Source organism: Dromaius novaehollandiae, chromosome 1 (assembly GCF_036370855.1).
Source record: "Dromaius novaehollandiae isolate bDroNov1 chromosome 1, bDroNov1.hap1, whole genome shotgun sequence".
Lineage (NCBI taxonomy): Eukaryota > Metazoa > Chordata > Aves > Casuariiformes > Dromaiidae > Dromaius > Dromaius novaehollandiae.
The window spans coordinates 149,895,953-149,968,041 of record NC_088098.1 but is presented as its reverse complement, the minus strand read 5'-3'; the positions used below and the strand labels follow the sequence as shown (position 1 = coordinate 149,968,041).

General features: G+C 39.3%; 2 protein-coding genes across 8 annotated transcripts; both read right to left on the bottom strand.

The window, feature by feature from the left end:
• Positions 1–1,183: 1,183 nt before the first annotated feature.
• Positions 1,184–23,467, bottom strand: IL18R1 (interleukin 18 receptor 1). 5 transcript variants are annotated; one of them, XM_026103289.2, is made up of 13 exons: positions 23,001–23,467; positions 22,033–22,154; positions 21,819–21,876; positions 19,239–19,357; positions 17,901–18,141; positions 11,739–11,916; positions 9,896–10,049; positions 9,271–9,333; positions 6,851–7,007; positions 6,543–6,676; positions 4,986–5,147; positions 3,604–3,762; positions 1,184–1,943 (listed from the first exon to the last, which is right to left on the bottom strand). In XM_026103289.2, the coding sequence occupies exons 4-13, from the start codon at positions 19,285–19,287 to the stop codon at positions 1,543–1,545; spliced, it is 1,698 nt and encodes a 565-aa protein (XP_025959074.1). In that variant the 5' UTR covers positions 19,288–19,357; positions 21,819–21,876; positions 22,033–22,154; positions 23,001–23,467; the 3' UTR covers positions 1,184–1,542. The 5 variants fall into 5 exon arrangements, with proteins under 5 accessions (XP_025959074.1, XP_064358918.1, XP_025959076.1 ...); XM_064502848.1 differs by lacking the exon at positions 23,001–23,467 and having other exon boundaries at positions 22,033–22,680; XM_026103291.2 differs by lacking the exons at positions 21,819–21,876; positions 22,033–22,154; positions 23,001–23,467 and adding an exon at positions 18,518–19,044.
• Positions 23,468–30,126: 6,659 nt separating this feature from the next.
• IL1RL1 (interleukin 1 receptor like 1) lies at positions 30,127–55,743 on the bottom strand. Of its 3 annotated transcripts, XM_026103156.2 has the most exons (13): positions 55,630–55,743; positions 50,994–51,095; positions 50,569–50,696; positions 50,018–50,088; positions 46,964–47,165; positions 46,497–46,665; positions 46,248–46,410; positions 43,596–43,664; positions 42,678–42,810; positions 42,436–42,587; positions 35,708–35,851; positions 34,786–34,944; positions 30,127–30,884 (listed from the first exon to the last, which is right to left on the bottom strand). In XM_026103156.2, exons 4-13 carry the CDS (start codon positions 50,079–50,081, stop codon positions 30,538–30,540), a joined length of 1,602 nt encoding a protein of 533 aa, XP_025958941.1. In that variant the 5' UTR covers positions 50,082–50,088; positions 50,569–50,696; positions 50,994–51,095; positions 55,630–55,743; the 3' UTR covers positions 30,127–30,537. The 3 variants fall into 3 exon arrangements, with proteins under 3 accessions (XP_025958941.1, XP_025958939.1, XP_025958943.1); XM_026103154.2 differs by lacking the exon at positions 55,630–55,743 and having other exon boundaries at positions 50,506–50,696; positions 50,994–51,624; XM_026103158.2 differs by lacking the exons at positions 50,569–50,696; positions 55,630–55,743 and having other exon boundaries at positions 50,994–51,624.
• Between the last annotated feature and the right edge of the window lie 16,346 nt (positions 55,744–72,089).

The window sequence follows — 72,089 nt, the reverse complement described above, 5'->3', positions numbered from 1 at the left end:
GTTGTCAAGAATGCACTCCAGAAACCTCCTGGATTGCTTGTGCCCTGCTGTGTTGTCCCTCCAACAGATGTCAGGGGGGTTGAAGTCCCCCATGAGGGACAGGGTCTGCAACCATGAAGCTTCTTCCAGTTGTCTGAAGGAGACCTCATCTAATTCTTCCTGATCACGTAGTCTATAGCAGACACCCACTACAATGTCACTATCCTGGTCTGCCTGCTAGTTGTGACCCTTTTGTTTTGTATATCTACATTTTGCCTTACTTTTACCCAAGTATTTGTCAGGAATTAAGGGGGATTATGGAGTATTTGCCAAACAAGGTATTTCACTCTTGTGAATCCTGAGACACTGTCACGACACCCAGCACTCCAACCTTACTCTCAAGAACACTGAAGAGGTAATGGCACTTCTCCACTAGAGCTGCATGAATTAAATGTTGGTGTCGAAAGGATGTCTTTTCAGAACTAGCATTAGCTGAATGCAAGACAATGATGAGAGTGGACTGAACCTTGATGACCTCCTAGTAAACTAACATTTCTTCCAAAGTAATTTCCCATTGATTGCTCCCCACTTATATTAGAAGGAAATAAAGTCCCATTGTATCTAAGAATCTATATGCTAGATGGGTATCTTCTGCCAGGTCAGTAATAATAAGGGAAGATGACCATGATTTTGAATGGTATCATTAAGTTCATTTTTAAAACTAATGCTAAATACCAGTGTCCCAAGGGGTTACAGTAAGCTTAATTTGGAGTAGACATACATACTGAAGATCTCATATTCAGATAGTCATCCTGCATCCCTCAGCTGAAGGCAGCTCAGGAGATGATGTAGATATTGGTGTCCCTGAACAAAATGCTATTAGCACTATCCTATTCCTCTCTTCTCCCTGCCAAAATGGGCATTTTCAGATAAACAAGAGGACAAAAGCAGTCTTCACCATACCTCCAAATTAGTCTCACTTGGCTTGTCTAGACCACAATTCAGTAGTGAATACTGTTAGCCTGACCAAATCTGTCCTACTCTTTCTATCCTCCACTCTCTCCTTGTTCACTTGATTTTTCTGTTTCACATCACCCAAAGCCTAGATGCAAAGCTCTCTAGGACAGGAGCTGTTTGTGTCTGACTACTGAGCAGGATCTTTAGGAAATATCAGAACACAAAACCAAGAGCACCTAAATCATGATACTTTGTAAATACTGACATATTTATTCAGTGGCCTCACAAAGTATGCAAGTGTAAGTGATGTCATTTTACAAGAAACAAAATGTGGAACGAAAAGGTTATGCACTGTGTTCAGCATCACGTCCTAAGCAGAATCAGAGTTCTGTTCCTTGCACAAACTGCTGAAGGATCTGTCTCTGGGAGGGCAGTTAGCATTGGGGTTAACATCATCCTAGTCACTGTGACAATTTTCATGCTTTTCTCAAATCTCAGGGTTGGCATCTATCAACATTAGCTTCCCAAAGTAAGTGCAGCTTGTGTTTTCTATTTAAATGCAGTAAAATGGGCAGTTTTCTGCGGCACCTTCCTTTTCCATAATTGTTATAAGACTGAATTAAAGTCACAGCCCCCAGTCCATGGTTGAACACCTTCTGAGCCCAGATCAAGATTATTATATTGCCCTTTGGTGTTTGACTTGGTAGGTTTTGCTGGCATCAGGTATCGAAGGTTCTTCCAAAATCTGGAATTCACAGGAAGAGATTTATCCTTTTTCCACTTCACAACCCTTTGTGATGGTAAAAGAGATAGTGATTCTGGCAAGAAATTATAGTCACTTATAGGCATATATTCAATTAATATGATCTTAGTTTTCCTTTCAACTAGGGCTTTATGAAGTCCGCTCTCAAGTTCATATATGGCTCTGTCAGAAATGTAGTTCTGGCTCAGTATAATGATTAATCTTCGGCTTTTGTCAATAAATGAATGGATATCATCAACAACAGCTGCAAATTAAACATACATGTGTTATTAAACTAAATTGAAAGGGCAGGCGCTGAATCGACATATCTTTTAACAATCACACGTCTACCAAAAACGTTTCCTTATAAAGTGACAGCATGTAAATATCCTGACTTTAGGAAGAGAGTAATATGCTTTACTGATTACACGTCTGAAAGAATGAATTCGGGTATCACCAGAGCTTCTCTGAAGCAGACAAGAGCTCATGCACAATCCCAGGCTATCCCAGACAACTGTCTGTCAGTAGTCACATGGACAGAATGGTGACAGAGTTCATTGTGCCTCCAGCCAGCTGTCTCTTTGACAGCTCTTTTATAATAAATATCATTAGAATGATTCTGCACAAAGTCACCAACAGCTAACTCTCTCCAAATATCCAGCAAACCTCAGTTTACTCCTTCCTTTATATCACCGATACCCCACTTTATCACCAGTAATCGAAGGCTGAGAATACTAGCGTTCCCTGCTAATTACAACAGGATATGTTATGACAAAATGAGTTTCAACTGAATTTTAGATCTAAGACTTTTGTCAGGACAATCTGTGAATGAAATCAAATGGTGATATCCTTCAAACACGCGTGCATGTAATGGAATTCTCATGCACAACTTCCTGAACGCTCTTCAGTTTCACAGGATAACAACGTCTTCAGAGACCAGAGATCTATGAAAGGTACCTTGTAAGGAAAGATAAAGCAAACTGCTGATGTAACATAAAAAAGAGAAAACTGAGAGGAGAAGAAAGTTGACAAGGATATTTCTGTAAAGAGGAAGGAAATACTCTACTTTCCATGTCCACAGTAGACCACAAGAAATAAGGGGAATAAGGGAAATAAGGAATAAGAACAAGGGAAACTGCTGCAAGGAAGAATTAGACTGGACACTTGGGAAATTTTTTTTTAATACTTAAGGATAGGTAAGAACTGGAACAAATGGCTCAAAAAAGTTGTGCATCTTCCTCTGGTTGGAAAAATGTCGGTCAGAAATGGATAAAGTCAGAGAAGATCATGCTTTGCAAAGGAGGGTGACGGACCTTATTGTTCTGTATTTTTAAAAATGAAACTCTATCCCCCAACTAGATCTTTAGACTGAACTGAATCCCCCAGTATATTTTTTTGATGCACCTATAAAAGGCCATCATTAGAGAATCTAATTTCCACATTCTCATTTCTATCTTCTTGTCCCTGTGGCACCCATTACAGTCACAAAGGAGTGTCAACTGCCACACTGAAGATAAAGACAAACATGAAAGTAACACTAGGGTAACTAGTACCAGAACCATCAGCTGCTTTGCGTGGTAAATGCAAGTTCATTCACAGAAGCCTGCCCTCAGTGAACACAGAGAAACTGCACTACTGCTACGAAACATCTGGCATTCTCCATGGTAGCATTTTCATCTATTCATCTCGATTCTTTGCAATTAAAGATATGTATGTATGTATGTTCATATGTATTCATAAAAATATATATATAATATACAAAATGTGCACATGCTGTCTTTGTGTGAAAACATAGTCTAGATTAATTGAAAACTGCGGCATTTCAAAACATGACACATTTGATAGAACTCCTCCTAATTGCAGACCTTCACATTTGTGTGAAAATGCTGTGCCAATCTAATGACAAGAATACTCATTATACTTACCTCCTCCAGGAGATACATCCCTCTCAAATATACACAACTTGTAACCAAAATTTTCTTCTAATATCATGGGTAATATATTCAGAGCAAATTCTCTCTCTTCTTCACTTGGAGACAGACAGTCTTTCAGGTAAGACACAAAAGCATCATATTCTTTTCCATCTGGAAAGAAATCACCAATTTTTGTCTTGTTGGCAACCACTAGAAATACAGTATCTGACCCACCATTCCAATATTCAAAATTAGTGTCTCAGCAGCAGAGCATCTAGAAATAGATGTTTTTTTCCTCTGATTCCCCAAACAGCCCTCAAACAAAAAAATTTCTGGACCAATTTGAATCTGGCACAAATGATTCTGATTGTATTTGGAAAATATTTGAAAATAATCCTTCCTTTATCCATGGAGTTTTTTAAAAATCAGATTAATTTAACACATTAATTTCATATCTGGTGACCATGAAAATGAAGGGATGAAGGGACTAGCATGCAAAAAGTGTGACTGCAACCTGATATGAATGTCATAAAAATAATATTGCAGATTTTCACATTTACTTTACTGTTTATCTAATACTATCACACAGTGCTACAGAGTGGGCACTTGCAAAAGAGAATAAACCAATTTATTATTTTAATGGCTTAGAGTTATAAATCTATACCATGTTTCATCATGCTTTTGGCAGTTCTTTACAAACATAAAGTCTGAATAAAACCAATTCAGAAGCCAGGTCTGCCACATATGGCAATATCTAATTGAACCTTACTGCAGGATAACTATCTGAATTGATACAACAGGATGCATAGCTTTACATACCTTCCCACATATATTTGATAAGAGAGAGCACAAACTAAAGATGGTGAAACCCTCCACATTCAAGAGCTCTAGGAGTAGAGAATCTATTGCCTAGCATCAGACAATCAATTCCTCCAGGGTGGCCTAGTCCAGGCTGTCTGATGTTCCCCAGTGAGTCGATATGCAGGGAGAGCTAACATCAGTGGATAGATAAATAACACTGGCAAGCACAGATGACATTCATCCATTATTAAGAGATCTCCAGCCACTGCAGTTTATCCAAGATATATCCACGCTGATTTAGAGCTTCTGGTGGGATGTATAAACAAGAACATTTGAGGAAAAGACAAAAAAAATCCATGAGTTTAGTGAGTAGCTTCTTTACTAAATGTATCTGCTTTACTGCCTCAAGTGTATAACAACTTACTTTAGCACCTCTCAGTCAAGTTCTTTTATACATACTCCTTGCTGTTTCTACTCACTAAATTCACGGATTTTTTTTGTCTTTTCCTCAAATGTTCTTGTTTTATACATCCTATCAGAAGCTATTTTTAATCAATACACTTATTTCACTGTCAGCATCAGACAAGTCATACCTCCAGCAGTGTCATCTCTTCTATATATGTTCCTGTAAAATAGAACTAAGTCAACTCTGAATGTCACACAGACAACCACCATGACTACAGCAACGCATAGAAATATTACAGCAAGGACCATCCCAGTTGTAAATATATGCACAGGCAGATCTTGGATGTTCCCTGTAAAACAGAAACCCAGAAAGTTATAGCCTTAACAAAATACTGTATGACAAGATTACATCAGTAAATGCTCACAACATCTTAAAACAACCCAAACAAATCATACTGTTGATGCAGATTCTTTCCTCTTAACACTTTGGACATGCTTGCATGCCATTCACCCTGAGATGGACAAGAATTACAGAATGAGGATTACTTTAGAAACTGGAGAAATAATCTTGCATGCATATACCCCCCCCCACACACACACACACACACATAAATGAGCTGTATGTGTGATCAAGAATGAGACTCCAGATCCTCAAATATGTACAGCATTCCAGACTGCTGGGCTATATTGGCTCACCCACCTTATGATCATTTTCTTTTGGATCTTTATTACTTCCTGTTATTCTCTAACTTTCATCCCTATCTCAGCTCATCCATAACAGCCACTGATGCTCCCTTTAATCTCTTTGGTCACGATCTTTTCTTCTTCTTCTGTCACTATTGTCTTTTGAGCTTTTTTGTTTGTTTATTCAGTTATCTTCCTCCTTTTGATTCCAAATACAAATTTTTAACTATTAAATCTCTGAGAAGTCCTTTGTGAAGGCACTATCATGCCATGCTTCCACCAGTCTGTATTTCACTTTCTTTAATATACTGCATCTGTTAAGATTGTCAAGTTCTACTTTTGTACTTGTGCAGTTAAATATTCCTCCCAGTAAAACTGAGAAAGGTCTGAGAGCGATAGAAAAACAGAAGTGAATGCCCACTTGCCATGAATCTACAGACTGTCTGGATTATAAATGAGAAGTTTTACTGTATGGTAGAGGTCAGCACTCCACAGCTAGAAGGACAGAGTACTGGACAAGAGAGGAATCGTCAATCAGAATGTTTGAGGCATTAGCAGGAATATAAAAATTGCCCTTCCCAGGAAAAAAAAAAAAAAAGTTGTATTTTAATTTTAGAAACAACTGCTTTTAGAAACAGTGGGGTCCAAATAGAAGACTCTGGGCTGCACCAAGCTTTTGGTAGTTACCACCTGATCCCACCAATCCGATGGGTAGAGAGCACAGGGGAGCTCTATCATAGGAGCTACCAAACATGCTGCAAAGGGATGTTAGCCAAGCAGGAGCATACCTCAGCCTCCCCCAGCTGTGTCCACAGCAGCAGAGGTTTAACCACAGAGCCCTCAAACACACACTCTAGCAGAAGTAGCAGCAGAACAGAAAGAATCAGCCAGGAAATTTGTTAAGTCCTGCACTAAGAGGGACCAGGGCCATCATAAGCATACATGTCTGCACAGATGTTCTGAATCAGTATCCATCCAGTCATCCACACTGAGAAGGCAGGCATGATCTCCATTAATGATTACATATGAGAAGTATAAATCATAGATTATACTGACTGTACCTTTCTTCAGTTTCACTATTTTTACTCGCATTCCTTCATCAGCTTGCAACATGCAGGTGAAATTAAGATGCATGTCCTCATCTGTTACTTTTTTAATCCGTAATAGCCTTGTGACATAAAACTTGTTTCCAATACTGCAACAAGAAAGGATGTTAGCAACACTATCTCTGTAGAAATCTACAAGCAGTTGAGACACAGATTTTGAGAAAAAAGATTCTAGAAGAGCCTCATTTTATTGAATCTGCAGTCCAAAAATGCAGAATACAAAACACATACAAACAAAAGTACAGTATTTTCTGGAAACCTACCGTGATTTTTTGAACTCTTCTTCACATATTGAAGGCTCATTCTCAGGGATACCTGAACATTTTTCTGGAAATGTCTGGTTAATTGACCAGTAAAGACTGGCATCTTCTGGCATATAATAACCCAAGAAACCTGTGCAATTGAGTATCTCTTCTTTACCTAAACAAAGCATAACCTAAGAATTAAGACCTACTCAGACGTAGCATTCATGTTCACAGTGCAATAGTCTTTCAGACTTCCAGGCAACATATCCAAGGAGCTGGTCTCCTTTCTGGATTTAGTAGCCCCTACACAATGTTTCATACGTGCTCCAGCTACACTGGTGGCAGCTTTGGCATCTGCGCACAGGGTTCTATTGCACTCTATTACACAGTGTGTAGTCATCCCCTGTCTTCCTTCAGATTAACCCTGTAGCAGCCAGAAGAATTTAAACAGGCCAAAGCATTTCAAACTTTAGAGAACTAAACCATGTGTTGCAGGCAGAGAACAGGGTAGGACAACCTATCACCAGTGCTGAAGTAGTAGTTTTGCAAAAGTAGGTAACTGGTGAAGGAAATTATAACCAAGGGATTATAGTAGCCAAACTACACATCAGGATGCAAACAAAAGCCAAAACTTTGGTCCTTCCTGAACTCTCATGGAGGAAATTCCCATCCCAGCTCCACACCTGGCAATCAGCATAATCCTGAATGTGTGAATAAGCCAGTCATCTACTTTGTACCACTTCAAAACACTAATTGGAAGTGAAGGGAACCACTCCTTCCAGTCTGGTTAATTATAAGAAAAAAAGTAAGACAACTGTAGACACAGGCAAGCAGGGGCAGCAGACTGCAGCTCTGGGGTATGAAATAAAATGCCTTTCAAGTCTCAAAGATTGACCTGAGAAGCTTCACCTGAGATTATTTACAACTTTAAAACATCATTTCTAGGCTACGCCCACATCAGTTCCAGGAAATGCATCCAGAATATTCTTTATTGAGCCGCAAAACCACATGCTAGTTTTTGTTCAGACAGCTATGCACAAATGTTTTCTAGTATGTCAGGTCTACCCAGGAATTTTCTAAGGAAACACATCATAAGCTGAGGGATCAAAATTTATCAGAGTACGTGCTTCCAGTGGAACTGTTTAAGAGACTTCACAATATGATTCAGGTAAAAATCTGCCCACCTTAAAAAACCAAATCATAGTTGCACAGGTTGAAAAGCAGACCTAAAGTTATAGTGAAATCTATCTTGCAACTCTAACTCTAACCTTTTCACCTTACATAACAGCTATTTCCAGGGCAACATGACAGAACACCATTTAAAGGTATGGAAGGCCATGGACTTTGCACATCAAAACTTCCCTTCACTCTCCATCATGTCATCTGTCTGATCACTCACCAGGTAGCTTACTGTTCCTCTGAGGAAAAAACAAAACGGAACCTCTAACAACCTTTATCAATGCTATCTGCCTTTATCAAAGCACACAATAATATTTTTGGCAGATAACTGGTTCATAATCATTTTTTTGATGCTGAACCATGCTGCCTTCTAAGGGTGTGGGTCAGGCACAGTAAGCAGAACTGGGCAGGAAGTGGGGACAGAGATGAGTGGTTACTGGGAGGTTAGGAGACATGGGGCAGTATAGGATTGGGGTACTGGCTCTGGAAGAAAGCACTGGTAGGAAGGAAAGAGAATTAGCACCTGAGGTCCTGGCTGACAAAATGAGATATGCATATGAGTGACAGAGGAGGTACCATACATGATTTTGGAGACTGAGAAACGAAGGACTGAATAACCACACAGGAAAAGCCCTAAGGCACATGGCAGGAAAAAGACAGGTAAATTTATGTTTTTAAGAATTATGTAGAGTCTCAATCTCAAAAACCCTGGATGGTGTCCAGTACTGTTGGGAGCCTGCAGGCCCTGTTATCTAACCTGTTCCCATCTAGATGCATAGTCAAGGTTTTGACTTTTGACATGTAATAAATTCTTTCCAGTGACAGATCTGCGTAGTTGTATTGCCAGGACTGTCGGCCCTCATACTTCTCATTTCTCTGCAGAATACCATCCTACGCTGCATCAGGTATTAAGGGGATTACTCATTATTACTGTTCACTAAACAAACTGGCCTTCTTTCACACATCATTCCATGGAGTTTACCATCTATGAAAGGAAGCCATGGAAAGCTGGTTTATTGTAACCACCATTTTCTCTTGCTGATCATAGCAACAACCTCAACTTCTGCCTCTGTATGAGGGTGAATTTAGTGTACTTTTATACCAGTCATGAAATCCACCAGGAAAATATAATCAGATGTGAAGATGGATCAGATTCATGAGGGCACACAGACAATTCTTAGTTTGATTAAACTTAACCAGACTATCAACAATAAAGAGATCAGAACAAAATCACAAAGATTCTTGTACTAATTTGATACCTATTTGTGTTTCAACTTCTTCATCAAGTCCAACTATCTCCAAAGTTACAGCCTCTGGTGCATCTAAGATAAAAAGAAAAATTGCTATTGGAATAACAGTTTTCTTATATTCTAACACAGTAAAAATGATACATTTGCTTTATTTCTAAAACTAATCATATAGATTCCACCTAATTAAAAAATAAATATCTGGACCAAAACAGTATGACCAACACTTTGGCATTATTGAGTAGTTTAAAACACAGTATGTTCTGTTGATTTTTTTTTCAAGTGCATACATATACAGTGTACAATTTACAATGGCTGGAAACAGTCTCACCCAAAACTCTTGATAAATTTATTCGACTTGCAGTGGCTAATTTTGATAAAACTAAAATTACAGGAAAAACATACTAAATAAATTTTCCAAAATTGATAGCAGGTAGTATAAACTTCTGCTCCTGCTTTTTTATGTTTGAAATTACTGCAAAATACATCACTATTATATATTTATCTAATAAGAACTGGAATTAAGAAATGATAAACCAGACCCATAACTCCTAGGCAAAAAAATTTACTATGGAAGAGGCTTCCTCCTAAGGAGAACTTGTAAGTATGGTTCAAAAATTTCAGAAAGCTTTCTTACCTTCTTCTACTACCAGATGAATTGTGCTCGTGCTGTGGAATATCCTTCCTTCATGAGTGATCAAAATTTTACAGGTGTATATGCCAGAGTGCTGAATTGTTAAAGTTTTAAAATCCAGTTCCCGCTCTGTTTTATTTTGATAGTTCTTACAGTCCTATATCAATAAAGGCAAAAAATACTATTTTGTAGCAAACATACATTCAAAACCTGAAGGAAGATAAAATGAATTTCAAAACAAAATTTCAATGAGATAGTAAAAAAGTAATGGTGACACTTTTGTGACCTACAAGAGGTGGGGGCTCAATTTTCAGACATGGTCACCCAAATGCAACATGTGAACATTCAACTCAGTAAAAGTTGAGAGCACTGACATCCCAAGTAAGTATCCAGGTATAAAAATATTGTATCAGGACTTTAAACGTACTCATCTATTTCTTCAAAACCATGGCTCGGGTCTGGAGGTGTTGCCCGTCTATTACCAAAAGTGCTTTCCTAAAGTGTCTAGACTGCTGAGAAGGTTTCATTTTAAAACAAAATGTCTAAGAAAGTGACCCTCTCAGGGGGTGACAAGAATTGGACTCACTTCTGTTTGCCCTCCCCACACTCCCAACAACCTCTGAGTTTTTTTCCTGCAAAGGAAGAAAATCTTAGTGGAGAACATGGAAAGCACCTGCTAAGTGAAATGTCCCATGAAAACTCAGCAATATGTGGGTCTAAGTCACTTTAGACTAAGAAGGGAAATGGAGACTTATGCCACATTTCCTGAATGCACATTTACCACTGGGCTCTTACACAAAACCTTGTGTCATCATCCCCGTTTTATCTCCACTCAGAGCGTCACGAAGGCTTTGAATATGTTCACTAGATCAAGCCCCTAAGGATATTTGAGCATAGACATGCCTGTTTCCTGTATCTCAAACAGGATTAGCCATGAGAATGGCATCAGTTCATTCAGTTTAGCCAAGAGATAGGTCAGTCTGGGGTATGCCCCTTTACTGGGGAAAACATATCTATCTATGGTCTCTGAGGCCCCTAAGGACAAGGAAGCAGGGCCGGGGTTCACTCTATTGGGAGAATTCAGTGCTAGTACTTAAGCCACCGAAGCCCTTTTCTGGAACTGAATCAATGCCTACATGAGTGAACAGTGTCTGCAACTCCAACTGATCAAGCATGCCAACCAGTACATCTGCAAACTCCTGAGAGTAATAAGGAGTGCTAGTTAAGATGCTGAATAGGAACAGCCTGGAAGAAAGCTATTCAGGGTGCTTAATCCAATGGTTGAGCACAACAGTCAACAGTTACAAGTACTTGCACAACTATATCCCATGCTCTGATGAAAACTGTAGTACAGAGAAGACCAATGATTTGTCCAAATTGAACAGAACTAGATCTGTTATACATTTTGCAAAAAATGTTCATTAACAGCAAAATTTACAAATTTCCAATTACTTTACAAGCACATGCCAAATGTAAAATATCTTGGCACCTCATTTAGTGTCAGACTAATATATGTATTAGCAAAGTAGCAGCTGGCTACTTTGGCTGGCTGCTGGCTAAATGAACAGAGGCATGCATGTCAGATCTTTTATCACTTCCAAACTACCAGGATATTAATAATTTCTGATTACAGGTACATTTTTCAAACAAATCTGAGATACAGAGAAACCTTCTGTTGTTTGTCTGCGTCTACAGACTTTTTTCCCCAATTACCAGAGAAATTAAATCTTTGCAAAGTTTACAAGGTTTGTAGATGTTTCTGGAAATGTTTTGTAAATTCTTTTTCCTGCATCAGATGTTTTGTTTCTATAGCCAATGATTTGAGTGACACTGTTTCAATAAGTACCTTGTACCACGTTATACTGTCATTTTCATTGACAGAGAGATCACTGCATTTCAGTGAATGACCACTTCCAGCATTTTTAATTTCTGTAGTTAAGTGATTTTCGTTGAAACAGCTACTTTTATTTCTTTCAAGTACATTCAAGGTCCACTTCTGAATTGTGAAATTTTGTTTTCCATCACTATGAAAAAAAATGCAAAATCAGTTTAAGAGATTTTTAAGGAATGCAGCTTAGTGAGTTACACAACAAAATAAAAATAAATGCTCTAATACATTTGTTAGGTTAAAAGTATGTCAATACTGAACTGATTGTTTACATTCCCCTTCATTACTTTTCCATCCCCAAATGTTTCCCAAAACAGAAGAGGATCTAAACTAAGTCATCTATCACAAAACCTTTGATAATGCAATTTTATCTATGAAATATAGCAACATCTATTATATTCACTAGAACAAAAACGCAAGCATCTGTGGTGTTACGTAAAGTTACAAGTGAGCATAAAAGAGTTTTAGGAGCTTGAATCAGCCAGCAATCTTACAGGTATAATTCCTACACTTTGCTAAGGTTTAAAGACGTAACTGAAAAATATTATTTGCAAAAAATGTCAAAAATGAGATGAGAAACTCTGCTGTTGTTCACGAAGTTACATTACTCATTGTTTGATACTGTGCAGAGAATCAATTTATCTGTGGAAATAATTTCTAAACCATGCAAGTCTCGTGAATTACAAAATCAATTATTATGAACTCAAGCATGTCTGCAAAAGAAGGCATTTTGGAAAGGATACCTCTCTTTGTCTTTCAGTGTCTGCAAATCAGAGCTCTACAGCCAGCTGGTCACCCCAAATTGACTGGAAGTGTCAGAAACTAGCCCTTCTACAGCATGTTTCATCACATCCTAATGTAATATGTATAAAAGGTCAGACAAATATACTCTAATCATGCTTCTTTTAAGAGCTGACTGTGATCATCCAGACATCTACTAGGTGCTATCCACATATTTCTCTAAATACTAAGATTATAGCCTGGAGCTGTCTCATTGTTGGATATGCCCAAATACATGACCACCAGGAGAAAAGAAGCTGGAGGAGTTTTGGTGAAGTTAGGGCTTAAGGGAAAGTTGTATGTTACTGTAACTTAATGTATGAGACTTCCAAAATAACGTCAAAACCACAGCTTTCAGTTTTTTTTCCTAAACAAGTAGGATCTGACAAAACAACAGCATTAAGCACAGAGCACTTCCCTCTGGCTTCAGACATATCTTTATAAATAGGTTTGAATCTGTCTCCAACAAAAGAAAAAGGAATTGTTCTCAGGGGAAATGAAACTAAACAACAGCAAAGAGTCATTTCACTGAAACGGACCAAGGGGGCAAAGCGGCTGAATTGGAGAAACAAGCCTGATGAGTGTATCGACTTTCAACACCATTCTTGTGTGATACACCTTTCACTGTTGCAAAAGTCAGAAGAACAACTAGACCATCATTTATATGATGAATTTAGCTCTTTTTTTTTTGCTATAAGCTCCCCAACAGATTTACTTTGCTCATCCTTTTCAGATTGTAACTTTGTTTTAGTCTACAGATTCTCCTTGGTCTGCTCCCTCATTTGAGGTACTCACTATTCATAGCTGCATTGACTAGCTAAGCCAAAACACAGTGGTTTGGCTTCTCAATCAGTTAACTATGGTGTTATAAACAGGAAAAGCCTTATCTAAACATTTTCATCAGAGATATATTTGCATGGGTATTCACAGAGGGTGGAGTCTATCCCACCTATTCTTCAACACCACAGTTACACATTTAAATCAGAGCTACTGATCATAGTCAGCAGTGGGATCCCAGGCCACAGTCATCCTTTCAGAATGCGGTTTACGTGACCTGTTTTATGTGTCTGTTTTAGGACGAGATAATCCGCCCCAGAAATGCCACTGTCTCTCCCTGACAATAAAGGTACCTCAGATACTTAGCTTGGATGTAGACATCTGCATTTGTTCAGATAAATTCCACCAAATATATGTTCTTACTTAGGTGTCACACACACATCTGAATATTGCCAGAGAAGTAACAATGGATCTAGCCATAAAATATATGGAATTTTATTATCTAGATTCAGCAAATGGAATAAAGTCATCAGCAAGGCTGCGTGTTCCCCTCGGCACTATCACTGCACAAGGGCTTTCTTCTGTAATGGTATTTAGTGAAATGACTTCAACAAATACAAGGACTTCACCTTAAGTGTAACAAGGTATTTCAGCTGTTGAGCCAAATTCTGGCCTAACAAGAAAGGTGAAACTTCCTAGAAAGTGACAAAACCATACTTATGAAAATTAAGTTGAATTTGGCTTGCATCTTTAGCATTTCTCTGCCATACATGTGATTTTCAACAAAAATGTGCTGATACATTGTTTACACTGCTAATGTCTGAGTTATATTTCTACCCCCATTTTCACTTACCGGTATTCTCTGGTCATACCATGTGGAGAACAAAACCATTTCTGGCTTAACAGCCTTTCAACACCCCTCCCAAACTCACCAAAGAGCAACAACAAAAGCTAGCTTGACTCAGCAGAGGTTACAGGGATGTGAAAGCCCTTAGAGCAGATAATTCGAGCTCACCATAAAGACTGGATACATATCCAATTCTAAGTCATCCCTTAGCTATTTCACTGCAACAATCTAGTGTTATCTCAATATTTCTAGCTATTACAAGAAAATGACACTCTGTCTTACAAAGTACAAGCCTAAATCTAAAACAGTGTATTCCCATTGCTTTCAACTTTTCAAGTTCTAGTCACATTACAAGAGTAAGCAGTATTAGGTCCTCAATACGTACTGCATATTTCCATACTTTCACTATTTCAGGAACCTGTAAGTTCCCTCAGTTTCAAGGTCCCTAATACAGAGCAGTAAGATGACCTGTTTTCTTCATTTTCTGTTTTTTTTTCTGACAATCACAGGATATGGGTCATGAAAAACTAAACAAGTAACAAACCCTGTCAAAGGTGTATGACATGGATTTTCTGCTTACCACTACCACACCAAATACACACGAAATCTTTTATTTTCAAGAAATGTTGCTGAAGACGTACAAACTTATGCTTACTGATGAAGTCTATTAATACCTGAATTTATGTCCTACACCTACTATACCAACACACATGCGCAAACACACAAACCTGCACACACATACACATATGCTTTAGCTATTTATGCTATGTGTCAGCAGGACACTTCTGCTTTAACTAGAAAACTTCCGATTCTTCTTTATATCAAAAATAGGTGGATAATGTACCACAAATTCATCATTAAACCATTTTCACTTCTGTCTTCTTTCACATTGTCAATTGTAAAAAAATCAGAAAAAAATCACTTAAATTTTTGCAAAAACTGTCCACATTGTGTTGTCTTATCTTTCTTGAAACTTCACAGTATGTTTAATTAACATTTTGCTCACTAAAACTGCTGAAACAGTTATCAGCCTTCTAATAAATTTACCCTATAGCTTATACTCAGATTTAAATGAAATCTGTGAAAAGAAACAAAAAGATAAATGAAGATATACTTAGAATATGTACTTTTCAGAAGAAAAAAAAATCTATTATAAATGCTCTGAAACAAAACAAAGTTCAATTCTAATTATCATTCTTATTAAAACTGAAAATAATTCTGTAGTCCACAATTTTTCCCTTCAATAGAGACCACTAACAGTCTTCCTTCACTGCAAAAAAATATTTCTGCAAATAATCTTCCATATTCACTGAAAGGTAATTACTTGAAAATGTTTGCCAGACAAACTACTCCCAAGATCACATGTAAATCTCATGCAAAATTTCCCCTTATGCCTATTGTTCCATTGATTAGAGCTGTGGAAAGTTACCATGAGGATTTCAAGATGATGGTATGTGCCTTCATTCTGATTTCTAACAAAAACCTGAATATCTATATGGGCCTAACAGAAGGACATTCTAAGAAAAAAACAGTTGTTTCAAATTGGTGAGAAGACAGACCTTTAATTCAGAAATCCTTTTTCAGAAGTGCTTTCTTCCAAAACTGATTTTTAAAATGTAGTATCATAATATAGTGTGATAGAAAATGAAACAGAAATGGGCTTCATAACAGAAAATCAAAACTCTTAATTCCAAATGAATACTTTCATATAATCAAAACCTTTTTTCATAATTTTTGGCTTAAATGAATCAGTAAAATCCAGATACTTTGCAAAGGATTCAGACATTTTTGTATTTTCCAACAGATAATCATCTTACCAACTTTGTCCTAATAATTTTACTTAAGATCTTTTCCATCACTTCCTTCTATATGTAAGGCTGTATCTCTCAACTTTGAAGTTTATATTTTTATCATATTCATTTTACATAGTTCCTGTAATTTACTGTGGATTTACTGTTGTTACTCCAAACCCTTTAAATGATCACAAACCACAGGGACTGGGAATTAAAGTTGGGGTTGTCAAAACTTCCCTCTCACATGTCCTTTATTTTAGATTTACTATGAAAACCTCCTTTGGTAGTCTGGTGATTCATGTATGCTCCTCACTTATCCCTCCACTTGCCACAATAAGTCTGAGAATGCTTTTTATCACATTGACGAGATGCTGGCAGTAAAGTTGTTAGATTAAATAGCTTTTTAGCCCCATATTTAGTGAAGTGACTATATAGGTGACTGACCAAAACCGTCAATAATATAATAAAACTATAAAGCCAAATTCAGATTTGTTTTGAAAAGTAGGGGTCCATAACAATGGACAAACTTGTGTTACGTATTATCTTATGTCAACCCTTAAGTGTTAAATTGAGCTTCACCTCTGCTACTTCAGACAGATGTCTGACTCAGTAACCTACTGCCACTGGCATTATCGTTGGCAACACTGGAGAACAAAGTAGCCAAACTACCATATTCATCATCCTTAAAGACAATCCCCTTAAGATCAGGTTTGAGATTAGGAGCAAAATTTTGCTCATACTTTACCTACTACTTGATGAAAGTGGCCTAACACTGAAAAGAAATCACTTAAAACAGAAAGTAATGCATAAACAGTGATGAATATTTAGTAATGAGTAATACTAATGAGTATTTTTGCTCTACCTGGAGAATTTCTCCTTTTTATATTTAGCATTTCAGATGGCATGACTCAGAACTTTTCAAAATATGAACAAAACAATCATAATAATGATACATGGAAAAATATACACTATATTTTCAGCTTCCAAATTAGGTTTAACTTAAAACTGTAAAATATCAAACTGTTGTCTGCTGTGTTATTAGAGAAATGTGGATAGCTTTTTTCAATATCTCAGTCACATAACTAAGCTGTAACCTTTAAGAAGCAGGCAAGAATCTTAAGAATGTTCCCTGAGAAACAGCACAAAGCATTAAGCATGGCACACAAAATAATTTATTTAAAATGAATGGTTACTTCAGTTGTAAATGGCAAACTACAGGTTTGGTACAAGGGTTTGGTATAAGTTAGTCATAAGAACTCCATGTGAAAAAAATCTTGGTTTAGTCCTTAGTCTGCCAGTCTTTCTTCATGATCTAATAAAAAATACCACAAAAAAGTGAGCCCTAGCCTTATTTTTCCTTGTGACTCACAGTGTTCTACAGAAGTAAGAAATCAAATCCAATTATTTCATTTGTTCTTTGCGTAGCTCCAAGTTATGAAAAGTTTTGCACAGAAGCCAGAGCTCAGTTATGCCACTCTTCTTTTATTACCTTACTATACAGTTAGTCCCATTAATTTACTAGGTAGGCCTCATTGATTGCATTCCACCTGTTAAGAGTAAGGACAAATGGGTCTGGTGCAGACGACAGGAAAATGTTTCCTTTTACTTGGCAGTAAGATTAACAGAAGGGTTGCCTATCACTCATTGTAATTAGGTAGTTAATCATAAAACAGCAGAACTGCTAATTTTTCTATCAAAAATTCACAGAAGCTTTGAAAAGCTACATCTGCCTACAGCTATTTGTAAACACTATGAGTCTACCCGAGCAGTCATTGTGAAATGTGGAAAATGACACCATAATCCATGTAGCTCCCTGCACTTGCTTTGTACAGATGCCACCAACAATATGAAGCAGAACACAGAAACTGTCTTCTTTGTAAACAACTGCAAAGGCAGGATGTTCATCCACGTTTGTTTACCCACCTGCGAGTGACAGAGTAATTCCCAGAGTCACTGAGTTCTACTGGCCAAAACTCCAGAAAATTCATTTGTGAAACAATTCTGTGTGTTTCTTTTATCAACTTCTGCTTTCCAGCATCTTCTTTGTTCCAGTTTACTGTGTATTCTGCTTTCTGAAAATGTTCTTGCATTGACTCAGGAAAGCAAAGGAAAAAGTATTCCCCTTCTAGTATATCAATGGAGGCACGAAGGGGACACAGTTTCTCTTCACAGAAAGAGGAAAAAAGAGACATTAGGAAGGCATATACTTATTTCAGATAATGAGGCTAGCCTGACTTTAATGTGCTTTCCTATGCAGCTGGTCTTTCTTAAAGAGATTTTCTTTCACCAGAGCAGTTTGGCAGTATTAATTTATTTCAGTAATATTTATTTCAACCTGAGAACTCAGTTTTCCAAGTCTGTATTCTACCTTACTCAAGCAAAACTAGAAGGAAAAGGAGGATAAGAAATGGAAATTTCCTTATGATTCTTTCAGTCCAAAAGTGTCAGAATCAAATGAGCACAGATGGCAGAATCTGGCCTCATTCTATAATAAAGCAGCTGCCACAAATGGAAGGACAAAGGAAAAATTCTTCACTTACGATTTGTCTTGACAAATATGGCTAATCCTCAGAACTGATCAACTGCCATAAAAAGAGATGCTATAAATTAACAATTGCATTTTCTCGTCTTCTTAATTAAAACTAAATTATTAAGTGGCTGTATTTCTTAAAAACTTTAGATAGCTTCAGAAAACCCCTCTTGTACTGAGATTGTATGGGTAAAATTTAGTCTCAAAGTCTACTTTTCCAAATAAATTTCCAAAATGTACCTTTGCATGCAGGAAGTCATACAAAATACAGAAAATGGACCAGCGTCTACCATAAAGAATCATGAATAAAATAAGCTTTCAGTCTCTATTTCTTCTGAGATCTCCAGAGATTATCATAGTTTAACAAGTACTTCCGAAAGGCACAAAAAGAAGCAGATTCATTCTCTTCCTCATTCCTTCTCCATATAGCTATGCTCCTGTACATCATCAGCTTGTCTCCAGGCAGCATCTTGGTTCTTTTTCTTTCATAATTTTGTTATTTATGAAGAGAACAAATGTCCAAAGTTCAGAATGATGCTGAAATTAACAAAACCATTAAGATTTTGTTCTTAGAATTGCCTTAATACTTCCAGTAATAAAACTCAGAAAATCCAGCCATTTGCCTGATTGTCTCCCAGTATGCAAAATTCTCAGAAACTCTCAAGAAGATGCCATTTATTCAGCAAATATTTAAGGTTTTACTGTTGAAGTGAGGACTTACGCTTACTTACCAGTGGCAGATCCAATGATAAACATTAATAAAAAAATCACAAGAGGCATTTTCTTGAGTTACTTATCACTTCTCCTCCAGAAAGATGAAAAGTGTATTGTTCTTGGTTGTACTGCAAACCTAAGAAAAAGATTCATAATTCATCACAAGTACAATGCAATGGACCACTTCAAAGCTTGTGATTAGTGTAACTAATGGCTGTCATTGAATAGGGATTTCCAGATGGAAAGTTACTCAATTTTATCATAACAGGTATTTTCATGTATTAGGTCACAGAGTTTTCTTAGCGAGATTTATTTTAAATTCAGAAAGCAACGCAGGGTTTCCTTCCACCATTTTCTCATTCATTAGATATATTGTGTACTCCCAATTAAAATTACAACCTTAATTACAGAAGTACCCAAACTTAGATTCCAAGTCAGTAAACAGCTACCATTGTTGTTAGACTGGACACCTTGCTGTTTTCCAACAAGCTCAAACAATTGAACAATGAGATCTATAAATTTGTCTTATATCTTCATCTACAGAACAGACAGGTACCAGCACTGAGAGGTTCTAATGTTTCCGTTCAGGGGGGAGGATGAAGAAGTTCCTGTTCAGTTGCTTTATATGTAGTCAATTGAGTTTCCAAAGACAAATACAAAACATTACTAAATAAGACCAAGGTGGAATATCTTCTAAGAGATTCCTCAGAAAAGTAGGTTCCCACAACCAACAGCACAGCCAGTGCTAACTGTGCCTCAGTTTTCCTTACAAGACAGACAAATTAGGTGCGTAAGAAACTCAGTTCAACCTCCACAACCAAGAAAGACCACCCTCCTCACTTCCTGAGAAGAACATGCACATACAACAAATGTGACAGACACAAAAGTAACGTTTCATAGACAGCTGACAGAAGAAATCTCTTTTAGGATTCCATTTCTTCCATTTTATTACCTAACTTACTATCTTACTTTATTACTTCTTGCAGTTTGAGAACATACTGACTGACTGTTACAAGACACCATCTTCTGATTGTATTTACAGTCAGAAACTTCTCTTGATATAAAGCAGTTGGATGTTGTTGCTATTGCATTTAAAGCAATATTACAGAATGACATCAAGATGTGTAGCTGCTCTCCCTCTTTTATTGTTCTGCCCAATTCATTACAAGGATGCCCTTATCCCATAAATCACCAAAGGAAGATGAAAGAACTGTATCGCATCCCCTTTTTCAAACTGAGTGATGGATGGACCCAGATTTAGACAGCATCTAAAAGAAACTGAATGCTGCAACATGTAACTTTCAAGCGGCCATTCAGTAAACTCCCCAGATCTGGTTTCAATTCCCTTCTACACATGGAGATTCAGTCTTATATTTTAAAAGGAAAGCAGGGCCTCTTTCTTTATTTTCATTTCTTGAATTTACTCTTGTTTTGTTAATTTTTTCCCCTTGTAAGACTAACTTATCCAAAAGAACTACAGCTGTTATAGACTATTACAGTAAGACTCACTACATATAGATAAAATCATAAATAATCAGATTTTAATTCTAAATCCCATTCTTTGTTGGCACATCATGTCAGCACAGCAAGGGAAGTTGTGGCGAACACAGAGCAGAGCCCTTCATTCCTTTAACAGGAATTAAAGAACACAGTATTAAATGAATATTAAGTATTAAAGAACACAATATAAAATACTTAGTAATAATCAGATTTGGAACTCATGGTTGCCATTAACAGGCAAAACACACATCCTTCATTGTACTCTCACATTGCTGCTGAACCTGATCAGTTTGTCTGAAATTGCTCTGCTTCAGGCTAACAGTATTTACATTTGAACCAAATGGTTTGCAGTACTCCACCATGAAGTACCAGAAAAGGAAAAAAATAAAAAGAGAATTGCTCTTGACAAAACTCGACTAATATAAAAAGATTTTTTAAGGAACAAAATAAGGTTTCTAATTTTCAGAAAGAAGTGGGGAGATATTTTAGAATAAAGACAAAGATTCTCTGCCCAATAAAGGGGGGATTACAGCAGAACAGAGACATACAACAGGCAAAATGCCATGGCAATAGCAAGGAATGACAGTTTCAAAGATGAAAGCAGAGGAAAACAGTTGTCTGTGAAGCCCAAAGCAACAGGGGCTTTAAGTATGTTTTTCAAATTTCACACATGCTCAAAGCCATTGTTGGACTTTTAATACAAAAAAAGACGGTACTAAAAAATCATAGTGCCATTGTGAAACCAACAAAATTTTAATCATACTGAAGGCTGTAAATTCTGTAAAGTACAATAACGGTATCTCATGAAATAGATAAATTGTATGTATTTAAGCATCATTACAATAATTCTTCAATTTCCTGGAATCACGAAAAGATTCTGGAGTGAAAGGGAGCTGATACACCAGAGCGATCCTTACTGTTGGTCAAGTAAATCATTTTGGTCAACGCTTTGGGAAACCTGAATTTGGTCCCAAAGGGTTGTGACTTCCTTCTTTTTTTTTTTTTTTTTTTTTTTTTAATAAATCAACAGATTCTTCTCAATCTCAGACAGTTTGAGCAAACATTTTGGTGTCAAGAGAGCAAACCACTAATCTTACCTCTTTAAGGATGGCTTCTTGTGGAATTGAAGGTTTTTTCAAACAGGACTATACAGTGCTGCAACTCATTCAAGACCCATGAAGAAAAGAAAAAAAGATCAGCAAAATTACCTTAACTTTACTAGGACTAAGCAACTTTCTGCAAGGATTACTAGTTATCAGTTAAAATGAAAATCCACCTTCATTTCAAACATTAATGAAGCTGTTTACTCACTATGCAGATCTTGCCAGGATGACAGCCGAGGCAGAGGCAATCCTCCCAACTCCAGGCAGGTACAGCTTGTACTAACCAACCTTCTGGGCCTCAGTTTATCACTGCACCAGAGAGTAACCTCGCTAAGAAAGTGAGACAACACAAAGACAGCTCAGTTTGAAAAAAAATCCCCAAACAGGAAGAGTGGAATCTGTCATTTTGTGAACTGATGACTTCAGGGAGGAAACCAGAAAAGGCTGATACGGGAAATTCCTTTTTAGTGGCACTGATTGGAAAGGTAGTAGTAAATTATGCTAAATTTTTAAATGAGGCACTTGGGGGCCGTGATGAATGTTTTAGGAATCGTCTATTCCTGCTGCCATCTACAGCGGTATTTAAAGAGTCTGTCCCGCTCCAAAGCCAGCCAGACGCGAGGGAAAGGGCCAGGGCCGTGTCAGCAAGGCGGCACGTGCTGAAATAAGCCCTTTCCAGAGCTAAACTATTTACGACATTTCTGCGATTTTGAGGGGGGAAAAAAGAGTATGTGCTTTTTGTATGCAGGGCCCGAAAGAGAGTGGGCTAGTGGTATGCGAGCTAGGCGGCGGGGAGGAGCTGCCAGGGGAAGCCCCAGGTAAGACTCCCCACTGAGGGAGGGGGGCAGATTTGGGGGCCGGGCGGGCCCCGCGGCCGGGCCCCGCCGCCCCCTCAGCGCTTGCCCGGCGCCGCCGGGGGCTTCCCGCCCGCAGCCGCCGCCACTTGCAAATGGCGCCCCCCAACGCGGAGCCGCGCGAGGGGCGCCAACGGCCGCCGCCCTCCCCCGCCCCGCGGCAGCTCCCGCGGCCAGCGGGACGGGGCACAGCCGGGGAGGCGGCTCCCGGACGCGGAGAGGCCGTGCGGGGCGCTTCCCCGAGGGCGGGGAGAAGGCGCTGCTGCGACGCGGAGCGGCGGCCTTTGCCCTCCCTCCCGGCCGTGGCCGCCCCGCGCCCTACCTGGCGCCGCGTGGAGCTGCGGAGCCCTGGACCGGCGGCGCGGCTGCCGCTTCGCGTTTGCGGCCCGAAACAGCCCCGACACTTCCCCCTCGCCGCCCGCCGAGAGCGGGGGAGGAAGGGGTGGCCGGGCCGGCAGCCCGCGCCATCCCGAGCGCCGGGCGGCTGCGCAGAGGGAAACGATGCGGCCAGAGGTGGGTGAAACCCTGCCGGGTTTGCCCGGAGGAGGTAAAACCCAGCCGGGGCAACGGTGATGGGCCTGCGAGCAGCAGGAAGGACGATCAGCTTCAGGAGTCTTCCCTCTCACGGCTGTCAGGAAGAAGGGCGTGAGGACATGAGGTCTTCAGTTATCTTTAGACAAGACACCACTTCCTCCACTTTTCTGCTGAAAAGCTCTCTGCAGGGCTCCTTTCCCAGAAGTATGATGCTTTAGGAGCATGTGTGTTAGGCTAAATCCAGCAGCCTTCCTCTCTGCTGTAGCTAACGTCCTCCAAAAGGGGCTAGGCTTTTTTGAGGCTATGCGAAGAGACAAGGGGTGTTCTGAGAAGGTGATGCTCTGCAAAGATATCAAAAGAAAAAAAGAAATACCAGACCCTCAAACCCTCACAAATTATGGTCTTTGGGAAAAGAGAAAAGGCAAAATATGTTGATCCTACAGAAAGATCTACTGGTGCCTTCTGATTTCATTGCTCTTTTACGTTGCTAGCATCCCCTTTGAGGGGAGAGTAGTGCAAGCCTCCAAGGTGCAAAACATGCTATAATTCCTTTACTGTAAAGTAGCTCGTGAATTTACCTCTGAACAAGCCCTCATGCCACCAGCCGAATATGCCTTTTCAGCCAAATGTTAGTATATTGGAGCCATAGTTCCGCCGAGGATTTCTGACAGCCATGTTTCCTGTTGAAGTACTGTTCTTGAGTAAATAAACGCTTGCCACTGTTTAGTTCACATGAGTAGTTTATTCCATATGTACTGTATAATGATTTCACTATACTTCTAAAGGAAGTTACTTTGATCACAGCACAAAGATTTTCATTCCTTCAGAATTTCTTTTATTTTCATATTACCCTTTTTAGCTTCAGAAATCTGTCTGGTGACAGCTAGCCTTTTTTTTTTTTTTTTTTTTTTTTTTTTTTTTTTTAATCCAGAACACCTGGGTACACAGAAGTTCCCTATAGCAGCAGGTCATTCAGAGATAAGACATGCACATTACACTAAAAAAGGAGGCATCCCGTAGACCTGGGTTTTTTGCATGTTTTACTGCTGAGATCAAGCAAAGAATCCCTGGATATTTTTACAGTCTCACCACATTTGGCTTCCTCATCACAGATTGAAATAATATGTATATAAAGGCAATCAGATTCCTTACCTAATGTAAATCAGCACAACTTTAGGAAGATGCGAATCCAGCCCGCTCTAGCTACTTTAAAAGTATGTGCACCTTGCAGCGCTACCTTGCAGTGTTTATTATTTTTATGATTCTGTGCATGATTTTAAAACTTAAAGGAAAGCCTTTATATCATGAAGTTGATAATGATTTTACAGAAAAGTCCAAAAATAATTTACAGCCAAGAAATAAACTGGTAAAGCAAAATGTTACCAGCTTTTTACTTTGACAGGCTAAGTCTCAATAGTAATGGTTTGGAAATATCCATTTTGTTTTATTCACTCTTTTACAACAGTATTTTCCATGAGTCGTTCTCACATTCATTTGCTTTCATATCCTTTTGAAATACTCTCAAGTTTGTGAACTTTCAAGTTTGTGTTATAGAAAGTACCATATTCAATTAGTACTTTCAACTAATGTCATAGCTGTCTCTGAGATACATGAATGTATGTGAAAGGAGAATAATGTTCACAGTTTTAAGTCCTTAGATGAACCTAATTTTTAACTGCAAAGTAATAGTTGTATAATAAAGAAGTAACTGGACCATGAAAATAACTGACAGCAGGGTAGCAGCCTGGTCTGATCGTGATGAAAATGGAAGCTCACAGCAGTACTGGAAAACAGATTTTTCTGTGAAGCTATGACCACCTGCCCAGTCAGCTAGTGAAAAACAGCTACTTCTCACAGTCTTCCCTTTCCATCCAAAATGCTCTACACTGAGGTGCTAACTGAAAATCTAAGCTGTGAAACTACTTCCATCATAAATAGCAACACATCCAGATCTTATAACCACAGACTAAGACTGTTCTTCACTTCTAACTGGTAACATTCTTCGTTAATCTGCTTTTGCCATCTCTGCGTACCCGTCACATTAATTCTTAGTAGGCATTAAGTTGCATTCCGTAGTTTTTCAACATTATTTGTGCCTGATATCAAAAAGCAAGTTCCAGACTCATGACATGTCTCTAAGAGCCTCATATGATCTTCAAAGGTTTTAGAATCTGCAACTTACACTTTTGCAAACTTTCCTCTACATTGTAGAATCACAGAATAATTTAGGCTTGGAAGGGAGCTCTGGAGGTCATCAAGTCCAACCTCCTGCTCAGAGCCAGTCTTGAACAGCCGAGTCTTGGACAGCTCCAAGGATGAAGATTCCACTCTCTGTAGACCAGTTCCAATATACGCTTATGGTGAGAGAAATTCTAACATCCAATTGGAATTTCTCATGTTCCATGTTGTGCCTGTTGCTTGTTTTGTCTTTTCACTGTGCTCCAATGAGAAGAGGCTGGGTCCATCTTCTCTATAACTTCCCATTAGATTCTTGTAGAGAGATGCAAGGTCTGCCATCCCCTCCCTGTATGTCCTATGCTCCAGCCCATCCAGACAATCTTGGTGGCCCTCTGCTAGACTCACTCCAGTGAGTCAATGTCTTGCTTGTATCACAGAGTCCAAAACTTGACATAGTACTCCAGATCTCACAAATGCTGAATATAGGCAAGTAATTAGTCTCCTCAACTTGCAGGCTACACTCTTGCCAATAAGGCCCAGGATGTGGTTGGCCTTATGTGTCACAAGGCGAACTGCTAGCTCAGGTGCAGCTTGTTGTCCACCAGGACTCCCAGTCTTTTTCTGCAAAGCTACTCTCTGCTGAGCTGGCCTCCAGCCTATTTTGTTGAATGGGGTTATTACATCCCAGATTCAGGACTTTGCAATGTGCCTTGGTGGAACCTCGTGAGTCTTCTGTCAGCCTTTTCTCCAGGCTGTTGCAGTCCTAAAGAGCAGCCCTGCCCTCCAACACGTCAACCATCCTTCCCAGTTCGGTATTGTCTGCAAATCTGCTGGGTGCTCTTCATCCCATTACCAAGATCATTAATAAGGACATTAAGCAATATTGGTACTAGTATCAGTCCTTGAGGGACACTATTAATAACTGACCGTTAGCTGGGCTTTGTATGCTGATCATGACCCATTGATTCAATATGGATGTTTGGTCCAGCCAATTTTCCACTTACCTCTATCTACTTATCCTGCCCATATCTCACCAGTTTGGATATACAGATGTTGTGGGAGATGTGGGAGACTGTGTCAAAGGCTGTGCTAAATTCAAGGTATACCCATTGTCCCATTGTCCACAGCACAGTTGGTCACACATGATTTGTTCCTTGAAAATCCATGCTGACTGTTCCCAGTCACCTTCTTGTGATTCATATATTTGGAAATGGCTTCCAAGAGGATTTGCTTCATAACCTTCAAGGGACTGAGATCCATAAAGAGTAGAAACAATTTTAAAGAATAAATTAGAAGGAAACATTATAACTTTCATAAAAAGTTTGGCATGTAGTTCAAGCTTTAAAGCGGGAAAAATCATAAACTGCAAAAACATAGACCAGTTATTATATGCTCAAATGCCTATCACAGCAGCTGTAATTTTTCAACCTCTGAAAGAGTCAGGAACATACAGTTGTACATGTATAACTTTTCTATAATATATGTTATCAATTTTGTGCATTATCTTCCAAACAAAACTTGGCCAAGGCTGTAAGAGGTTGATGTTACATGCACTATAAATAATAGCTTTCCTCAGAAAGAGTCCTTCTACTGGTCAATCTCTTGGTGTTCACAAACGTGAATAAAAGGAGATGGTTCTGTGGTAGCAAACAGAATTGGTGCAGTGTAGGCAAAGTCTCGTCTGAGGAGGAGAGGCTGGCCTGTTCTTGTAATGGCAAGGGAAAGTGAGGAGCCAAGATGGAAGGATTTAGAGCCTTGAAGGGTTAGATTGCTAGTACTTCAGCTGAGATACAGGAGGAAGAGGGCTGCTCCTGCACCTTGTGTGTGTGGCAGGAGCAACAGCCAGGCTGACTTTTCAGGGCTGTGGTTTAGGCGAAGAAGCCAGCAGGGAACATGGCTTGTTACAGCAACCTCAAATCTGAGCAACATACCTTATGGCCAAACCATTCAACATATTTGCATGAAGGGCTGGTTTGTATTAAGTGCGTATGCAAGCAGGGAAGTACATCCTAATTGTCGTGTGCAATTATCATACTTCATATTACCAGGAGCTAATTTTGGTTCCACTGAAAGCACCAGTAGTTTCACCACTGACGTCCACAAGCCAGGAAAGTCAGTGCTCATACATTTTCTCTGTATTGCCATCAATGTAGCATATACTTGTCAGATATGTAGTATCCAGAGATTAAGAATATATAACTATAGATGTATGAATGCAGTTATATGGCAGAGAGGCACTTCTGTTCCTTCAAAAAATGTTTTTATTAAGGCAGTGAACCTTCAAAGCCTTGTCACAAGGTATCAGTGCCATAGTCTGAGCTGCTGTTAACAGGCGATGTTGTATTGGTATCAGATTACAGCAGTACGTACATGCTGAGAATTTCACTATGTTTATTTCTAATGCTATTAAAATTATTTTAGTTGGCCACAATCTCTTGATACCTTGTCATCCACTAGATGGCACACTGACTCTTTATTAAAAAACTCTTTATTAAAAATTGAAAGCAAATCAGCTCTTGGGACTGCTTATTAGGGAGGTATCGAAATAACAGGGATGGTACAAAGCAGAAATTAAAGGGCATTAAATCTGTAAGTGGACAGTCTAAGTCTGCAACCGAATGACCCTTGTTCCATGTAGTTTAAGCCTTAAACATTCAAAGTGAGTCTTTTGTCAGTGTTTTAAGGTGAAAAAAGGGATATTTTGCAAAGGGCAGTCTCTCCTTTTTTGCTGTTTCTATTCCACTAAGGCAGATTCTCTGGTATACTTTATATGTATCCAAGGCAATATGAAAGAAAAATTAGAAATTTTCATTAAAAACTTGTCTGTATATTCAGATTCTTCTTAATTTGGATACAATGTTATAAAAGTATACCAGACTGCTTTTTGTGCTTTCTCTTTAACACTGCGGCTGTAATATCTTAAGAAAGGTATTAATTTTAACGCATATCTTGGATTTCCATACTAAGCACTAAGGAATATAAAAAGAAGTGGCATCTGCAGCATTTCTTTATCATTATTATAATTGCATGCTTACTCTTTTGCTCTGTAGAAGTTCTTTGCCACTCTCAGAATTTAGTCCCTTTTCTTTTTGTCCAGGCTATACTGTTTACTGCTGGTAAATCACATTAAGAGTTCTTAGATTTTACTTGGTATTGTCTTCATCTCTTTTTCTTGATTGGCCAGGAGGCTTAACATGAAAGCAGTGTCATCACAAGAGACATTTAATGGATTTGTTTTTCACCATCCTAACTACATACCTGCCTCACAAAAGTCAATGAAATACCAGTGTGTTTTAGAACAACTTGGTTCTTTGTTGACCCCCTGCACTTCTGTGTTGTATTTTCTCCTCCACATAGTTTTATCTTCTTCCGGCCTCAAAATTCATCTCAAACCTTTTGTTTCCAAAGTATTCCATTATGATCCTTTCTTCATTGTAGGTGCTCAGGTCTCAAACTGTCTTAAAAATTGATCTTGTAATGGTCTTGGAAGCGAATGTTTTGTCTTTCTCAAAAGTTGCTGTGAAAAATCTTTGTAGTGAAAAGCAACTACTTTTACACATATCCTAGTATTAGTATTCTTTCTCAGAGAAGTAATGGTACTCTAGGAGCCATCAAAACACAGTCCCTGATTAAGCCTGTAATAAACTAAATCTCTTACACTATCACAAATTCATTTCATGGAGCTCCCAAATAGACAGTGAGGTTCACCTAGATGGATCTTCAGGGACAGAACCTAATACTGGGCATGATCTAATAAGGCAAAAATAATAATGCAAAAATAAAATGGCTTTGGTGAAGTGAGTAAGAGTCCATGAATACTTGACAATGTAATGAATCAATGAAAAGCTGTTTAGTTTGCCATTGATCTTTTAATTTCATATTTTAAAAAAAGCATCTATACATATATTGCATGTATTTTCTTCCTACTCCGAACAGCAGTCCGTAAGTTTGAAGATCCAGACTTAGTAAAAACCTACAATGTATAAAAAAGGAATGGTCTTGCCTGTTTTGTAAGCCTGGACTTGGTAACATCAGATGTTCTGCATCTAATTTTCACTTTAGCAAGCTTGAAGCTCAAAATGAAGCCTTCTTAGACTTTAAGAAAATACCTGCTTTTAAGAAGCTAAAATCATTAATACCCCTGAGGATCTATACTAGAACTGGCTTTGTTCATATACCCCTGAACTGGGAGTAGATCTGGATTTGGCCTTTGCAACTGAGCGTATTCCCCAATGGAAGAAATTGTAACCACACATAAGGTCAAAGCGGAAGACAAAATGTTATTACTGGTTGCTGGGAAAATGCATTCAGTCTCTTCTTCAGGTGGCTTAAAGGAATGTTAGCAGTGTACAAAATTATATATGAAATTTTGAAAATTATATTCTATCTGCAGATATAATAGTAGTAAAGATTAAAATACTATTTTTCTCTATTTGTTCTAATCATATAATATATTTAGCAGTTCTAAATGTAGAATCACTTTGTAATAGTGCTATAAAGTCAAATAAACTTCACTTTGTGTGAGATTCCATTATATATATATATATGGCAATACATATGTATTCCTTTCCCGTAACACTGCATTTTAAAAAGAATGCTGTACTCACATCAGTCTCTGATAGCCCTTTACTAAGCCATCTCTACTCAAGAAGAATCAGGTTTCATAATATGACTATTATTACTGAATCAATAAGGAATAAGTGGTGGTAGAAATGAACAAAAGCAAAACACTATAATTTCTAGTAGAATAATATAGAAGACATTTATTGAATCAAATGCATTTGAAACATAATGCAAATCTGCAGAATGTTCAGCTATTCAGAATCAAAACTTTCAGTTGTATGTGTATGTATGTATAGAAAGAATATGTGTACATTGTGTTTCCCATGTCAATTCAGGACATAAATGCTGCACTCAGTCTAAATGAGCTATTTACAGAATTCTGATACCTCTACAAACTCTGTTCAGTTCCCCAGACCTGCTTTTTCAGTTTGCCTTATCTTTACTCAATTGAAGGATTGAAAAAAAAAGTGAAAAAACACAACCAAATTTCCATACTGCAAAATCCTGTGCCTACTAGAAGGAAAAGGAAATACAGGTGCATGGTTCAGGCTGCTAATATATCAGTATTTTCTTAGACTCACTGTTCACCCAGCATTAGCTGAGTATGAAGTCTTGTGTGTCAGTGGCATGTGGTACCTCACATGTTTCCAGAACTTAGAATTGGATGACTGTTGGTGTCCTGTGGGTGGCTCTTTCCATTTGATGGTACCTTGCTGCTTGATAATATACCTAAGAGATTCTTGAAGCTTCTCATAAGTCCCAATTATCTCCATTTCCAGAAGGATCACCTTCGTATCATTTTGAATGAGGGCATTGTATAAAGCAATATGCTGATCATAAGCAAGATCTTCACAATTAATCGACTGGTGTGTTAGAATGATGATCAGCCGTCTGCTCTTCTGTATCCTCTTCTCGATTGCACTGGCTGTATCTAAAAATGTACAAGAATATGAAGAGACCGTGAAATCTCTTTTTTAAACTATTTTGTGTTTAGGCATTTCATTTCCATTGCTTTCTAACCAGAAATAACCTGTCTCTTTTCAATCTGATACATTTTTTTCATTAGGAAAAAAGCTGAAGAGCTCACAGTAATCGTAGTTTCCTTTCAGATGTTCTCGCTAACTGAAACCTTAATATTTTAATTATACTTAGGAATTGTTAGGAATTTCCAGATTATACCAATTTTGTTCTTGATCCATCTGTTTCCATATAAGGAATTTTATACCATTGAGGTTAGTGATTTACAGACAGATCCTGCAATACTTACTAATGAAAATTAACCATTTGGGGACATTTTGGTGACTATTACTTCTAAAAGCCTTATTTACTTCTAGAGGGTGCATTAAGTCTGCTGAGCTATTTTATGCTAATTGATATGCTAACCTGTGTATTGTGTTGGCATCCACCCTGCTGCCTCACCTGGAGCACCAAGCAGTGCGCAAAGAGGACTTATGAAACAAGTATCAAGTGCTGAAGTGTCATAAGTGTCAATTGACTGTGCTGCAAGTCTGGACAGGGCAGATGTAGCATTTGTATTTCAGCATGATAAAGGGTGATTTTCTGCTTGCCCACTGCCAGGTTAGGAAGGGCTGATCAACCACAATTAGGGCAGTGATGATGGAGGGTTGTGCCTAGGGAACTCAAGAACTGGCATGCCATGGAAGAAACATCTGGGATAGTTTGGAAAGCTCCAAGTCAAGCTTCCAGGAGCTGCTGTTCTCAACAACCTGCCATGATGACTGTGTGAGGAGCACTGTAGATGAGAGCCTTTCTATTGAAATGCTGGTCCGAGCTAGCCAGAAGAGTTTCCTGTAGAATATAAGCTGGAGTTGTTTGGATGGGAGCATGTGATGCTGGGCCAAAGGAAGGAGGTGGGAGCTAAGGAAAGGTGATGCAGCATGTTTTTGACAAAGCCACTGGTACTGATATCATCAGTAAATCACTTGCATCTTCTTTTGCTTTGCCAGGGGCTGCCAAGCCGTTGCAAGGGTCTTCTCAATCTCAGAGAGATCCAGCTTTTTTAGTCCCTAGATCAGGAAGAGGATCCCTTGAATGACTTCTCTGCCCTGTTTCTCAACCCTGAGAGCATTATTCACATAGAATTTGCCTTTCTGTGATGTGCACCAGTTCTAACTGCTTTCATTTTCTTCTTTTTCATTAGATTAGCCAGATGTTAGGAAATCCTGTGGAAGATGAGAAAAATAAGGTAAGCAGCAACTGCTGTATGTTTGGTTCCCATAATAACAGTTTTTAAATTTTCTCTTGAAGTTTTGAAGTGCAGCTCACTGTGCCCAGGACGGAGAGACCATGGAACTGAGATGGTATATTCCTTTCCATTTGGATTTGTGATGCCATACTTGTGACAGGTGGAAGGATGGGCTACATGCTGCAAATATTTCAACTATGGAATTCATTGTGACCAGTTTTGTAGATGGCCAAAGTTTATATGGGTTCAAAAAGTGGCAGAAAATGCTGTGAAAGAAAAATCTAACAGCACCTACTACACACAAAAATTCCAGTCTCTGAAGTCCACAAACTACTGGGAGAATGCAACAGAGGAAGTATCATGTAAGCTTGTCCTATTCTTAAATTCTTTTCCAGATCTTTGCCCATGGCAACTGTTAGAGATAGGATACTTAGCTATGTGCAGCAGTGGTCCAGTCATTGCCTGTTCTTGTGTTATTTTCTTATGTTTTTTTGTATTATAAATACAGCAGCTCTGGCAGTGTTAGACTCTGTGGCAAAAAATGCAATTGGCAGGACAGTGATACCATCACAGGAATAGATGTTATGTTGATGAAACCTCTTGATTTACTGGGTAATACTTGCATTTGGACCTCTTCAGACAGTTATTATGTTGTAGAAAATGCCATTAATCAGTATGACTAGGACAACAGAATGCTAGTTTAAGAAGGCAAATGGGAGCCCAACAGCTGTGCAGTGATGTTCTTCACTTGGATCATTCTGCTTAACTTTCTGTATTATTGGGAGAACATAAGTTACAAGTTACAGAGCTCTGCTCTGGAACTAAGTCGTGAACACTTCTCAAAGTAATAATTCCATTTCACATCCTCTGAACAGTTTTTTTCTGAAATACATGGAGTCTTGCAGTGAAAAATATGATTCATCAAATGCTATGATACATGTTCAGGAAAGATCACAGTAACTAGTAGTGGTATTCTTTTAAAATACTCCTGATTAGTTCTGCACTTAGCATATTTTCAATTCTAAGGTTTTGGATTTCAGAATCTGGTACCCTCAACAAAAGGCTCAAGAGCAGAAGATTGCCGTTTTGAGAAAAAGCAAGAAATAAACTGGAATCAAGAGAGGCAAGTGACTAAGATGGGAAAGTGTGTAGGTAAATGTCCAACTGCCTAGAAGCAGTGAACTTTTAAGTGCTCCCAGTGACAGACAGATTCTGAATATCTCTTTCACCCAAGTGAAAGCATTTTGGGGGAAGAGAATGGACAAAGAAGGGAAAAACAGAAGGCTGTGAAAGAGAAGGAAGGACAGCAGTCTGAGTAAGACTGAAATCAGACTGAATAAATCAAATGGAAGATACTCACTGTCCAAGAATGGCAGTGTGAGTCTTCAGTCTGGCAAACTCCTGCTTTACAGGCACCAATTCTTGGCTTGGTACAGTAAAAAAGTTTTTGTTTTCAGGCAACTTGTTAGATTCCCTGTTAGTCCCTGAGTCTTTGCCTCATTGTATGCCATGCACAGTTTTATTTGTGATTGCCCTCTGTAAACCACAGCTGAACAGTGATGTCCCATAACAAAATAGTTTCCTGTCCCTAATCACTTGAACAAGTTGTGTAAGTTTTTGTCATTGACAGTTTCATGAACTACTGTTAGTTCCTTGTTCTGTATCTGGTATGCTGGGTATGGCCTGGCTCAGTCACCTGTGTAGCTTTTTCTTACGTCTGTGTTGCAGTGGTTTTTCTCAAGGGCTGGCAGAACTTTTGCCACTCTCCAGAAGAGAAGGAGATCAAGGATCTTATCCCAGCTCTGGGCAGTTGAATGACACCTGGCCCAGTGCTGATTTCAGAAATATGTAATTGAAAATGTGTCAACATTGGCTCCATGACTTCATTCTGACAGGGAGAGAACATCTAGTCCACAGAACACCAGAGCACAAGATAAACAGACATGTTAGCTCTGGAGGAAGGCAGAAAGCACCTAGATGCCTGCCGACATAAGAGATAATGTAGAGATGTTCATATGAAAAATAACACAGATTAATTTTACAGATTAAATCCAGTTTGGAAGACAAGCAAAATAGAATAAAGAATACAAACTGCCTCCTTGATTAATACTAGAAATTGTGTCAAGTGAAAATAGGTCATTTCAGTGAACAGAAATTGAACTTCCTGTAACTTGAACACTCTTGTCACAGGTTAAAAAACCCTGAGCGATAACAGCAGGATTAATTTCTCAGCTTAGTCTGTGGTTTTCTCCTCTTCAGTTTCTTAGAGACCCGCTCATGCATGGTTTAGTTGTGGCTTTGCCTGAATAATGGCTATGCAGTTCACTACCCAAAGAGCAGGTGTATGTCTAAAAGTGTCGCAGTTCAGGTCACATTTTCTGCATGACCCAAGGAGGTAGTAAACAATTTGTGCTACTACCCTACAACTTACTTTCCTTAGAACACCACCACGCAAAGTGCCCTTTCATTACCTTGCCTGAAAGAACAATACACACACAGAGCTGCTGATGAGACCAGTAGCCTGCTTAGGAATATAGAGGGACCTCCTATACTCCCAAAAGGGAGTAGAATCGCAGTTCACTCCAACTTCACAAGGCATTCAAGCCTAATATAGTCTGAAACTTACCTTCGCCAGGACATATATCTCTCCCATAAATGCATAATTTATATCCACATTCATTTTCTAGAACATCTGGCAGAATATGGTAAACAAAATATCCCACAAAATTAGCTTCACTGGTGTGGCTTTTTGGGTAGATAACATATGCATCATATATCTTCCCATCTGCAAGGTAGAACAAGAAGAAAGTTCATGGCATTAACATAGATTAGAGCTGTCTATTGCAAGAGCTAGAAAAGAAATTTTTTAAAAAAGTCTTTGAAATAGATCTAAATTGAATAATAATGCTAATTTGAATAATATATATCATTGGACACATTTGGAAAATAGAGACTGTGCATGTTTGGTGTTTTTCTATGCTCAGTTGTTATGTCTTGTGTGTTTGTAAGTTTGAGGAAGCCAACCTTTGTATTATGAAGGCTGTATCCCAAAGTATGTAGAGTAAGATGCACATTGGGATGAAACAGAGATGAAGCTCAGCATTTGTTATTTCAGTAATACAATAGACTGTTAGCAGCCTTTGTCTTATAAGACAAGAGGCTTCACTTGGATTCTTCCTCCTTGAGGAAATTACTCATTGTTCCCATGAAATATCCCATTTCTGAGTAAAAGGCCTCTTTACTCAGGAAGTGGTCTTGCAGTCAGAACCAAGTACCAAGTCAAATATTTCCTTCTGTCTTTTTTCATTTTGTTCAAATATGTTTTTCTTCATACCATTTGCTTTCTAATCTGAAATATTTCCTTCCTTCCTATCTGGTGCAGATCATTGTATCCCTTCCTTAGCCTAAATGATTTCAGAAAGCAGGAGAGAGTGAAGAATCAGGCTATGAGGTCATATGAGTTTGGTAAGAAACTTTCAAATTCAGAGATTTCCATATAACATGCCTCTTCCTTTTTTTTTTAACCTTTTTGCACAATTCTTACTCACCATCCTTGACTGAGTAGGGTTGAAATATCTCCCGATACAATAGGACAATATCAACTCGGAAAGACTGATAAAGTACAACAGAGACTGCTATTATTATTAACAGAACTAGAAATCCTATGATCATGAGGACACGGGGATGATCCACTGCAAAGAAGAGAAATAAAGAAAGCATTAGCTGTACAGAAGTTGACATGTGGGCTGAAACCTCAGCCTCTTGTATCCTTACTACTGGTATGGCTCTAAGGAGTTCACAACAGATACTGCAAAACTTTTTCCTTCCACGTTGGATTAGCCAAAAGAGAGGCCTGTTGCACCTCTGTTTCGCAGAAGCATATTAAGCAGAGCATAATTAATAGTTGCTGGCTTTGAACACAGACAGAAGTGTACTAAACTATCACAGCTGGCAACAATGTACAAGTATTTTGTAACATTGTAACACTGTTAATAACATAAACAACAATGGTATATATGCATTTCATAACACAGTTGAGCATAAGTATAAAAATAGTAAGTGGCCACAAATGGGCAAGCATAGACTTGTGGTATAGATGTACAAAGGGTACAGAGAAACATGCAAATAATAAAATCTGCAAGATAAGAACAAAGTATGTAAAACAAGCAGGAAACCAGAACAAGTCCTGTTCATAAAAATAAGATAAACTATTTTGGAGGCAGATGAGATTCTCCCCCTCCTCTTTCTTTGGGGAGCATAAAATACCAATGATGAGTAAGGAAGAATCAGAAAGAAAGATGTCACCCACTGCAGTTCCAGCTTGCCTCTTGGAAGAGCTCTTGAATCTGATCCTCAGCCTCAGACACTATCAAGGACTGCAGCTATCAATTCTGTGCTATTGTAGACTCACAGCTTATTTTGGATGAGGTTGTGACTGACACTCTTCTAGGGAATATCTGTGTTCCTGTAACAGCCCAAACTTCCTCTTGTTCTGTAATTCATGTAATTGAAGTTAATCTAGATGAGTACATTCTCTACATGACATCTGGTCCTGCTGCAGTAAGAGAGCTAGAAGCAAGATAATTTCTAACTCCCTCCAACCTTACATTAGAGAGTTCAAAAGCTTAAATCCACAGATTGTTAGAGCCACAAAGCTGAAGAAGACATTGTTGGCCTATGTTCTGGATGTATTGAATTCATCCAGGATTCAGTACTGAAAACAGTATGATTCCAGATAGCCAAGTTTGAAATTAAAATATCAAAGAAAGTATACAGCAATTATACAAGGAGGATGCATTATCCCTTTGGAGAGAAGAGTAACAGCATTTGCCTCTTAGTAGAAATCTGCTCCAAAGCAAGTGAAAGATACATGATTCCATTCCTCTTGGTTTTAATATGTGGACTCAGAGCACTTCCATGTACATTTTCTTTCAGATAGCTAAACCTGGGTAAGAGATTTCTATTTGCAATGCCTCTTCTTCACCTACTTTTTCCTGCCCAGTGTGACAATTCATCACTCTCTATTTATAATAATACAACTGCTTTGGGACTTTTCTGTGATTTCTTGGCCATTTAAAGAGAAAAAGAAACATCATGCCATCAGGCACCTGATGAAGCCTAGCTGCTCCAGAACTGGGAGGTCTGGGGAAACATCCCTCCAATAAGATTAATGTGGGCAAGCAAACAACCAGTTGCTTTCATAAGGGCATTTGGCTATCTACTAGCAGCAACTATGTCATATGGTGCCTATGAAGGAATGTTGCCCTTGTGAACTTCTTCAAATTTATGATTTGATCCATTTTCCCTATTAATACATACACAGACAATATCAGAAAACTCCTCTCACTGCCTGGTGAGGATGATCCAAGGAACAGAGGTTGCCACTGTTTCTTACTATTTCATTTGTTGACAGCATGCCTGCACAAACACTGTTCTAACCCATTGCCTAAATATCTAGCAAATGGCTAGAAAAATAGTTCCAACACCAGCTTCTGTAATTATGAACCTTAAAGGAGCTGTTTACATTTAATTTTCCACTAATCAGACCAAGGCTGAAAAAAGTCATAAAATTCCCATGCTTATAAAACTTGTAAAGACTCAGACAAGAACCCCCACAGGGGTCTTCCTGGAAGAGCAGATTCAGTTCTCAGTACGGCTGACTTGGCCTCTCATTTCTCTGGAATAAATCATCTATAATTCAGCACAATGAGGGCTGCAGCCAGAAGCCACTTTTGGAGGCCTTCAACAAGGCTATTCAGATCCTGAATCTCCATTTGACTTCGCTGCACTATTTAGCACCAGAGAGTTCATGAATAGTCTTTTAAAATTACGTATTTGTATTCAAAAGTAATGAGAATGCATAATTTTCTGCTCACAAAAAAACAATATTTGAGAGACTAAAGAAAATAAGTCAGAAGAGGACATCTGAAGGCATCTCCAAACAGATGCTGAAGAACTTTTTTATAACTTCATTGGTTTTGCAGTTGAACACATCCAGACAGTAAAGACAGAGAGCTGGGTCTGGAATTCCTGTCCACATCCATCTACCAGAGATGAGTCGAAAGGTTAGGTCCAGTGTTAAACGTCTCTGAGAAAGAACAGACCTGATGTTCTGGGCTGAACTCTATTCAGAATGATGTGAATTTCTGGCATCGTACCTAGCAGAGAGTTCACAACAGGAAGATTTGTATTCCTCTAGCCATCTGTGAATGAGAAGAGAGCAATACTAACTCAGGAAGAAACAAGATGATACTTGCGGGTCAGACCCATGTAATGCCAGTGATTTAATCACCTCTGAATGAAGACAGGGGACTGGAAGAAGCCCGTGGCAGCTTATAGTTTAATTAGAGGGAGGCATTTTGGAGATATTCAGACAGCCCTTGTATTCCCTAGAAGACAGATTAAAGGGATGCTGAAGCAATTTTCCTATCCTGACTCAGCTCTGCTGGTGGAAGGAGTTAACACTTCCAGTGTTTCAACAATTACTTGTCCTTGCCTCTCTGTCAGGAGTCAAGTGTCCCAGCTCTGCCAGCAGAACTACTCCTATGAGTGTCAATCTGCTGCAATCAAAATGAGCTGAATTTGCTTGAACAGTACAGCTGATCAGTTTGTCTCATATTGGAGAGATGGTATCTTCCAGCATGAGAGATACCAAGCAGCTGTGGAGGGCAACTGAGTAGTCTGGCAGGCAGAGTCTCTGCCTCTTGCCAGGTGTCTGGCAAGACTAGCTACATCTTAGCCATGAAAGAAGAAAGAAAAGGGAATTAAAAGTTGTCACAAATTCCTCAGCCTTGCAGTGAACAGAGATCAACACCACACAAAAAGTTATGCAGATGATCTCAGAGCATATCTTGTGGTAGAGGAGGAATGTGGAATATGCGATCATCACCATTTCTGGAATTAGAAAGGGAGACTCAGGACTGAAAGATATGGCAGGAAATGAGGCAGCCCATATTTTCTGTAAAGAAGGATTAACAGACATAGGAATGTTTTTAAGAACATTAAGGAGTCAGAAGATATCAGAGAACCTCAGGAAAAATGGAGAGAGGAAAGATGGGAAATTGTGTTGCAGAATGGTTCCATATTGCCTGGGGATGATCAAAGACTTTGCAAGGGATGGGTGAGAAAAGACAGAGAAAGAACTTCCTCAGCATGAGGAGCAGCAGCCTCTGAATGTAGCAGCAGCAGTTGAAAGATGTGGACATTGGCACTTCCTGGAGGGACAGATGAAAGCAAGTTATAGAAATTGCATAGTTATAGAAATTGTCAAAGTTCATAGCCAAATCCTCACTAAAATTCTGCTATTAAAACAGAGAGAGAATGTGTCTGATTTCCCTGTGTCTGAAAGAGAAAGTGTTCCTCATCTAGATAATGCCAAATCACACCAAATGGAGCTGACTGCATTGCATTACTTCTCGTAACTGACATACTTAGATCATGTAGATCACTTCTAAAGAGCTAATTAGTTTCTCCTAGCAGGCATTGAGTTGCAGCATTTATCTCATATTTAAAAAGAGAAGTAAAAAGAAATTCTTGGGACAGATACTACATTCACCTTCCTGCACTTTTCTTCACATACACATGTGAATATGTGCATATTTACATAGCATATATCCTAAACTGTAAAATACACTTTTTTCCTGTGAAAAGTTAAGCAGCTGTGCCAATCACAACCTTTCCTGGCACTATTAAGGGAGTATATTTGTTTGCCATGGAGATAAAAACAAACAACTGTCACCACCCTTGCCTGTGAAAGAAACCTCTCATTTTTCTTCACTGTTCTCTTTAGCAATTTTTAATTCTTATGTGGATTACTATTGTTATCAATGCAAATTATTAATTAATTAAAATGATATGGCTAACGATGAACTAGTGGTTAAAGTATTTAATTATGGCTCAGAAGATTATAATTAATTCCTAGTTCCCATTGAAACTTTCTATGTGATGGGCGAAATCACTCATTCAGCAAGTTTTTGAAGAAAGAGACTATTACTGTAAGAAAAAACAGGTTCTAACAATGTGATCACCTACAACATCTTCACTTCCTCCCTTAACCTGTCATCTGTGCTACTGCACACCATTTAAATAGTTCATGAAATGCCCCCAAAACTGCTTCATTTCAGTCTTAGGTGGCAGAACACCTGTTGTTGATCTCTTACTGCCTGTCAGAAGTCTGTGCTACAAATAACCATAATGTAACCATAACGTAAGCCTGACTGAATGTCTCGAGAAAAATCCAGAATACAGAGCAAGATTGTGTTAACATTATAGTAAGTGGGTGGCAAAAGTAGGCTGCAGAAAAGACAAAGGAACAACCATGGATTTTTTAAAACCTGCTTTTTCATTAAAGCAAAAAACAAAAAGAACAGTACACATTTTTATTGCATAATTACAGGGCATGAGGCACAAAGAAAACACTGCAGCATTTTTATTATACATAGAGGCAAGCTATCATTGTTTTAGCATAAATATTGCTGAGCTGTGTGAGGAACGAGTGAAGAAAACTAAAGCAGAGCATAACCATCTCTGGATGTAGCATCGCTTACACCAACAGTGATGAGTAGCAGAAGCAGGCGTCTTGACAATAGCAGCAACAAGGAGAAGGGAATAGACATCCACACAAAACAGGCAGCAGCAAAGTGGGTCACAGTCAAGAGCTTTCATGAACATTTACTGAAGACCTATGGATAAAAACAAAATAAGATTTGTGTACAGAAGGAATCAGGCTTAATGAATCACTTAATGAATGCAGAGTATCAAATATATTCATTCCTTCATATAGTCATTTCTTCATATAGTTTGTTTGGGGGGTCAGTAAAGGACTTGTATTGGCTGAACTACAGCAGGAAGCATTATGCAGTACTACACTCCAGTTTCCTTCCCTTTCATCACAAGTACACTTCCACACTCAGGTAATTCAGCCCAGAGCTGATGTGTGCTGCTAGCTTCCTGAGCTATGCTACGCTCTTACTCAGTAATATTCAAATAAAACATCTCCTGTTACCTTCCTCTGGTGGGATTCTGTGCCGTGTGCTGAATGATGACCTATCCTCTGTTCCAATTCACCTACATCCCTTTCTCTCTAGGCTACAGCAAGGAAATATGTGTAGGCTTGAAGCCATAATCTTGTAGTCATAAATAGTCAAGAATATTGCATGACGTTGCTGTGTGGATCACAGTAAACCTGTTCCTACTCTGTGCCATTCTCTCATAGAAAACTAAGTCTAGTTAAAGGCCTCTTGATTTCTTCTCAAGGTCCTTGGTGACCCAGCATATCTGAAAGAATAAGAAGGGAAGCCATTGACCACAGCTTTTTGTTGTGCCTCCACAGGCACAATCATTTATATTATAAGAGTCAAGCTCGGTGGTGCTGGAGACAGTGTCTTCTCTGGGGTCTGACTACCACCACGGAACAAATTCTCACAGGAACTAAAGATCATCTTAGACCTCACCATTTACTGTCCTTGTGTCTCCTTTTCTGACAGAAATGATTGCAATTATGACTTTGAAACTGAAACCAAGAGAAAGTCTGCAATGTGACACTCACAACTCTATCTATCTGGCAAACAGTCAACAGGGGGAGAGAGGATGAAGCCAGACGTGGCCGAAGTTAATCACACCACTTAATGTTCAACTAAAAAACAAGGCACTACAGCGATGGATGTGGTATGGGAAAGACGAGGGGAGGGAACATGAGAGAAGGAAAGCAAACTGGCAGCTGAAACTCTGCTTTTAATGTTTGCCTTATTTTCTGGCATTGTTCTGCACTAGAAACAACAGTTTAATTCTCAAAAGAAGATGAATCGCTGCTTCTCATAATGCATTTTAACAATGCTGACAAAATAAGAGGTCAGTTCTTTGCCAGGCACTCATTTACAGAGGCTCCTTTACAACCTGAGTCCTTTTTCTATAGAAGACTACATTAAACCAAGGTGCTTCAAATTCAGGTGCAGTGCATGCCTTCAAGGCAAGAGAAATTTGCCACTAAGCAGGATCATCCTAGAAACAGGATATTCTTAATGCAGGGCTGGAACGTTGTCCTGCTCTTCATAATCTCTCACTGGTACCATTTGACTAATGCCCCCTCCCTGGCAGAGGCAACCCCAAGAAATTTTGTGGCCATGGAAATTTTGCCTCCGACTTCAGTGCATAGCAGACTCTTTTTTTCTTTTCTTAATGGAAATAATAGTAATAGTAATATCACCAACATATTTTTGACATTTCAAACTGAGTGTAAAGACTGTAAGAATATACAACAAAAAGATTCCACCCTTACATTGTGCCTTCAGTTGTAGTGTCACCTTGGCCTTTGTGTTTCCCATTTCATTCACTGCTACACATGTGAAATTTGCCTGAAGATCTTCCTTTTTTATTTCAGTAATATGTAAAGTGGTCTCTCTATAATATTCATGATCATGTCCTTCAAAACTAATAGAGAAAAAAGCTGTTACTGTTGGCTGTTAATAGCTAGGCAGAATTTGCACAGAAGAAAGATTATTCCATGTTATATGTACTTACGAAAGAGTTTCTTCATGAAATCTTGAAAAATCTAACTTTTTTACTGGGCTGTTATTCACATCCCATGTGACAACAGCTATAGGCTGTTTCTTAATCCCCAGACGGGCCTGACATTTCAGAGACAAAGCAGCACCTAATCAAGATACAGAGACTTGTAAATATTCCATGAAGAAAACAAGTATAACTTTATTTCCCTCATAACATCTTTTACTACAAATCTTTACACTACCTTCCAGTTTTGCCTTAACAATTTTGACTTTTTCTCTGAATTAAAGCTGAAAAGAGTGCATAGAAGATACTTAAGAAGAAATAGTAAAAGAAGGTTTAAACAAATGATCCACTGCAGCAAAAAGGATTACAAAAGGAATTATTTATGTTTGTATTAGGTTAGAAAGGCGATATAGACTTCACTTGCTGATGCTTAATGCACTTAAGCAATTATTGAGGAAATATTGAAGAAAAGTAAATGGTGATTTACACACAAACTTACAGGGACATCATTTAATTTCAGTTTATATTATTTCAGGTAAGCCTGTGTTGCAAAAATAGTCCAAACTTCTCTGTAAAGGGTACCATCAGACAATTTCAAGGTATTTAGTTAAAGCCCTCTTTGCAGTGCATGGAAGCTGTTGCACCTTCAGCTGAGAAGTAATAACTGACTGTGCAAGTAATCCTAGTCTATCACAGTGAAAGTAGAATAGGTTGTTTAAATCCCCTTAAACTGCAACTTAATGCCTAAAAAGCCCATCAAATATATCTAACTCCACATCACTGGGCCTGGGTTGAATTAAAACAGGTTAAAATTATAGTGCAAAAACGTAATGATAAATTCCATTATTAAGTCTTCTTCAAAATCCCCAAGTTCATTAGGCCATCAAAAAATGTTGTTTCAAAAAGTGATTTAAAGTCTGTACTTACCAAGATCCACTTCTGTTACATCATTTTGTTTTGGAAATAAAATTTGAGGAGGCAGTAGTGAGTATTTTGCTTTAGGAATTAGGGAGAGAAAGAATGCACACATTAGAAAGATGTGAAAATGTGTTTTATAAGATAATGAATATAATCTGTACTGCTACTACTTTAGCATCTCTAAGTAAAATTGCAAACTAACACTACAACAGTGTGTCAGAAGTCTGCTGGGATCATCTGATTTTACTTCTATAACCAAACTTTTCTGGGGAGTCTGTCCATGTGAATTTACATGTTAATAGTTTAAGTATTTTCTCCCCATTTATTTAATTTTTACATTTGTTCATAACAAGAAAGGAGATGTTTTATTTTCTCAAGTATTGTTACACCTGCTGAATGGAAAAAAAACAAATACAGTTTGTGTGTTTCCTCAGTTACTTATGTTGCTCTTAAGCAGAGCAAAAATCTGTTTTTAAAAAGAGATGAAGAAATTCCTTCAGATATTTACGAAATTATTTATATCAATGATATAAAATTTATGCATTATATGAAATGGGGACCCGCTAGCCTACAGCTGCCTGTGTTCACCTTTGTTTCCCCCCCATCTCTATAGTCTGACATCTGAGCACATCCAAGTCTTGGCCTCTGTGCACTGTCTGCACACATTAGATACAAAACTGCTTCCCACTACATCAGTCTGCCATGACATTGAATATCCCTCATCATAAACTTCTTTGGTTTATGGGAACACTACTTTTCCATTGATATATTTACTTTCTCTCTCCAACAAAAATCGATACGTACAAGCCAAACGACATCCAGCCACTCAACCTGATGTAGGCATTCAGTTCTTTGGGATTTTTTCCCCTGTTGCATTTCTCTTCTTTTCTTGCCCTTTATACTATCTATCTCATACTTCCCACTCCACCCACTTTGCCTGCTCATTGCTTTTTCCTCATTAAGCTTTTCTTTCTCAAGGCACCTCTGTGAATCCCATAACCACAGCTCTCCAAAAAATCTGTAGGAACATATTTAATCCCCTGGATGCCAGGCTGTCAGAAAAGCAATTCTCTTTCCTCATCCTAACTGTTTTTAATTTTCACTAGCTGGATCTGGGAAAAAAAGATGTCAGGAGAAAGACAGTAATGTCATAACTATATATTAATGTTAATATCTTAAGAGGTTGAAGTTCCTCTGGGTCTATGTGGATCTGCAAGGCAACAGGGATTTACTTCATTTACTTTACTATAAATGCCACATAACAGCTTCACTCAACCAGCACACTAATTCTAAGGGCTAATAAGAACTTGAGAAAGTTGGTGTTGAATATTTTGAATTTGATAAAAACTCTGGAGCAGACTCAAGAGACTCAGATTTCACAAGTTATGTTGCAATCCCTTCTTTCCACACTGATTTCACAAAAAGTCAAATTGGCTTTGAAATGAAGGAATCTGCCTGGATGTGGCAAAGGCTTCTGTCATTTTGGATGGCTCTGTGCCAGATAAAAAACCCACAATTTTCAATATAACTAAAACAGGACAATATCCTTGACTGGTTAGGGAAGTTTGATGAAAGCACATTCAGACAAAGCTGAAGTGTTAGGCAGAGAGGTGTCATGTAGACCAACAGTTTATTACATGGTAGAGGGGGAGGGGAGGCACCACATCTCCAAATCTAAAGTGTAGTAGTCTTCAACACAAATCTCTCCTGTCTAGCTCAGGATAATCAGAATGAAAAGCTGTACTGAGACCGGTGCACAGCAGCAAAACTGGAATGAAGGTGCCTACCTTCTAAATTAGTATTCTGCCCACAAAGCTGTATGCCTTCCCAAAGAAAAAAGCTTTGATATCAGTCTGCAAATGAACATTATCTATTTTTACAATAAAAGAAAAAAAACAGCTAACTCCTTTTGCATTAATCTGATTGCAGACACATTTGGAAGTCTTGCAGGTTGATACAATCTGGAATGGTTGACTGTTGGCATGCTCTTCCCCTGACTGCTGTCCAAATAGTAGCCCTCCCTGAAGAGGGTGCATCCTAGAAGCAATGCCAAAGTCCATACATGTCAGTCATGTTGGCCGTATTCCAAAAAACAAAGGCAGAGTAATCACTGAGCTCCACTCCATTCGTGCATATGTATATACCCCACTCTGGTCCTACACAGAAGATGTCTTATTCAGGACAAACGCAACAGCATTTGTTAGTCCTTTTGTCAAATAAATGTTAGATAATCCAGATGCACCAGAAAGTATTGATTGGAGGCTGTTAGCACATCAGCGATGCAATGAATGAGATCACCAAGTGATCCTCATTAGCTACATAACTTTGCCCCAAAACAAATAGAAAGCAGAGCTTTGTGGTACCCCACTAAAGAGACACTTTGCTCCAGAACTGAGCACTATCAGACAGCCAACACAACCACAGTATGTAACCAGAGTAATCAGAAACTTTTATCAAAAAAATGTTTGAAGCCACATAAGAATGTAGCCCTATCCTACTCCATTTGGATTCTCATCCATAACATTCACATATAAAAAGCTGATTTAAAGTTTCATCAAAAAGTCACAACAAACCAGCAGAAAATCTCTGTAATGTAAAAAAAGAGTTTCCTTTGCTTTAAGGAGACAGGAGTATTAGCAAGCTATAAAATCATCCTCTTACCATTACTTACGAAAATTCTTGTTGCTGATACATTAAACGCATTTCCGTTGTGTGTGTAGATAAATTGACAAGTATAATATCCATCATCCTCTTTTCCTGGATTGTTAATAAAAATATATTTATCTCTCTTGAAGTATCTCTCTCCTTGTAGAGGTTTGCAATCCTTGAAAAGAAAGCTTTCATTATTTGGCTGCATATAGCTACTCACAGTGATCTGCTTTACAATTGCGCTGTCAGGGTTTTATTTACCTTGTACCACTGGACGATAGTAGCATTCTTATAATTGTCAAATGTAGGACAAATGATTTTTCCTCTTCCGGTGTCATTTGGATAACGTATCTGACTTGGGAAACATATTCCTTGCTTGTACGGATGCACCTGCACACTTACGTTGAACTCTTTTGTGATATTATTTGAACTTTAAAAACAGAATACAGGTATGTAAATGACAGCATATTTATATGGGATATATTGAATATTTGTAGCAAATGTGAGTCCTGTTTTATAAACACATAGGTGATTACTGTAGTTCAGTTGCATTTTGTTTTTTAGTCACCCTTTATAAAAATAGCAATTGCAGAATGAAAGTTACAAAAATTGATGTACACCATGAAAATGGCTATTGTTACATAGATAGAAGAACAAGTAGAACCTATTATTAAAACATGCATGTTTTTTGCAGTCTTACACCTTTCATTTTTCAATGTTGCACTTACTAATGTACAACACAAGTATAGTTTCCAGAATCTTCTCTAGAAGTAGGCAGAAACCAAAGTAATCTTTTTAAGGAAAATGTTCGTGATCCTTCTTCTTCTGCAGGAATTATTTTCTTAGTCTCTGTGTGATACCAGGTGACTCTAACATATGAACTCGGTGGGGGGCATTTTATAACTAAAGCATCACCTTCCATTGCATCAACTGCAAATGAACAAAAGACAAAAGATCTCAGATTAATTAAACCTTAGCCCATTGAAGACAGAGGAGAACTTGGCACTAATATCTTTGGATGAGTATTTCATCCTTTATGTTTTATATCTGCCCAGTAGAAAAGTACAATCCAACCCCAGAAGAAGCCATGCATTCATGCACCACATCCTGTGACCTCCCTGCATAGTTTTGACCTGTTCTAGCACAGGGCAGTACCGTTTTAACTAAAGACACTTTAAACCATCAGAAGGTTCATCAGCACAGCCCTCTTCTGGTGGCTGAGCAAGTTCCTGCCCATCAGCTGAGCTGCCACAAGTCCAGGTCCACCTTCTGAGGACATGGTGAGATGCTTTCTTCTGCAGCCATCTCTGGTGGCTGAAGACACACTGCCCACATCATTTTTCCTTACCTCACTGGTCCCCCTGCTAGACCAGCAGAACAGAAATATGTGAATGCTCCCTTATCTACTTTTGTGCAAGGCTAGTCTGATGTCTCCCACTACCAGAGAGGATGCACGCACACTCTGCAGAACACATTTCGTTCTGCTAGCTCTGTCAAGGGCACAGTTGCCTCTCACATAGCAATAAAAACAAGGAATTAAGGAATAAAAATGTCTTAGCTACCTCGGCAACTTCCAAAATAAATCTTGAGTCCTTGGTAACACATCACCTCTACTCTGGGCAAAACTGCGTTAGCTTAAATCTAAAGATCAAACTTTCAGAGACAATGTATAGCAAACTCATTCCCAGCAGACTTTTTTTATGAAAACATTGGCTTATGCAGCAAGTTATTTGCAAAAATAATAACTACTGTGTAGGACAGAACAAATAAATAAATTCAAGCCAGACATACAGTAAAAAAGCTGATTTTTTAAATTGGAAAATAGTGATTTATTGAAATGAACTTATGTAAATCTTTACTTCAAGTCCCGCTGTTATTCTAAACAGGGATTTAAATACAGGTCTTTCACAATGAAAAGCATTGGCTTTAACATTCTACTACAAAGTTAGCCTAGCTTGCTTTGGTCTAATGCATATTTGTTTCTACAACAGAAAAGAGTCCTTGCTCTGCTTTTTTAATGAAGAAGAAAATCAATACATTTCTTTTTTCTTCCCAAGGGAAAAACTAGTAGAAGAAGGAAGTCTGTAAATAAGATCATCAAAACAAACACCAAAATTCAGAAGAGGTTCTTTTTGAAGTTCACAAGAATGTAAAAATATTAAAGTGTAAAAGACAGAAAAGAAGAATCTGATGGAAAGGTGAAAAGAGAGTAGAAAGAAACAGGAAAAAAAAAGCAGCTTAGGAAAACAAACCACAGGCACACTCACACACTCACGCACACACAAAAGAGAAAAGTGGAAAGAGCTGGGAGTAAGACACTAAATCCTTTTTTTTTTTTTTTTTTTAACTGAGACTATTTCAACTTTTGAATACTGCAGGTGGCCCAGAGAAACTTTAAACAGGCAATACTGACAGATGGCTTAAGTGCCCAGATACCTGACTAATGAACTAGCTGCTGAAAATAGATATTCTTAAATGAAATTTAAATTGCATTTTAGAGAAAAGAAGGATGAGAAAATCAGCAAGGCTGGAGATTGGCAAGTTGGTAGAAGAGTTACGATAAGTCAAGGAAGAAGAAAATGAGAAAAGGTAACCAAATAAAGAATAAAGAATAATGGGGAAAGTCTCCCCATCAAAAATGACACTGAAGAAGTATTCTCACTTCCTGGCTATCGATGTGTAGGTGCACAAGTCAGGTGATAAGTCTCTCTATCTATCTGCTGAACAGTTGGGTTCTGCTCTGGATCTCTTTCTAAAGAAGCCATCCTTCCCTGTTGGCATTACATACAGCCTTGCTTCCTAACTCAGGCATCTAAATTAGGCACATCATATGTGTATTCCCAAGCATGTCATTTTCACACCATTGCCTCCCATGGGCCCTGCAAATACAGTGGGAAGTGTCAGGGGTGTGAGGAAGGGGGGGGCATTGCCCCACCGAGAAGGGAAAACATGGGAAATACACCATTCTTCAGGAAAAAAATAGAGGAGGAGAGACAACACAGAGAAAATGAGAGGCCTCATCTAAATTCAATGACATCAGGGAAAATTATCTTGGCAAATCTTGTAACAGAATTTGGCCTCTTAATAGATACAATTTATTTGTAAATTAGCATTCATATTGAAAAACTGAGAATACAGGCTAATATTTAGAGATAGATATCTTACGATATTTTTCAGACAAATAAGCAGCCAGGCTGGAGACTAGAACGACATGAGTGCTCCATAATGCTAAGTCACTGGCCGGTAATGATTGCAGGGATAGTCCAGCTGACCCACCAGAAAGAGCCTATTGTTTTGAATATCCCCCATGTCCAGGGGAGCACCACTATTCCACTGCATTTGTGGGTGAACACCCCACAAAACAGGATATTATAAAGCATTTTTAATGAGCAATGGGTCTAGTCCCAAGGAAGGTCCCTAGGTCAGCAAAGAACCTATGCATGTGTCCTGTTCAGTGAGATCTAAATGTGCTTTTAGAGACTTTACCCATCTGGGGCCTAGAATACCAGCTGTTCTCAAATTCTTTCAGAGAGACTTTCTTTCAGCTTGTAAAGATGCCAAGGAGCAGAAGAACCACTTAGACTTAATGTCACAGAAATGGACAGTACTGGGTGCGTTTTAATATACGGAGAAAATGGTATGTAAAGCTAATTTTAAGCTGTGATTTGCAGCTTGAGATAAACTCGCTAATTTTACATTTAAAAAAATTACTGATGTTAACAGCCTACACGTTTCTGCAGAATGAATTTAATCACAAAATATATTTTTAAAACGTGACTTACATGATTCTGATGTCATGGAAACCAAGAAGAAAGCAGATAGGAAGATCAAGTGTACACACCACATCCTATCTCTAAATCAGAAAGAAAAGCATTGATATCTCAGAATATACTTTGACTTCATCAGTTATGCTATTGCCATGTTACTGATATGCATCTATTGACAGATAACAGTGTCATACAATGATAAACTGAGTCACATGAGGAGCTCTGTACAGAATGCGTGCGTGTGCATGTGTGTGTGCGTTTAGAGCTGTTTTTGCAGCTTTGAGACTATGCTCTTCGCTCAGTGAATTGCATCAATGCAATACTTGATGTTCCTTTAGAATTACCGTTGTGAGTTAATTTAATAGGGGGGAAAGATTACTCTGCCAAGCTGGGCCTCAGACAGAAGCCTCTTTTGGTTTGTTTGTTTGGTTGGTTGGTTGGTTGAAAAGGAAGCTAAATGCACTTTGGCATTCTCTTCATAATGAAGTGTGAAAAAAATGTACCTTGATTTAAAAAAGATTTGATCCTGTATTTGAAAGTATATACACTAGCCTACATCCGATCACCTGCTTAGGTGCACAACAGCACTTTCTTTGCTTCTTATTGAAGTGGAGGTGTCTTCAATGACAGCTTCTCACTTCTAAGTGGTTAGCAGTAGGAACAGAAAGAGATGAGTGCCACCAGCAATACTAACCTGAAGGAGAAGTGAAGAAATGGACTGGTAAAGTAGGTAAAGGAATATACATTGCACTCTTAACAGCAGTAAGGCTGACACTGTGCTTCATTGATGTGTTTTATTTGTGTCTAATTGACGTGCACCAGGTATAATTCAAACTTGACAGCATCGCTCAGGCACTCCTCAGCAAACCCCTTTATTAAAGAAATTGGCTATATGTTTGTGGACATTAGCTTCAACCTAATCTATGAATATCTCAGGAGACAGCAGACATGCAATCCAACTATATTAAGCAAATTTAAGCATTGTACTTACCATTAATAAAGCTTTTGTCCAAATACTTTCCTTAACTGCAGATTACAGAGCGGTGGGTTCTATTATCCTATATAAGGAAGAAGTGGTCCCATGGTGCTACAGCTGGTAGATGAGTTTTCAAGAGAAACCAAGTTAGAAATGAATTATAATACTTTATCCTGCAGGCAGCAAACACAGGAATAGTAGTGAAAAATAGGCAAGAAATGTACAAGCAGGATAAGTACTGTCGTCACACTTACTGCAAGGAATTTTTATTTCTGTGCCAAAGATTTCCAGACTAAACAAACATTGATGGGCCTCAGGAAAACCTATGTTTTTGCCAAGTCTGAAATTTAGAACAAACTTGATTTTGAGCTTTCAGAAATTTCATTGGCTTTATATTGATGTGGAAAGTTTCTTCTTTTAGCAAGTTTGATAACAGTCAGAGATTTACTCCTTAACTTTTAAAAATAGTAACTAACTTTTGGAGAGAGAAGCGTGAAAGTTTCAGTGTATATGATACTTTGCAAAGATAGTCATAAATCACAGAAAATATGAGGTTTAGACCAAAAATGGCATCTCCCCATTAATAGCATGGCAAGGCTGGTGCAAAGCCTATAACAGGAAGTAAGTGAGCAGCTAAGCACTCCTAGAATCAATTTGTGTGAGTAGCTGCTCACTTTCTTTACAATTGGAGAAGTGCACCACATACAAGAACCTGCAGTTCACCAATTTATTTAATTTTAAGGAAATCTTAGGCCAGTTTAACAGATTTTTAGAAGCTATTTTTCAGCACTGTAAGCATCAGAAATTTTGTCCTGGAAGGAATGAATCGTTTGGTCCAGAAGGGAGTTCAGGAGTGACCTGGGACACTGTAGGCCATCAGGGAACAAGGACACAGAGCAAAACATCACCCTAACAAAACTCACAGCATCGACACAGTAAAGCATTTGTCTTTGTTCACCCTTTGGAGCAGAAGCTTCTAACATTATCTAACATTATCTATGATTTCTAAAATTATCAGGGAGCAAACTAGATTGGCAGGTGGGAATCGGAAGCTGAGTTTCATGTGACCAGGTTATTAGAGGCCTGAATCTAATTCAGGACCTGAACAGATTTATATTTGCCAACAATTCTATTAACTTCATTCATCAGCTGAGGTCTGCATCAATAGCAGTTGAAAAATGATATAGGGACACATGGCTCCATATTCTCCTGAGAAAGAAAAGGGAGATGCAAATGTCCTGCACACATTTGGAATACAGTTCACTGTTCAGCTAATATAAGCAACATTTGATAAATACATTTGTAGTGATCTTCTGAGTAACAAATCACAATAAAAGTTTTTCTGGCATGCTGAATTGTGCACCTTATTTCCACAATATATGAGATACCTACATATTCCATTTCTGTCTTTGGATAAAATTGAAACACTGGCATCTAGCTCCATTCTTCCTGAGATCAGATTTTCCTTGACTTGGTTTCACTGTGCCTTGTTATAATACACATCTGCTCTAAAACAACCCTTCATGCCCTGTATTAATTTCTAATCAATTTACTCTTTTGTTACCTATCATTATATGTACCTTTATTAGTTCAAATCAGCTTTTGTTAGCATATGTCCCACTTGTTTTTTCCTCATAGAAATGACTTTTTGCACTTCCAGTTCATGAGCTTTCTCACATCTGCCAGATATATGAGGATCATTCCCAATAATTCATTGTCTCTAGTTACAGCTGACTGTTGCAACTTTGCTGCTTAGCATTGGCTTATGCAGAAGAGACCTTTTCTTCCTAGAACTGTCTGGCCAGATGACCAGTTTCGCAAGCTGACTTAACTATTTGGTACCAGCAAATGTTTGTCATGTCATGCTTATTCTGCGAAGGACTGATGGCAAGGCTGGGACTGCAGCAGGGTATATATACATAATCAGAACTAGCACAGGTAGGTGAAACCATCCAAACGGTATTTATGCAGCTTTCCAAAGTGCTTTTCCATCAGGTATTGAATGTCTATATTATGCAAAATATATATATGTGTATATTCATATGCAAACATGACATGCAAGACAAGCTGCAGCAGGGCTAGTTCATACAACTGAGATTAGATGCGTTTGTATCAACTGAATCTCCAAAATGAACAGTCTGCAAACAGACCCTAAAAGTCAGCTAAGTGAAGAACTCTGAGCTGAATAATGACTAGAATCTAATATCATTAAATTATTTGAAAATTAATAATTATACAGGCATGAAAAAAAGATTCAGAATATCTTTTCTCCTCTACTGTGACTTTTTTCCTCCAAGTTTTTGGTTCCGCTCTATGAACATATTTGTCCCAAAGGAGGTATGCCAGCAACTATATATTTAACTGTCCCACTACTTCTTAGAGCTGTTCTGTTAAGCAAGCAGATACTTAAGCAAGCTGACAAAAGAAAAAGATTGATTTTTAAAGAAAATCAATTTCATAGATTAGATTTGGAGACTGCCTAAAGTCAGGTTCTTTCTCATTTGATATTTTATTTGTAAGCATCTATTTTGTATTTGGCCTCAACTGATACGGCTATAGGAAATACTGGTGATTCATTCGTTACAATTGCTACTCCCAGCCCTAGAAATTTAAGTTTGATCATTAATAAAAAGTGGCAAGGAGCTGGGCTTTCTCCGCTTTTTAAAGACAACTTCGTTCAGGAATGGCTGAGAGCCAAATATTCACCCTCACCAGCTCTTCTAATAGGGGACAGAACAATCCAGAGATAAGAACTTTGTATTTGCTTAATGTTGTATTTGCTGACTGTTGTATTTAGTTTGCTGTTCCTTGAAAAAGTATGTCTTTGAGAGATCTTATACATGCTGGGCTACCAACATGCACCAAGGGCACAAAGGAGCACAAATCAGTTGTGCTGCAAGAACAGATTCTCTCCAGCTAGCTTTGATGATTGCTTTAGTAATTTACTCCATATTTTTAAAAGTCACTGTGTATAGGCAGCAGTTTAAGTATAGTTCAGGTTTCATGAATACATTATGTGTAGTATATGGTCTATAATTAAAGAGACATTTCCTGAAAATACTGAGCTTGGGGAATTAAAAGAACAACAATTTAATTCTGTTTCCATTTTCCACTTAAGTCAGCAGCAAACCACCAAATTACCTCAAAAGAAAGTCAAGCAGAGGTGGCACTTCTAGATTAAAAAATAGCAAGATAGGGACTGATTCACTAGTGCTTTAGGGTTTTTTGTGGCATTACTCAATGCAAAACAAAACGAACGCATCCAAGCATCTGTGATACTTGGACCAAATGAAAAGCATATTATGAAACAAAAGGCAAAGGCAGCAAGACTCCTTATGTCCCAGTCAAAAGAAAGAGGTTCCTATAGCTTGAATACTGTGATACAAAGGCCATGATTTATGAAAATAGTTATGAGAGGATGTTTCTTTCTCCCTGCTTGTGCAAATTTATTTAGAACTTATATTTTATTATATTTGTCTGAAGATAAATCTGCATACCAGATGTTTGTGTCCTCAGTATACCCTAAATTTAGATTCCTAATATTGGGGGAGGGGGGGACACATTTTCCATAAATCTATTTCCTCTTATAATTCATCAGTGTTTTTCTCATGAATAACTGTATTTTAAGAGCATAATTCTAAGCTTCTCTCAGGGAAAGAAGACTTCAGTCTGATGCTGAAAAAAGCACTTGATCCAAATACAGTGCATTTGGCATAATTATCTGAATATGTCAATTTATAGCCCCTAATGATGCAATTTCAACAGAAGACAAAAGAACTGGGAACTTCATAGTTATGCTACAGGAGTTGTAATCTATGAGACTGGAGTCTTTGCTTGCCCAAAGGCAACTATGTTAATAACACATTTTTGTGACTTTTTCCAAAATTGCATTTGACAACAAACTGTTTATAGTACTGTTTATATAAGTGAATAAACATAATGAATACTAAAAACAAATGCATTAAAAACTGCATACTAAAAGAAGATGAAACTGCATACTAAAAAAAGATGAAAATGTTATTGTCATTTCTGCTTTTAAAAGCTTAACAGACTCTACAGTGTAAAAATGCCGTAAAAAAACAATAGTGTGAGATATGTTTACTAAGACGCACATCATTCATTCACCTTCTGAGTGTTATTTTCACTCTTTTATCAAACCAAAATATCCATTCTGACTGGAAATGCTATTAAAATAGCAAGAGCAGCATTGAACTCATTCTAGAACTAGCAATCACAATAATTAACCAGTCACAGCTGTAAGTGTACAATTTAGGAATTCCAGTGTGAAAATATGGCGATGCTAGAATTGCTATATGCATTATTCTTACAAAATTTTAGAAACAGTAAAGTACGTTAATGTATTAAATTCCGAAGAATCCTTTGCACAGTAAATATATTCCATGTCTTTTAATCATTAGTAGAAATATGTCAGAAAACAGAAGATAAATGCATTTCTAAATATACTTCATTATAAGGGAAGTCTTTATGTTGGTCCCAAAATTATTTGTCTACCTGTATTTGTCTATAAATGTGTCCCCTTTATTAATCTAATAGTTTTTCTTGAGATAAAGAAGCACATAAGTGAACTGAAATAAAGTTTCTTATAAAATACTATTTCCAGCAGCAATGATAATGTAAAAATTCAACCTACCATCTGGAAAATGCAGAAAGCAGACAACTGGTTTTGTCTGTGTGGCTGGCTGGATCCTCTGCACTGATTTCTGTACTGCAGCATGTACCAGAGATTACGGGGAACTCTTTTTAACTGGCTTCTGAAACGCATATCCGTAGGAACAAGATATATAACTTCACTTTAAGACACCTCCCACTGAACAGAACTTATCTGCTGGTAAACATGCAAATTACTTTAGTAACCTTGGGTACCTATCAGAGACAACATCTCATAGTTCAAATTAATCGTATCTCTTTTACCAGGAGAATACATTTGCCATTAATCACAAACCATGCCATTTTAACATGATTATATTGCAATAAATCTTCTGGCTATTATTGGCTTTCTCACATGCCTTGAGATAACAAAGAAGGAATGCTCAGCTGGCAGAGGGTGCTTTATAATCGATTTTGCTGAAAACGAGTGACATCTTCCATAGGACCTTGAGCTGACAGTGGGAAGTGGAAATACATGACAGTTGCATGAAAAGGCCTAGTCAGGCAGCAGTTCCTGGGAGTAGCTATAAATATCACTGCAGTAACAGCAACAGTTTTCAGGGAGAGCAACGGCTTTGCTGACATTAAGTTGATAAAAGAAGGCACCTGAGAAACCAGTTTTCTGAACTAGAAGCTAAATAAAGGGGAGGAAAGGAGGCTGAAGGACAGAGCAGTTTCACAAGAAACTCAGGAGCAACTGTGGGAGAACAAGTGGGAGTGGGAAAAATCGCCACGACGATGAAAATGGCCAAGTGTAGTGTGCTTACATGAGCAAGTACTTGGGAGACAAGGATGGGCCGCCAGTACCACTGCACATCAGGAAGACAGTTTTAGGGACCACCATGCATGACAGCTGAGCAGCCTTACAAGCACCACTACTAAACACAGGCACACCAGAACAAAGGTCCCAAACTGTCCCTTTCTTGTGCAGCAGCAAGTCTAAAGGGGCAATGTCAGTACAAAATCAGGCAAAATCCATGGACAAATCATCCTTGGGCACCTTAGTAGAATAACCTCTAATGAGTTTTTTGAAAATCAATGTTTCATTTTTTTTTTAAGTCATAAGAATTTATACCATCATCATTCAAAAACTTTATTTTTTTTCCCCAGCAGAGTTAATAATACTATTTATCACTTCCAGTGTGCTTGGGGATCTGCTGTGAACTGCAGCCATTAACACTGTCAACATTCAGCATAGGAATGTGCAAAAATGTAGCAATTTTGCATACAGGCAAAAATCTTACCAGTCACACCCATGCATTCCCCAGTTCTTGGTATGGCACTTCCTTTGAGTTGCCAGAAGTTGTGATTTCCAAATGACAAAGAAAATGCAAAAGAGCTTTAAAAAAAAAAAAAAAAAAAAAAGCAATGAAATACCACCATGCTTTGGTCAACCATCCAGGGCTGTCTCAGATTACTAGCTTGAAAAACTCACAAACCACTCCCTGCACAGGTTCATGCAGTTTTCATCAGCTTAAAGGCCTTCCTTATCTCCTGACATGATTTTCTAGAGACTCAAACAGAAAGTCTGGAGTAAACCAGCTTCATTCAGTGGATTCAGCTTCCTTTCACCACAACATGTCAAGTTACTCTAGGGAAAAGTTGAATACATCCACATCAAGCCAGCTTCCATTGGCTGGATATAGACTGAAATCTTTTACTACAAAATCCTCTCAAAGTTAGACCAGAAATGCTCTCTGTGGTGCTCCAGACCTTGGGAGAGCCCTCCTGAGTCTGTTCCCCGTGTCCATGCTGTTCCCAGCTTATGATGCCAGCAGAAAAATAAGCTCCTGGCTATAAGACACAGTTGCCAGCTTATCCTAAGCAAAAGCCATCCTGTAGCTTTCACAAAAAACTACAATCTGGGTTCAATGTTTTGTTAATTATTGCTTAGCTTCTACATATTTCCTATTTGATGAGTATATGGAAAAATGTGTTTACAGAGAAATGGCAAGAAACTTCTTTGAGGAGTTAGATGCATCATACTTCCTTGCCCATCGGTAGTCTGTATGTAGAGCACTCCAACGAGCAAGAGAATCATCTCTTCTCCAAGCAAATAGATCAAGAAGTAATGGCCTTAATCGGAAGCAGGGAAGATTTGGGCTAGACAGCAGGAAAAAAACTTTACAGGAAAAGTTGTGAAGTACCTAGAATAGCTTGCTGGGAATCTAGTGGAGCTGCCACTGTTGGAGGGCCTTAAAAAATATCTGGCCAAGGTATCAAGATGGAGCACTAGGATGCAATAGCCCAGAGATTCAGCAGTCTTTGATCAAATGGCTGGTTTTGGTGGAGCACAGTTGTATGAACTTGGCTCAGCTGTGCTGACAAAATTGTTCCTGAGCTGTGAGAAGTATGTAAGTTAAAAACACACTAGATAAGAAAAGTGAAAACACAGACAGAATGAAGTTATTGAGAAAGTAATAGCTAGGAGCTCAAGCATTCAAGAGGAAAAGTGTTGACATGAAGAGAGACAAAATCCTGGGATAAAAGGCAGAAGTTGGAAGACCTCACCTCAGCAACATCAAGGCTCAGCCCTCTCCAAGAAGCCATGAAAACCAACCCATCCCCACCTGACTGACAACTGTCTGGCCAGCAGAGACCTGTCAGATGCCTCTTCATGTTGATAAGTTTGTTATACTTAGCCTAGCAGCATGTTAGTCCTGGTTATCTAATACCTCTATTGGCCAGCAGATAATTTCTGTGTGCTTTCAGGCTTGTGCATGTCCTGCTTGCAGACTCTCATTGCACCCAATAGAAGATGCCTGGACAGAAGTGAACCTGGAAGGGAAGGCTACAGTATAAACAGTTCATGAGGCGGACCTAGCGTGGGTGGAGTTAGCAAATGATCAGTTAGCAGGGGAAGCTGATGTTAGGTGTGTTCATACCAGTGGTGAGTCTAATACTTTTTAGCTGGTGGGGATCCACCCTACTGAGAACTGCTGTGGAGGTGCAGTGTCCTTCCTGTTCCCATGTGTCACAGTGCCTGCCTTGGGGCTAGCATGTTCACCCCATGCTTTGTGCAAAAGAAAATAAAACTCAGCGATTTTCAAAGAGTTATAATATTCTGGTGGGGTAGGACCTTTCCTCCCCCAAGGTAAGAGTTACCCCCAATCTGTAGATTAGTCATGCAGTCCTATTATCACAGGCACTGTGATAAATATGGATGGGCTTGTCCTCAAATAGCTCCACTGGTTTCTTTCACTGAGAAGTTTGAAACAGTTGCTTGTTATTCCAAGATGACACTGCTGGAGGTGGAGGGTTTGTGTCTACCTGAGGCATTTACCCAAGCACTGAGGTGAGATATCAGTGCACACTATCCCCCTTCCTGCATCCCAGCATCTGTCAGAAGAAAAACTGGTTACAGGACCCAGAACTGAGTCCTACCATGCCCAGACCAAAGGTTGGTCTGGATGACTGACAGACCACAGCATTACAGCGTGCCAGGGTCCCACACAATAGTAGGTGAGGACACACATGGACAGAAATTATTAACGAGATATTAAGGGTTGCAAAGACATCAGTATTTTCCTCATACCTTTCTCCCTTTTTCATCCCACCTGTTCACAGCTACTGAGTTCCTTATCAGGTGTTCAGCTGTGACTCTGATATAATTACCAGGTGGTGAATCAAAGTTCAGAAGACATAAAATGGAGATGAGAGTATCTTGGAGGAAGCAATTGGCCAGTGTGGAAATAATCAGTGCCCTTTTTAATGTGGCTGGCACATATTTGCCTTGTCATGTATTTGCCACATTCACAGTTTGGGAAATTACTTCATGACCAGCAGTTAATGAACAGTCTTAACAATGGCAGTTATACTTGTCAGGCCAAGTACAATATTGCTCAAATGAAGAGCCTAACACCATCACCAAAGTCTTCGTATCTTAAAACCAGATTCCTTTTTCTAAAGAAGTCCATGATTTTTCCGCTCCATACCTTGCCCCAAAAGGAAAGCAGCTATCCCACAAGGGCTGGATACAGCATAGCTGAAATGAAAACAACGGCAGCTGTTCTGAATGTCACTGAGCTGCCTGTGGGATCCCCATGGAGAGACCGCAAAGCAGACTGGAGAGAGGATCGCTACAGTACATCTGTTGCTCTTACGGAAATAAAGATACTCCTCTGAGTCCACAGGATCTTTTACTTCCACAGGCAGCCCTGTCAAGCTGTCTTGGATGACAGACTGCCCTACGGTACAGAGGTGAAAGTGACTCTGAGCCGTCAAAGAAACCTATCCAAAGCTTAACACAGAAAAGAAGCTAAATAACCAGCCCGAACTACCTGGTCTTCTTTGTCTAAATAACCTCAGGGAGTAGATCCAGAGCACAGAAAGGATGTGCCTAAGTGAAATCTCCCAAATTTTTAATCAGGGCCATTAGATCCAAGAGGTCATTCCTTTGTGCAACAGTATAGAACATTTTTCAAAAGTCCTAGACTGTTATAGCAAACCCTCCTCTCAGAGTGCATAGGAAACTAACTCTTATGTGCAGTACTTACTCTATTTCCCATTACTTTGGGAAAGGAAAATTATTCCGTACAAGGTTGCTGTTCACATCTGACCTTTTCTGTAAGAAATGGTATAGGAAAACTCCTTGCTCTCAGAAAGAAACTTTTACAAATACACGGTATTCTGGAAATCATAACTCAGATATTAAAGATATGGTTCTTATTAATTGTGGGACTAAAACAAATTGTCATTCTCTGCCAAGTCATTGAAGCTAATTTGCTGATGAAGTATATTGTTTATAATAACATCTTACTAAATAGTCTTGTTTGTTCCTTAATGTGCATGAATTACTGGAAGTGAATGTCATACTGATAAAAGAGTGTCAGAACATACTGGCAGAATGCAGGAACAGGACATTAGTTGTAAAAATTATTTATATTTTTGTTAATATTACTAACAGAGAAAATATGACATTTTCTTGAAAAGTTACTAATTGGGTTTTTAGAAAAATATTTTTTGTGAGAAAGAGCTCGCCATATTTACCAACAGAACTATTTGCAACTTGGAGTCTGCATGTCCTGAAAGTTTTAGATATTTTGAAAAGAAAAGCAAGGCTTTGTCATGAAAACTAGAACTTTTCCTGTTAAAAAGAATCATCAGCCAACTTCTTTTTTCTAGAAGGAAAAAACAACATTTATGCATTTTCTGTAATTGAAGCAGCCAAATGCCCAGACCCTAAGCAGTCCCCTGCGGGTTCAGAAATCTAACAGCCCTTAGAGCACCTGTCAGGGCAGGGAGGGCTATCAAAACAAGAACATTTTCTGGCTCTGGGCTCCTAACAGTTAATTATGTGGAAACTAGAATAGAGTATGTCAGGAATTTGTCTGTTTATTCTAATGTATGTTCCCACTTTGGTCACTACAAGAAATATTGGGAATGTAGGCTGTTGCCTATCTCTGTAAGCTGTAAAAAGAGCAAATGACATGCAGAGTCCCTTTTAGCATGCATTCCCTGAGAACTTCAGGTTCACTTCTTTCACCATGAAAATATAAACTCAACACAGCTTTTCTTCTTTCCCCTCACTAACTAAAACTCCTCTATAAGCACCTTCTTACACCTTTCCACCCAGCTTTCCCAAGTCCTCCTGGGAGACATGCCCTTCCAGGAACCAAGTTTCTTCTCCTATCTATCAATCTAAAATGAGCTATTTGCTCTCTTTCACTGTCACCATGCCAACTCCTCTTGCATAATGCAGTTTCAGCATATCAATTGTTCACCACTTTCTTCACCAAACTCCTCATTTCTGTAGGATCCTACCATAGAAAACAACCGATATGCAACTGTGGCCTGTAACTATCCCCAGCAGGTCTTCACCAGGGCTACTTCACAGATTTGGGAGGTCTCTGGGTATGATAATTTGCCAGATACCTATAAGCAGCAGCAATTGCTTCTAAGATATAAGAGAAGCCATATCCCATCTGCTTTCACTATGCAGACTGTGCAATACAAGAAATCCACTACTATGCAGGAAGTCTGGCAATTCAGTACTGATGGAGTCCTTTTACACTGGGTAAACACTTTTCAAAATATGTATTTTTTCAAAAGTTTTCCAAAATTTTTTTTCTCCCCCCTCCCCCCAAAGATTTTGGGTCCATGCACCTGATCTGGGAGGCAGCTCTCAGAGGCAGCAGAGGCTGGGCACAAGCTTCCTCAGAGCCTGTGTGAGGTGGTTAACATGCAGTTAATCAATGACTACACTAGAAGCCTGAGTCCTCAGCATGGACTCAGACAGAAATGGAAGTCAGTCAATGTCTGTTTGTTTAGCTCAAAATATTCAGTCAGAAATATTCACCATATTTCCACAGCCAACAACAGAGCTTGCATGGTCCCCTGGTAGGCTTTTGAGGACCTCAACACCTTCAAGAGCTCTGGGTTTCAGGCACCCCAGTCAGGCAGACTGCCCAGCTCACAGGGGTCTGATTGCTTCCAGAGTCCATGACCAACAGGCCAGTCAACCACACAACTGTTCCTCCACTTTTTGCTCTAAAGCTAATAGCCTGCAGAGGCAAATTTACCTCAGCCTCCCACATTAGCAGTATGTAGTGAAATATATGTTCTGTGCTGTGCAACATGAGCAGGTACATCTCCCTCTCCTCACCACATCACAGCCTCATCCCACTCCGGACACTGAGAGCCGTGCTAACCAGCCCTGGCTCCCAGATCTGCCAGTCTGACAGGAACCAAATGTTGGAAGTTTCACAAACCCTATGAAACTAATTGAAAGATGAAAATCCAGTCTGTCTGTCAGGTCTGTAGCAGTATGATTGCTTTTGCACAATGAACAAAAACTTCTAAACCGCATGAGATGAGGCATCCTCTACTGTTATTGAGCTTGATATTGTTAGCCACTGATCTGCACAAAACACAATTCTCAGAGAAATAATCTTACCTAAACATGCTGAGTGATGAACTTCCACTACTGGGAAGCTTCATTTTCCACTTCCTTGGAAAAGCTTCCGCTTTCCTGGGGAAGACATCTTGGAGTCATTTTGGCCTCTCTCTGAGAACAGCCTGATGTTCAGCAGATGTCAAGAGGGCAAACAGATTGTTAGGAGTTATTAGCAAAAGCACACAGAACAAAACAGGAAACCTTATACTGTAACGTATCCTTATCTTGAGCACTGGATGTAATTCTGGTCACCAATGACAAAAAGGATATTACAGCATGAAAAAAGTTAATGAAAAGAGCAGTAGGGATATCAGAGGTACAAAATGGCTTCTTTACAAGGATAAACCAAATTGACTGGCACTCCTCAGCTGAGAAGAGGGAGGACTTTTAGTACCAGGAAAAATTAAACAGTGTAGTAAGAAGACCTGTGGAAGACCTGGCGAGGAGTCAGTGGCTGGCAGAGTACGTGGTAGCAGGCCCAGCATATGAAACCACACACTGACAAAATTCCTGTCAGGGCCAGGCCTGCATATTCCATTTTGTCAACATCTAGCTGCTTCCTGGACAGTAGCTACTCAAGGTTAGCATAGCTGAGATAAGGAAACAGTTCTAGTAGATTTAAGGGGCCCTTATGAACAACGAGTTGAGTCTCTCCTGGGCATCTGACCTGTACCTCCAGCAGCCTCTCATTGGCGACTGCTCCTCACAGTTCCCAGGGCTCCCTGTGCAATCTGTAGTGTAAGTCTTTTATTAAATCTATCCTGTTTAACCCCTTATGAACTTGGGGTGTCTCTCTCTCTCCACTGGCATCCGACCCACTCTTGCCTGCCTTGAAGTCACGTTTGGCATAGTCGGCAGGATACCAGTGTGGAGATGCCTCTTTGGGGGCAAAAGGACAAAGGGGAGAGAGTGAGCCACATTCTCAAGTGGCCCGCTACGGGTCGGTGGGCACCCATGGCTTGCATGTTGGCCGGGTGAACTGCCCCCGCAGCATGACCGGAGCTAGAGAGTGAGCCGGGGGGTTCCCCAGAGCGGCTCATGGAACTGGTTTCCAAGCTCCAGCTGAAAAAAGCAGGGCTGGTGGTGCAAAAGGCAGCAGAGAATCTGGGGTGGATCTTCCTGACTGCGCTCTGCACTCAGGATGAGGTGCTGTTGACACAGCACCAGCGAATTAGGCAGTTGGAAAGTTAAGCCGCTAAGGAGGCTTGACAAATGACCCAAGAGGTTGTGACTGCAACTGTGGATCGAGCAGAGAAGCTGGAGCACTGGTGTGCTGTTATGGTGGCCCACATTGCAAACTGCCAGCAGCAACGAGGGGGGTGGCAAGAGGGCTGTCCCCTGACTGTGCAGGCACTGGTGTGAAAAGTGGATTGGGATCCGGCAACCTGGTTTGGAAACATCTGGGACTCCGACGAGCCCCCTAGCTCGGAGTCGGACATAGAGTATAAGGGGGAGATAGCTGCTGGCCAGTGGTAGAGCAGCAGCTTTCCAGACCAAATGCAGCCCATCTGCAAGGGACCACAACTATTTGTGATTTTAAAGCATCAGAGCTGCAGGACATGCATGGGTGCTACAGGCAGCAGTCCCGTGAAGGGGTGTTGTAGCAGCTGTTAAGGCTGTGGGACGATGGGGCAGGTGCTGTTCATTTTACTAGAGAGAAGCTCGATAGGATGGGGGCTCTGCCCCAGGATCCCATGCTGTGCAACACCCTCTGTACCCTGTAGCAGCAAAAGCGAAATGTTCTCCCCTCCTTAATGGAGCGGCTGATGAATGTGGCGCATTTAACCTGGCTGACTCCCATGGACAGTGATGACAGCCTCACTGAGTGGGCTCCTATCGCAGCAGGGATTAACCAACTGCAGCAACTAGGGACATTGTCTGGAATTTACTGCCCCGACTTTACCAGACCGGATCAGGTCCCCATGAGCAGAATCATACGGACTAAGTTGCTGCGACCTGCTTCCCCCGCCCATCTTAAAGTGATGGTGCTATCTATGACTGGGGCTGAGGCAGGTAGAGTGGGGAAAGTCTGCTATCTCAGTTACCAAAAGTGTCCTCTGTTGAGAGGACAGGATTGATAGAGTGAATGAATGGGCTGCTCAAAGATCAGCTGTGCAAACTGCCCCTACTGGTACCCTCACGAGTTGGAGCAAAAACGTTCCTCAGGCGACTGCCTGCCTCACTGACTAACCGCTGAATGGCACAGCTGAGATAAGGCAACAGTTCTAGTAGATTTAAGGGGCCCTTAGGAACAACAAGTTGAGTCCAGCTCGTGTGTCTGACCTGTGTGTCTGGCCTGTACCTCCAGCAGCCTCCCATCAGTGACCCTTCCTTGTGGTTCCTGGGGCTCCCCGTGCAATTTCTGGTGTAAGTCCTTTATTAAATCTATAGCGTTTCACCCCTTATGAACCTCAAGTGTCTCTCTCCACCAGTATCCAAAACCTCTCTTGCCCACCTTGTGGTCACACACAGGGAATGATTTTTCAGTACTTCTCATGATAAAAGAAATAGAGAAATTATCAGGCAGATGGTTAATGCAAAGAACACTACTCTTTCACACAATTAAAATACGAAACTAATTGCCACATGAAGTTGTGAAAAGGAGATTCACAAAAGAGTTCAAAAACATGATTTGAATTCAGAAAGCAGAGATACACTGGTGATCATTCAAGATACTGTTTGAGAAGCTACTTCGAATGGCGAATATTCATCCCAAATGACATCTCCAACATGAGGACAGAGCTGATCACTCAGGCAACTGCTGTTCATTGAAGATAATTGCTGAACCAGAGGTAGGTGCCACTACAGCAGCAATTTGCAAGAACACCTTCCTTCATCAAAAAACCCTCCTTCATCAGCAGCAGTGGGGGGGCACAAGGGAGATTCCAATGAGGAGAGAGGAAGCAGCAGAGATCTCCAAAAGTAGGACTGTGACCCAAAATAGAGTATGGCACAAACAAGTCTAAACTATTGGGAGTTAAACCAATGCGCCCATATAAATATAGTATCACACAAATTTCAAAGACTGGGCACAGGAACAGTCTAGGTAGCCGGCACCATACCCCACTTACTAAATCTTGACTTTTGAGAGGACCTATAAGCTTGGGTGCAGCATAGACAGGCTATGTGCAAGCTTGCATCCACCCAGCATGATGTTACTTCACTGCCCCAGGATGAGCAAAGCCAAAACCAACTCGCGCTGCCTCTCTCCCCAGGCAGACATGCAATATGGGCCCAGGCTTCCTCTTCCCATCCCCATCCTACCCACATCCAGAGCAATACGAAGCTTGATATGACAGTTTGGAGAAGGAGTCCTTGTGTCTATCCTTCCCACCACTGCCTCACACAGTAAGGGGAGATTTGGTTCTCTTTCTGCCTTCCACCCTCACCCTGTCCTTTCCCTCCAGCATGCTAATGGAGAGGGACTACTTGCCTACACATGCACAGCTGTCTCCTTCTATACCTGAAGAACAACAGAGGATTGTTTTCACACTTGAAGTACCCCAGTCAGCCCTAGAGACAAGCTGCTACCCACCAAAGCAGTAGTGCCATGAGTGCTGATGTATTACAGAGCTGTAGACATACCATGTTGCCTGCACTTCTCAGTAGAGCGTGGTGATAATATGTCCTAGCTCACCCTGAAAGAAGAAACAGAACTAGAAACTAGAGCATTAGCACATCATCCCAACGAGCGAGTAAGACCTGCTTGGTAGTCTGGTAGTAGCACAGGGGGAACCGCAGCATGGTGTAGATGCATATTTGGTGGGAGCACGTAAACAGTACTTGCGGCAACAGCATATCCAACTACACTATCTATATCAACACAAAGGGATGATAGCAATCTTTTATCTGCGTTAAGCAATGAAAAACCCTGTGTAGATATACTCAGAATGTCACATTACTTCAAATGTATGTAACAGCCTATGTATTTGTTGCCATTTTTGTCAACACCAAGGAATGAAATGTGAATAAAAACCCTAAATTTCTACAGCTTGGGTGCAAGAGGCAGGTTTAATGGCTGAGGACAATAACAGATTCCACAGATTTCCATTCTTTGCAACTCAGAGATACAGAGAAATACAGACAATGTGCATTGAATTAATGGATTATGAGAGATGGGAGCTGATTAAACTGATGGATTTTGAGCTCTGGGAATAAATACAAGATGACAAGTTTTTGCCTTTCTAAGAAAAGAAACCTATTATCTTATTTCAAGAGATGGTTTCATGTTCCAAATCCCAGTTTCACTGAAGAGTGAAAGCAACTTTGCAGCACACTCTCATCTTTGTTATTTCTTACAGGCTAGTCAAGCATCACAGCACTGAGCTGTGCTCAAACACCACCTCAGTACCCACTTCTCTCACTTGTCTAGATATCGGGCTCGATATTGGGCATTCAGCTCAAGAGCACGTGAGCTACACTTCCGAAGCCAGGCACCTCCACTTCAGGCAGAGTATCACAGGCCATCACAGCACTTCTTTTCGGACTGAAACCTTAGCACTGTGTGAATGCTATCCTGTGCTCAAATTGCCATTGAAATGCGAAGCCGACATTGTTCCACAGAGGAAAGGTCAGCACTCTAGAGACACTCTACAGGGGCCACTACATCAACTGTAGACTCCATTTGCATTAAAGTGAAGAATTTGGGGGAAAATATGCATACAAAATTGGAGGCTTTGGGAATTTCTGGGACCCTCCATTCCTAAGAAAATTACCTCTTAGTGTTAAAGATAAACAATGTTCCACCACCTTAATCCTTCTGAAAGAGTAATCAAAACAAGTTAACCTAAAGGAGGGAAAATTCAAAGATGTTTTGTTTGATTACCTACTGTGCATGCACATCATGTTGGTATATGTCAGGTGATGTAAACATCCCTAATGCAGAAGTATAAATAATTAATAAAAATAACGATAAAAATTATTAACAATGCACACAGAGACTGAGAAATCACAGCATGTTAGCCCTCACATATTCTTAGCTTCCATGGTGTCAGTGTATGCCATGTAATGGACTCCAAGCAAGGGCCAGCAACCCTGCGTGGTTCATTCAGATAAACGTATGCAAGTGATTGCACCTGCCTGTGCCTACATTACTGATTAGCTTAATAATGGCCTTGAGGTTCTGTGTCTTCTGTGTATTGCCTGACATTCTCAGGTGACATGACATGCACTGACTATGTAACACACTAACCATAGACTAGGCCACTGCCTGAGCAGGGGAGGATCCCTGGCCAACTCTATATTACCTCAACAGCCATAGGGCAGACAAGCCCACACTGCCGTGGGTGCAATCGGGCAGGTGGGGTAAATAGAGACAATTAGGTCGGGCACTGCACATCCAGACAGCAATGAAATTTGCTGTTTTCTTATTTTAAAGAAGTCTGTAATAACAGGAGACTTTTCTTTCCTAGTATCCATTTCCATTACCCAGGAGAGACTTCCTTGGTGCATTATAAAAGATAAAATTAGTTTGTGTTTTCTCCCCTGCTTTTACCAAAGGCCATTTCAAAACCAGACAACACAGACATGGCCAAAAGTTATCTACCATTCAGACTCCAGCTGTAGTGTCTTTCTAGCTAAATATTGCCTAAATTGCTATTTAGACAATAAGACTGACGCACTTTCCAGGCAAAAATCCAGTACGTTCAATGTCCTGCACTGCCTAAACTCATTCTTGGTCTCCTCTATACCTTAAAATAGGTACTCGACACACTCTGGAAAAGACAAGGATTTATCTATCTCCCACGTAAAATTGATTACAACTCAGAGTGAGAGCAATCCACAGTACCCAGACAAGTCTTTTGGTCAAAACATTTTCTTAGAAACTGGAATACCCAACCTCTAAGGTCTTCAGAGCCTCCTGTGTCACCAGAAGAACTCTCCACCCTGCCCACTGAAAATAAGATGCTGTGTTTTGGGGATTATAAACCATAGGGAAGACAGATAAGAGTGAATTTGATTCTAGCTAATATAGGAGTGAATGTTACTAGGAAGTGTGTATTCTGAGGCTCTGATTCCTCTTAAGTCAGTCGGGCTCCCTCATATTTACTTTCAGCTAGCAGACCTGCACTACCAGGTACAAAACTGCCCACTGTAGGAGAGGTGTAAAGCATCCCAAAAGGAATTCAAACAGTACGTTTCCCTTCAGGGCACCAATTTGCTGCTGACTGTTCTAACTACAAGGCCAGTGTGAAAAATGAAGAACTGGGGGGAGAAGGACATGACAACTGAGCATTCATATTTTTTGTACATCAGAGCTATTTCTGTTCCATTAGCATCTATTCTCGGAAGACAGACAGCTAGCTTACCTCCTGACTTGGACGTGGCAGTAAGCATTTCCTATCAGTTGCCTGTACAGTCAACAGCAAGGGTCAACACTGGCCAATTTAGGGCCTAGAGCTTCTTCTGATGGTCATAGAGGTCCTCACCTTTAGCCACTGACTAAATAAGAGTATTAGAGTCCTACCTTAAGGCCAGAACTCTGCTCCTTCCCTTTCTCTTTGGTGTGTGTCGCTTTGGTGTAAGTTCAGGCAAAGCCACTGTCCATATGCACAGACTTTTCTAACGCTGCAGTGTCTCCTACTGTTGCATTGATTCAGCTCTCCGGGATCCTAATTCATGCCAGCAAAATACAAGCCAGCAAAATACATACCCACAACAACATCCAGAGACCTAAAAGTGCTACAGGTAACTTGCAGATGCCCACATTTGGATCTGGCTCTTAGTGTCTACTTCAGTCTGTACTTTAAAAATAATGACCAGCTAGGACTATGACTGCTTCCAATCTGTAAGTTATAAGAGAGGTGGATATCACAGAAGTAGTTCTACACTCATGCAAATTAATTTATCCTAACTTGCTCAGATAACCAGAAGTCTTCTGAATGAGAGAGCTTGTGTAGAGACCTCTCTCCACAGCCTTTCCTCCCTCTGCCATCTCAAATCTTATCTTCACAGCAAAGTCAGCATAAAGTTTCTGTCATCAGATTTGTTTTCTGCCCCAGCAAAACCTCAGGTATCAGATCTCATCTGATAGCTGCAAAGTTTGAGTTCTAAGAGATCAGCAGAAATGACAGTTTATCATACAAAATAAAACCAGAAAATTGGTTTAATCTTTCTTCACATCACTAGCAAAGTGGTCTTTTTTCTATGAATTCATATGCCAAATGATGGAAAGACACAGTTTAAAAGTAGTCATATGTAGAACAGCAGTTCTGTGGTTGATAAACAAATGAAGGAAACATCTGAAAAGCAATTGCTCCATTATACACTCTTTGAAAAAGAACTGGGAGATGCCAAAGTCCTTGAGTAACTCTTCTCATTAAAAATATTCTGTTCAATTTGTGTGGTCTTTCTGGGGAAGAATATTATGAAGCTTCAGAAAATGCTACATTACACAGCAAGAAGGTGTCTGATGAGAAAATCTAAACCAAAGCAAAATTAATTCCCTGTGGACACTTCAATTGTGGATGAAAACTACACACACATAGCAAAAGAAATAGAAAATGGACAAGATTGTGGCATGGTTTGCAGCATATTCAGCATAACAGAAGATTAACACATCAGCCCATCATAACAGATGCTCCACCTTTTCATGAAGCAGTCATGAAGGAAGTGGGGGTACATCTCATCTGCAGATTTCAGAAGAAACTTCCAAATGCACTGCTAAGAAGTTTAACAAATGCTCTTAACCTCTTCTGGCCAGCTTTTGAACATGAAGGGGAATGAAATTATGTGCAGAAATAAAAACAGGTTTGTACATTTCAGTGGGTGTAACTTTCAGTTACATTTCCTTTCAATCAGTCAATGAACCAGCTGCCCATGTGTAACCATAATTTCTTCCATTAACTTCACCTCTTTCTACTAGCTATCTACAGGAAATACTGAAAATTCCATATGCCAGTAAATATTTGCTATGATCCAGCTAAAATGGAAATTCTAATTCTTTTTTTTTCTTCTTTTTTGGGGGGAGGGAGGGAGGAGAAGGGGGTCTGTCTCAGGCCAGACAGTGGAAACTCTGGAATGGAAACTCTAACATTATATAGCAACTCCACATCATTATTACAGTCAATTCAACCTACCATCATAGCTGAAAAAATGGAATTTGGAAAGCAGGTTCTAACTAGTATTTAAGTATTCACAGGTTCATATTAATTCTGGGAGAATTTCCATTCCAAATACAATGTTATAACTACATTTATGTCTAGCGCAGTCATCTTCCTCTCCTCTCTACCACAAGCCAACAGAAAATTCTGTGAGCTTCCAGGTACAATTTGTTTCCTTAATCATATATGTCAGAGCCAGCTGAACTCACTGCAGGTTCATATGCTCATTTGTACTTGAACATTACCATGTGCTATTTTTCCCTTTTGATCATTCGAATCAAATAGTGCCTGGAAAGAAGGAGCTAACATTTTATGACTGAAATTCTATTATGTTAATGAGAAAGAAGAAGCGCACACAAGTTTTAGTCAAAACGTAATCTCCAAGAGGAAGGGGTAAAAGCATCATCTGCCTCATGAGAAAATAAATACTGATTTTCCAAAGACCAGTATAGTAAAATAGTGATCATGAAAGAACTAGAAGCTGCTCTAGCAAAATAATTCCAGATGGTTTTCATAAGCAGTGTCCTTTCAGATGGTCCGTTAAAGGTTGAAAAGGCAAAAAATAAATTTACTGCTACAATCACTGGAAATCTTAGATCCTGAACCAACAAATAGCTGATTGAGATGACTGAAATCATGGCAAAATGACAAATTTGCAGTATTAAAAGCAACTGTGGAGCCTCTTGACTCAATGTAATGGATAATGACAGCAAACTTTTTTGGCCTGAAGTTACAGGCAGCAATAGACAAAAGAGAGACTACGATGAATTTTGAAGAGTCTACAATGCAGACAAGACAGTTCCTTCCAAGACCTGTTATTTGTGGAATCAAAACAACCATAAGGTAGAAGAAAATGTGACAGCAGCAATGTTAGCAAACTTTGATGGAAGGCACAAGCAAGCTGCTTGGTCAATGTAGCTCCATCATTGTCACATTTTTATAGTTCAAGTCATAAGAACATGAGAAGAGCTGTACTGGTTCAGATCATCTAGCCCAATACTTTTTCTCCAGTAAGGACTATAAGGAGAAGTGAAGAATAAGATCAGGACCAACACACACAATAACTCCTCCTCAGAACATTGCTAGCCCCCAGCACCATGCAGCACAGGGAATTTCCTGAGCCTGTTATGGTTTGTCTGTTTATTCACCTCATATTGGGTCTCTCTTCCAATCTGGACTCCCCTGCAACACAGATAAATGCCATACTTCTGTAATATCCTTTGGCAAGGAGTTCCACAGGTCTGCTATCCACCACCTTTTTCTATTTAAGGGACTGGATGGCCAGCATTGAAATTGTACTAAAGCTTGATAAGAGAATGGATAATAAAATGAGAAAAGTCATGCTGGTTGCAGAAAATACCCCTCATCAGAGGCTGGTGTCTCAGAACATGACCCCAGCTGCCCACCATGGGACACAGTCTCTTTGGTTCTACTCCTTGACCAAAG

Bases quoted from the DNA above. Each gene is read 5' to 3' on its own strand.
- IL18R1 (XM_026103289.2), bottom strand. From the start codon at position 19,287: ATGCCTCTTGTGATTTTTTTATTAATGTTTATCATTGGATCTGCCACT. The intron at 10,050-11,738 runs GTACTTATTGAA...TTATTGATATAG, and splicing joins ACAGTATAACGTGGTACAAG to GACTGTAAGAACTATCAAAA. The intron at 5,148-6,542 runs GTACAGTCAGTA...TCTGTTTTACAG, and splicing joins AATAGTGAAACTGAAGAAAG to GGAACATCCAAGATCTGCCT.
- IL1RL1 (XM_026103156.2), bottom strand. From the start codon at position 50,081: ATGTGGTGTGTACACTTGATCTTCCTATCTGCTTTCTTCTTGGTTTCC. The intron at 42,811-43,595 runs GTAAGTACAGAC...TATCTTGATTAG, and splicing joins TGTAACAGAAGTGGATCTTG to GTGCTGCTTTGTCTCTGAAA. The intron at 35,852-42,435 runs GTAAGGGTGGAA...TCTTCTTTGCAG, and splicing joins ACTACAACTGAAGGCACAAT to TGGATCATCCCCGTGTCCTC.